Consider the following 72,089-nt stretch of genomic DNA (forward strand, 5'->3'; position numbering starts at 1 on the left):
TGCCTCCTCCTATCAACTATATCGTTAAGGATCATTATGCTGATATCTTTGGTTATTTTTGTATGGATTAGAGTAGAGTCCGTAAGTGCACATTATTTTTATTATGTGGTGAGTTAAAGGAGAACATAGGATAGGAAAAATCCCGACCCCAATACCAGCTAAGCGTTAAATTTCCTCTCCAACCGAGGGCGTGGAGAGAACGATTTCCACCCGTACCATTTTACCATTACAGATACGATGATCAGAACCGTACCACTTTATCTTTACGGATAAAACGGTGCCCAGAAGGTGGGGCAAACTAGCGTGGATTATTTTATTTACCCATACCATTACAAATTGTAACAACCAAAGCTTGAAATTCTTTGGCACCCCAAGTTTAAATGGTGTAGTCTATTATGCGCATTCATCTAAATAAAAACCAGCGGCTTTTTTTTTTTTGCAATTTTTCATTTTAAGGAAAGTTTTTATTAGAGTATTTGGTGTTAGACATTGGGAGCACTAGAATCTCAAAAGTAATATTTTTTTTTTTAAATAAAATAGTTTAGAATGAATGTATTAATTCTAGGCTTACTATCTGTGTTTGGTCATGCCACAGCCCAAATCCAATGATTATATTTAAATCGTAACGTAAAACTAAACTCTTGATGTTTGCTTTGTTTTGCTATTTGCCCTGCGCGGCAACACTGTTTTGATTGTCATTGCTAACTACCTTTTTTGCACTTTTTCGCTTATCGCTGCCTGGCCCTTCGTCCACGGCAAGCTTCATGTAATTCGATTTCGTACTCGCTTACAAGAAGGCACGAACGCTGATCGCTTGTTAAAATCTCTCGCGTCTATATACTTTCGCTAAAGGCACAGACAAATCGGTCTGCCTGCTGCAATACCTTTTCGCTGAAAAAAGGCACAGACAATTCGGTCTGCCTGCCTAATTCAAACCAACAAACAAGAACTTTATGAATTTCAGGCCTGGTGCCAATTAATAAATAAGTGCAATTTTAAGCTAAAATTCGTGCGATTTTTATTTACTTGGGCACAAGGTAATGGTTGGTAAAAAAGCTTACTGACCCAACATCTTGGTGACCCCGACGTGATCGTTAAACAATAAAAATTCGAAAATCGAACAAATAATCTTATTATTTTCGTTCGGTTTAAAAGTTGGTGATCGTGCATATCAATAACTTCAGCAGAACATAAGCGCAACATAAGCTTCGCTAAACCCTCGCACACACCCGCCCCCGCGCATTGTAAAGTGCATTTCGTTTTCTTTTGTGCCGTCGTTCCCGCTTTAAACGTTTTTACAGCGGCGACAAACGTTTTGTTCGCGGGTTCAGTGCCTATATATATCTATATATATATATATTTAAATAGACGCACATTTTTGGCGCTAATCAGTGCACAGTGGGACGATATCAGTTTGCAAGTGACTAATTTTAAAAGATATAAACCCACATATCAACAACATGTCGACTGACACAGCGGTTGCTGCTCCAGTTGCGGGAGCAAAATTTTATAAATTAAAGGCTGGCTCAATGCTTTCGAAAGCTAAAGCCTTCGAGAAGACCCTGACCAACGAGATGCTTCAGAATATGACCGAGGAAGAACTGCAACTTCGTGTTCAAGCCCTGGACGAGAGCAAGACCGCATTTCTTCAAATCCATGACAGACTTGAGGAGCTGGACTTTGACGAAATCGGAAGCATGGTTCGAGATGACTTTGAGGAGCTGGTCATATCTGCAAAAATCAGGTTGAATCGCGAAATGGGTAAGCGAAAGGGTCCGGCAATTCGCAGCTCCACACTCAGGCCAGAGCCCTCCATGGATTTCCATTCCATGTCAGCGGCTAGGAGATCTCATTTGCCCGAATTGAGACTGCCTGATTTTTCTGGGGGCTATACCGAATTTGCGGAATTTCAGTCAATGTTCAAGGCCATTATCGACAACGATGTTGAGCTATCCAACATTGAGAAGCTGCAGCATCTCAAGTCGTGCTTGAAGGGTTCCGCCTTGGACACAGTTCGGTCTTTGGAAATTTGCGATATTAATTATGCTGTGGCCTGGGAATTATTGAACAACCGGTTCAATAACAAGCGTCTCATTTTCCAATCCCATATTAACGCAATCTTGAGTCTCCCCAAAGTCGACATGCAGTGTGCCACGAAGCTGAGAGAAATGTCTGACAAAATTAACGCAAATCTACGTGCTCTCCAGTCTATGGGTTCGGTGGAGCAAATTTCGAACTGCGTGATTATACATGTCTTACTCCAGAAATTAGATAGCCAAACTCAGGCCAATTGGGAAGAATCTGCAGCGATTGATGAAATTCCTTCGATTGGTCATTTTACTACATTTCTGTCAAAGCGTTGTCAAAAACTGGAGAACATAGAGCACACTGCAGCTTTGTATTCGAATTGTTCACCATCAAGAAACACTCACAGCAGAAGTATTTTAATTGCCACCAACACTTCCGGACATGCATGTGCTGTGTGTGACAACAGTGATCATTCTATTTACAACTGTGATCAATTCTCCAGTCTATCAATACAAGAGCGCATTCAAAGGGCAAAGGGATTGGCGCTGTGTCTCAATTGCTTGAAGAAGGGGCATCAGATGCGCAATTGTCGGTCAGGTTGTTGCCGAATTTGCGGCTCCAAGCATCACAGCCTTTTACACCTTGGCTCTCAGCCTTCGACCGAGGTTCAGCGAGCTCCCGTGGCGGAACCAAGTACGTCAAACGCAATCGTTTCTAGCCCTGCTACCTCTTTGCTGGTTCAGAATGTGGATTCTGATACAGTATTTCTTCCAACTGCAGTCATGAGCATTCAAAGTCAATCAGGTGCTTGGATCCCATGCCGTGCGCTGCTAGACTCGGGATCACAAGTCCACGTTGTGACCTCCCGACTAGCTGACCAATTGCAATTGCCTAAATCGAAGTCAACCGTATCAGTTGCTGGACTTGGAAATGCTCGCTTGGACTCTGAAGGAGTTTCTGTTTGCATCACGTTAAAGTCGCATACCTCCAATTACTCCACATCCCTAACTGCGCTTGTTGCTCCAGCGATTACCGAAAGTCAACCCAGTTCGAACGTTAAGCCCGATGGCTGGAAAATTCCCTCCAGTGTTCAGTTGGCCGATCCTGAATTTTATAAATCTCAGAATATTGATCTTCTCATTGGCGCAAGCATGTTTTTTGAACTATTATCCGTAGGGCAGATTAAGTTAGCTGCTGGGTTACCCCTATTACAGAATTCGAGGCTTGGTTGGATCGTAACAGGAGGTGGATCTTCTTCTATAGAGGCAACTGGATTACAGGATCAAGCTGTGCATCGTAAATTGATTTCTGCTCGCATGGATGACGTTGACGATCTGATCATAGAAGGGCAATCATCACAGGAGGTCCTCGAAATCAACGACGTCCGTGATCAAATTCCTGACTTGGAAAAGGAAACATTCCTGAAGATTTACGATGGCAGCGACAAGACGCTCGGTCTTGCCTGGGACCCTGTAGCGGATGTTTTTCGTTTTTCCCTTTCTTCCATACAGGTCTCTCCAAAGCCATCTGCCAAGGCCAAAATCTTCCTGCAACAAGTCTGGAGAGAAAAGTTGGAGTGGGATAAGAGCTTTTCTGTTGTCCTGTTGCCATCTGACATGGGTCGTACCCATCAAATGAAGTCTCTTCAACGTGCGTTGGATCCAACAGCTGATGGCGAACGAGAGGTGCATCTACTTTTTTCAAAGTCTCGTGTGGCACCTTGGAAGACTCTCACGGTTTCCAAATTGGAGTTCTGCACTGCCTTGCTACTAGCGCAACTGATGCGGGACGTACGCAACATGAAGCTCTTCGTTTCTGCTGAAGCGTTATCATCGATAAGCTATGAACCCTTACGATTTCAAGTATTTGTTACTAATCAAGTATCTTTAATTAAAGAGCTATCCAGTGGCATAAATATACCGACTGACTGCAATCCAGCCGACATCTTGATAATAGAAACTTCCCCGAGAGAGCTTCTGGAACCTGCCCTTTGGTTCACCAGCCCAGCGTTTCGTCTCGAGAATCGCAATGCGCAGCATCCTACACTGGACTTGCATCGGAAGAGCATGCATTCTGGTCCGCCAGCGCTGCTCGCTTACATGCGTCTTCAATGTTGGCAGCAACGACATAGGTGGCGCACTCCCAAACCTGCGCTACAAATCGACGAGGTCGTCTCCACGTTGCCTCCGCTTCAATGGCCTTTAGCCAGCGTCATGGAAATTGTGTCTGGATCCGATGGAGTTGCTCGTGTGGCTCGAATCACTCGAAGGGCTGTACCCAAGCTGTGCGTGCTTCCGAAGCTGGATCTGGTTGAAAGCCCTGGTCTTTCAACGGGGGAGGATGTTTGGTCATGCCACAGCCCAAATCCAATGATTATATTTAAATCGTAACGTAAAACTAAACTCTTGATGTTTGCTTTGTTTTGCTATTTGCCCTGCGCGGCAACACTGTTTTGATTGTCATTGCTAACTACCTTTTTTGCACTTTTTCGCTTATCGCTGCCTGGCCCTTCGTCCACGGCAAGCTTCATGTAATTCGATTTCGTACTCGCTTACAAGAAGGCACGAACGCTGATCGCTTGTTAAAATCTCTCGCGTCTATATACTTTCGCTAAAGGCACAGACAAATCGGTCTGCCTGCTGCAATACCTTTTCGCTGAAAAAAGGCACAGACAATTCGGTCTGCCTGCCTAATTCAAACCAACAAACAAGAACTTTATGAATTTCAGGCCTGGTGCCAATTAATAAATAAGTGCAATTTTAAGCTAAAATTCGTGCGATTTTTTATTTACTTGGGCACAAGGTAATGGTTGGTAAAAAAGCTTACTGACCCAACAATCTGCTCAACAGGAATAAATCGAAAGGCGTTATAATATCAATAAGTCTATTTTATTTAGGACCTCTTATTTGGGTATTTATTTTATTTGATTTTTTTGTTGCTATTATAGCATAATGTATAAGTAAAGAAACATTAAAAAATTGTATTTTTATTATGCTATTTTACGATCATGATTATCAAAATGAAAAAGCTGGCGCCTTAAATTCTCATTTTTAGAAATAGTATATGGGGAAAGAAGCATTGGAAAGATATTCTTCGCCTTAAGTTCGGCAATTTTAATGTTCTCCGTTTGGTGTTCCGATCGTGCGGTCCAAATAGGATCGATCCAGAAAGGTAATTTCTGTAAATACAGGTTAGTATTTATATTAATTTGTTTTCCTTTTTTTACCTCTTTTGTGCACGTATCCGGTTTAGGTGTTTGGTTATTTGACTGCTCATTAAAGCCTGGTTGACGTCTACACCACAACTTGGATGACGATTGTTCAAGTGAAATATCAGCTGTGATGGCAGTGCTCGATGATATATTCGTTAGATCGCTTAGAACTAGACTGGCGTTTAGTTCGCCTGACGAGTTGAACGAACCGTCAAATATTTGAACCGATGTGTTAATGCCTGAGTGTTCCTTACAGCAACATTTTTTCCAACAGTTTTCCCACAACTATTTAGCAATGATGAGTTAATTCTCTGTGGCTGAATTAAGTCACCATTATTTCCAAAGTAAGCTGGAAACATGTTTCCTTGACGATCAAAATTGCAAAGAGGATTGGCGTTACTTGAATAACTGTTGGTTATTCCTAGGCGCTTAGCCAGAGGACGAGTATATGTTACATTATTGTGAATAGTTTGACAACTGTCATGTAACATTTGGTTGGTGGGTTGTGTAACTCTACAGTGTATTACGGAACTCTGACGCACTGTGGAAATGTCAAAATCAAAAATGATTTCAGTTAGTTACATTTTTAGGGTATGTGTTAGTACTTACGCATGCAGTTTACCGTAAGGGAAACTTCACTTCTTTCCTGCGTTGGTCCATTGTTAAGAGTGAAAAGATCTTGATAAGCTGCAATCACAGAATACAGATTGGGAAATCCAAACTCAAAGGTAGTGGTAAGCCCAATATCTAAGGAGATCTTGATTTCGTACAAGTACATGCTGGTGCGCTGTTCTAGCACTTGAACAATTTTTATTAAGAACCTCATGAAAGCGGTAGGTCGAATACACTGTACGCCGGCATCATTATAAATCTAAACAACAAAAAGGAGGTTAGTTGTTGAATTGTAAATAAAAGCCCATTATTCACCTCAATTGCATGTCGCATGGCTAAGAGAACAGGCTCTGTAAGGTGGATATTGTGCCTAGCATTGTATTCGCTTAAAAATGTAGTTTTATGGTATGCTTCTGGTAAGGGTAGGGAGTGAGCTGCTGATTCGGCATCACAGGTAATTGTTGCCGAAGGAGAGTCGAATGCGGCTCGTTGAAAAAGATGCTTGCATATGTCGTAACAAAGAACTCGAAATTCTTCGTCATTATGGTGGCAGATGAGCCAAATGGTCTTATCTTTTTGCTTTAATTCAACGTAGGGCAACAATTCAAATGCCGTACACATATCAGACGCCCCTAAGGTCTGTGGCTTAATTTGATATCCGTACTTCTTTTTGTGCAGCCTGAGCACCTGGTCCAACTTCATGCAGTGTTTTGAGTTTCCAGTGACATGGCGTATGAGGTCCTCACATTGCTCAGCGAACACTCGTCTGGCCACTTTGGGTGAGAGCACTATTTTCTTGTCCTCGTCATTGTTTACCTGCAAGTCGACTAATCCATGAATTGCATCCATAAGGTCTGCCAGCTTAAGAAATCCGTAGTCACTGAGACGGCATTGGTAGGCAAAGTGGTAATGGTAGGACCGTACAAACTTTTGAAATAATATAGTGTACTGGAGGGCGTTCTGCAATAGCTCTACCATTTCACCGGCGAAAACACAGGTTTTTTCCATTTCAGAGCTTGTCTGTTTACGTTTCGGCATTGAGATAAGAATATCTTTTCCGTGCTGTACAGTGGTGAGAACTACAATGTTTGAATTAACTAGCCCATCTAAGATATCTATAATGTTGCACACACCATAGTCCGTGACGTCGAAACTACGATTTTGGGTCTGTGCAAATATTCCTGGTAACTGGGAGAGTAGCACTGAATTGTTACCTTGAGCGCGCAAAACGCGTAATAGATCTGAGGTGAACCTTCGAATTTGAGTTCGGTGGGTCAGCGTAATCTGCCGATTTTCACCATCTCCCATAATTTGCACAACAGAAGATAAGGCCTCAAAAAGCTCGATAAGCTTTGTGTAGCCGTAGTCTGCAACTCTGCATTGTTTTCCATAATGATTGTGATAGGCAGGAATGAAACGGTTAAATTTCATTGTAGACTTCGGAGACATTTTTACCAGTTCTATGACTTCGCGTGATATTTGAAAGAGAGGATCGGCTACAGAAGTTTTAAAGTAGCTTCCACCCAAGCTACTTGCACGATCATTGACGGACAAGGTATATGAACTTGATATGTCACCTTCAGGTCCTGTCTTCGAAAATTCCTTGTTAAGCTCTAACCATCCGAGAATTTTTACGCCGAAGTTGTTTATTTGAATTTGAATTCCCTGAACACAGCAGATCAAATGTTCTAAGTTGACCCCTCTATCGTTTGGCAATATCGATGCCTTTAGCTGACCTTCAATGCAGTGAAGAAGCGTAGCTACTGGAATGTCTCCTGGATGATCTTTGAGTAAGGGATATATTAGTTTTTGGATTTCCGAAATAGTCATATATACATTTGGAAGTGGCTCGATCTCCTGTTCGGCCCAACCCTTATGCTGGTCTCTTTTTAGATGAATACTACAGTAAGGCACACTGTGCTGTAGTCCTTCCATTAACGGTGAGCTTTCGAGGCTATTTATTATTTCCGGCCTTAGGCTTATAAATTTATCCTCATTTTTGTCTGAATTTATAGTACATATATCATGCATTTTGTACAAATCCAATACGCTGATCGAGGTTTTGAAACGCGACTGAAAAAGTTCTCTGAACTTATACATGGGCAGGGTAAAGTAAGGAACATCCTAAAATGTTACATTTTTTAATAGAGATTGGAGAAAAGCATTTAAGCTTACCTTTAGCAGACCCGCAACTTGGCAACGGAGGGTGTTAACCTCAGTCAAAGAGGAGTCACGAGTATAACTAACCAGCATACGCTTGTGTCCAATCTTCTTTCGGTGCAAATTAGAGACGACCTGCTTGGCAAACTGAAGAAGAAAGAGGCTTGAATGAAATACTTCCAATATAAGAGCCCAGCATGAATGAAGTTTCAAACAATTTTATACTTTTAATACAACGGAAACTTGTCTAATAGACAAAAACTTGTATGAAAACAAGTTAAAACGCTTCTCAGTAAGCACTCAGTAAGCACAATTACATGTTATTGGTTAACTTTTGAAGAGTGTTAAAAAATATTTTTAAATAAGCCTAAAGTGGTATGCGTTGTAAAGATAATGAATTCCCCAAGGTAATAAGGAAGAGTTTTAACAAAAATTTTTTTCTATTTTTGGCAGCACTTGGAAGTGAAAATGCGATTTTTGCTCCAAAAATCGCTGCTAATTTATTTTTTAAAAATAGAAAAATATTAAAAATGAAAAAAAAAACTCTACTGGATTACCTGCGTAGTTATGTGGAGCATTTGTGTTAAAAATTTGAAAAGGATCGGTTTATTAGACTTTGAGTTCTGATGTTCACTGACTTTCAAAATAACGTTTTCGGAAAATCGATTCAAAGTATTTTATACGCTTGCAGGGCAAAGGGTATCATAATTTCTGTCAGAAGTTTGCAACGCAGTTAAGGAGACACCTCAGACCCCATAAAGTATATATTGTATATTCTTGATCAGCATCACGATCAGAATCCAAATACGTCTGTACGTCTGTCCGTCTGTTCGTCTGTTCGTCTGTCCGTCTGTCTGTCTGTCTGTCTCAGGGAGCTGTTTTTGATATCTTCTAGATGGCATTTTCTAACTGCTATTGAATTTCGGATTAAATTTGATCAAAATCATATAATTCTTTCATATAGCTACCATAGGAGAGATCAAAAAATATTCGAGGTGTGTTCAAAAAGAATCGCGAATTTTGTGTTTTTTTCAAGAACGTTTTATTTATTCATGAATACCTATTTTGTCCCCTTCAAAGTAATCCCCATGAGATATTACGCACTTGTACCAACGGTTTTTCCAATCTTCGAAGCAGTTCAAAAAATCATTTTTTTTTAAATCTTATTCAGCTCCTCCTTCGATGTCATCTTTATCTCGTCAAGCGTAGTGTAACGTCGTCCTTTCATGGGCCTCTTCAGTTTAGGAAACAAGAAAAAGTCACAGGGGGCCAGATCTGGGGAATACGGTGGCTGCGGCATCATTAGTGTGTTTTTGGCCAAAAAGACGCGCACAAGCAACGATGTGTGAGCAGGGGCGTTATCGTGGTGCAAAAGCCAATTTTTGTTCTTCCACAAATCATGGCGTTTCTGGCGGATTGCTTCGCGCAAATTGCGCATAACTTAAGGTTATATTCCTTATTGACCGTTCTTCCCTGTGGCATGAACTCATGATGCACCACGCCCCTGCAATCGAAGAAAACTTTCATCAAAACTTTCACATTGAAGTGCACGGAAGTCCGAAAAGCTCTTCGTCGTTCACATCTTCTCGGCCTTCTAAGAACATTTTGTACCACCGATAAACGTTGCTTCGGTCCAAGGTAGCTTCTCCGTATGCCACAGACAAAAATTCGGAATGCATCCACGCACTTAATTTCGTTTTTCACACAAAATTTGATACAGGATCGAAGACGATCCAAAACACGTGCAAGCAAAGCAGCTGTCAACAATTAAGTGAACTTTTAAATAAAAATAAAAAAAATCGAAATTCGATACGAGGTAACCCTCAAAAATTCTAAATTCGCGATACTTTTTGAACACACCTCGTATATAAATAATGGAAAAAATTATAACGTCGTAGTTTTTAATTTCCGGAGCATGCTTTTGGAACATCAAATTTTTTAAATATACTTAAATCGAGAAAAAAAATTTCATAAAAATCAGAGTACTATGTCATATAGCTGCCATAGGAAAGATCGAAAAATCTATATAGAAATAACAGAAATAAAATGATTAGGTACATTTTAAATTTAAAAGTACAGTAGAATCCTGTTATAACGACTCCGCTTATAGTGTCCGTCCGGTTTTTTGCGACGAAAACTCCATGGCTTGATTGGTCCCTAGACAGACTTATACACTTAAATCCTTCTGCTTAGTGCGTCTTCCGGGTGTAACGACGAAAAATCGTCGGTCCCTTAAAAGTCGCTATAAGCGGATTCTACTGTAGTTGCATTCTTTGAAAAATTTATAGATTTTATTAATATTGGGGATGGATATTTCGAGATGGGATGATGGAAGGGAATTTGGGAAATGGCGTTTCCTAATACTTGCTAATCTTGGGCAGGCGTCTAATAAGTGGGTGGTGGACAGGATTTGTCCACAAAGTTGGCAGTTAGGCCGGTCTTCACCTGAGAGGAGGTGGCTGTGTGTGGCTTTGCAGTGTCCAGTACGGAGACGAACGAAGAGCGTAGATTTGGCGCGGCTGCATTTTGCAAGGTACCGAACCATCTCTAAGTTGGGATTTACTTTTTTGTACCCATGATGGAAGGATGCCCAGCCATCGATCCTGATGTTATTTAGGTAGATGGAAAGGGCTCTCCTTATGTCCTTTTGGGATAACCGTTAAGGTTGGAGATATTGCTGTTAACTTAGCTGTGGCTGGGCACCCAGAACAGCACCAGCTTCGTGGGCCTCTGTATTAATGAATCTCTTATGTTGCAGGTCGTTGGATTTCTGTTTTCAATATTTCGAACTGCTTCTAGCGATGAAAGGCCATCGCTGCAAATCACAAATCTTCCGCGTCTCTTTTGGGTGTAGGTTATAGCTGAATGTATGGCTACTGCCTCTGCTGAGAATGTTGAGTAGTAGTCTGGTAGTTGGCCGGCAGCAATGATGTGTCCATCCTGATCTACACATGCGAATGAGGTGTTGTGTTCGCATTTTGACCCATCGGTGAATAGCCACGTTCGGTTTTTAAATATCGGCTTGCTCGATTCTTCGGCAAAAACTTTGCGGTAGGACTCTCCAGGGGTGATATCCTTGGGAAGTTTTTGAAGTCCCGTCTAAATGGCGGAGTCCCGTAGTAGCCATGGTGGTGAAGGAAGTTTATGGTTGGTGGGCGGCAGGTGGATGTTTAAATGCTTCGCAAGTGCAAAGCAACGCCGAAGGGCGGACTGCGTTGCTTAACAATTTTTCGCAATTCGCTTTGCAGGAGTTTGTTGGGGTAGCAAAAGAGTTACCAGGTTTTCAATAGACAGAAGCCCGGCCTCAGCTAAGATGCATTTTATTGGTGATGTTGGAAATGCATTGATGCTACGTCTAACAGCAGTGTGATAGCCAGGTCTAAGTAGTCTTATATGCTGACTTGCAGTCCACCCAAATATAGGCAGGCCGTATTCAATTTTAGCCTTTCAGCCTTTTCTCAAGGCTGTCTCTTAAAACTATTTGTCGGGTCATCCAGCCGCAGCAGATATTTAGGATCTCTTAATGCTAGCTCTTAGCTTATCTGCATAATTACCATCGCTCTCGCTCTCTCTTTATCTTTCTATTTGCTCTCTCTCGTTGCTTGTCGGCTTCTACTTTGGGTCAGCAATCGGCTGATCCGCGTCTCAATTTTTTATTGTATTACTTCTTTTCGATCCCGCGGACCATTTGTAACTCTTCTTCGTCGAAAATAAAATCGCTGCTACAGAATTCGAAAACAAAATTTTCTTCGTGCATAATTACTTCAACAGCTAATAAAAAAGCTTATTAGCTCAACATTTGGTGACCCCGACGTGATTTGTTCATAAAAGGGACTCAGTGCAAGTCACAAAAATTAATTTATTTTACCAGGCTGCATATTTTGCTTTATCTGTGTTGCAGCTACATTGTGCGTTTACCTGTCATAAACAACACAAATATTTATAAATTGATTTGTGAAAATAATAATAAGACCAGCAGCGGACCAATTTTTCGCATTCTCCTTTGCGCTCATCTTCCCGCTGAAGCCGAATTTTGCCCGCCGAATCTGCTGCATTTATTTTGTTGTTGTTGCTGCTTAACATGGCTTCAGAAAATTCGGTTAGCGTCACCGACAATCGCAATTCAAACAGGGTGACATTTTTGAAGCGCAAGGCGGTTAATGGAATCCCTTTCAAGTTCGGCTTTGAATTCTTTTGACGATTCTGGCCTTTATGTGAGGTTGGAACTTATCGAGGAGCTTCAAAAGGCGTTTAAAAAGGTTCTCAACGAGCTGGAAGAATTGGATTTTGAGGAAATTGGAAATGACTTGGAGGAGAAATTTGATGATGTCGTCGTAATTCTGAAGTCGACGGTTCGATCGGAGATCACAAAGCGCTCCTCGCAACTGCTTCAGCACTCAGCCTTTGCTGATGGCAATACGCCCGGTCATTTCGGCCATCAGCCGCGGAAGCTTTGCGCCGAGAGATTCCGATTCCCGTTCTTGAACTTCCGAAATTCGCTGGAGGTTATGCGAATTGGTCAGATTTCTATTCTATGTTTACTACCATCATAGATAGTCATCCTGACCTGACCAACATTGAAAAGCTGCAACATCTACGCTCATGTCTAAGGGATTCTGCGTTGGAAACCATCCGCTCGCTGGAAATTTCGGATGGCAATTATTCCGTCGCTTTAGACTTACTGCAAAACAGATTTGATAATCGTCGTTTGGTTTTTCAGGCACACATTACTGAGATCCTGGGGCTTAAGGCAGTGCAGAGTGGTTCCGTCTCGATGCTTCGTGAGCTGTCCGACAAATTTAACGCATATTCGTGCTTTAAAGGGATTGGGCACGACAGAACAAATCGCGGGATGCATCATCGTCCAAGTCCTGCTTCAAAAGCTAGATCCTGCGAGCCAGGCAAAATGGGAGGAGCGGTTAGAGGATCCAGCAGTCGTCAATATAATTCCGACGTGGGAATCCATGGCATCATTTTTGGAGCAGCGATGCAGAACATTGGAGACAATGGATTTCGCCATGGCAAGCTATGCGTCTGGCAATCAGGTGGGAAATAACCGAACGTCTAATTCTCGCAGATCTGCTTTTGTTGCCACAAATAGTAACCCTTGGTTTTGTTCGTTCTGTAATGCTTCTGGTCACTCCATCCATTATTGTCAAGATTTGAAAGCCCTGCCCCCTGCTAATCGGCCTCAAGAAGTAAAGAGGCTCTCTCTTTGCATAAACTGCCTTAAGATAGGGCATCAATTCAGGCAGTGCAATTCCAGCAATTGTCGGGCATGCGGAGCTAAACACCACACCCTCCTTCACTTGGGAAATTTATCCTCAGCTTCTCCTCAGGCAGGACCACAGCTTCCAGAAGCTCTTGCCCTGTCGCATCCAATACTGTCGTTGAACCCTCTGCCGTGCCTTCCTCATCCACTGCTCTTATTGCTCAGGATTTCAGTACTGACATTGTACTCCTAGCCACTGCCACCGTTCTCATTAAAAATCGATCTGGAGTTTTCGTTCCATATCGAGCCCTTCTTGACTCCGGCTCTCAGCTGCATCTAATAACATCTCGCTTGGCAGATCAGCTTCAAACAAAGAAGATAAAGACTTCGGCTTCTGTTACTGGAATAGGTGATTCCAGCTTTGTTACAAATGGTCACGCAGTTAACATTACGATGCAGTCCCGAACGTCTGAGTACACGGTGAACATAACCGCAGTTATTGCTCCCAATATAACTGAGCGACAGCCTAGTTTCAATGTGGACATCGGCAGCTGGAAAATACCGCAGAACATACAATTAGCTGACCCGACGTTTTATGTCCCTCAGCGTGTGGATCTTTTGATTGGAGCCAGTTTGTTTTACGAGCTGTTGTGCGTTGGGCAAATTAAGCTCCCACCTGGCTTACCGCTTATACAAAAAACTCGCCTGGGCTGGGTTGTTTCCGGAGGATATGGCGTCTCCAATGGCTCATCGTTAATCTCGACCATGCTTTGCCTACCATTAATAAGGATAATAGCTTGGATCGTCTTGATGATCTTCTTCGTCGATTTTGGGAGGTAGAAAGCTGCGTGGAGCCAATTGCACATGCTACTAAGGAAGAACTGAACTGTGAGGCGCAGTTTACAAAGCATTTCATTCGCTCTCCCGCTGGGGACTATTCTGTTCGTTTGCCTGCCAAGCTCAACCTGGAATTATTGGGTGAGTCCTACCAGCAAGCTTATCGTAGATTCCTGTCCCTAGAGAGGAAACTAGATCGTCGGCCAGCCTTGAAGGCCCAATATGCGGCTTTTATAAAGGAATACCTTGACTTGGGGCACATGTCAACAGTTGCTGGCGCAGAAATCGCTTCTTGTCGCTTCTTTTGCCTCATCATTGCGTCACAAAGGAGGATAGTTCCACTAAAAAGCTTCGCGTAGTTTTTTGACGGATCTGCCGCGACTTCATCAGGCTACTCTCTTAATGATTTGCTCATGGCAGGCCCCGTAATTCAGCACACCCTGTTCCAGATTCTGATTCGGTTTCGCTCATACCCGGTAGCCATCACTGGAGACATTTGTAAGATGTACCGTTGTGTCAAGGTACATCCAGAGGACAGCTATTTGCAATGCATTTTATGGAGGACTTCCCCACAGGACAAGCTGCAAGTATACAAGCTGGACACCGTGACTTATGGCACGAAGCCTGCATCATTTCTGGCTGTGTGGGCTATGCATCAGCTGTCAAGAGACGAGCATTCTTTGTTTCCGCTTGGGGCTGAGGTTATTCAGCGTGACTTTTACGTAGATGATCTGATATCTGGAGCCCAGACCGTGGACGAGGCTATCATCATTGTAGATCAGACCTCTAAAATTCTGTCCAGAGGAGGCTTTAAACTTAGAAAGTGGTGCTCAAACGTTCCAGCGGCTTTGTGTGGAGTGTCTGACGAATTTAAGGAGTCATATTTGAAGTTTGATGACAGCACTGACTTTACCAAAACTCTGGGTTTAGCCTGGGATCCTGCTTCTGATCAGCTTTTGTTCTCTTTTTCTGTCTTGCAGTCAACCTCAAGTCCCTGTAGGCGTTCTGTCTTGTCTGCCATTGCACGTTTTTATGATCCTCTTGGATTGGTTGAACCGGTGATAGCAAAAGCGAAAATTTTCCTTCAGCAATTGTGCAAGGAAAGGTTATCCTGGGATGAAAGTCTTCCTGAGGCTCAGAATACGGAATGGAGTTCAATATGCAGGAGTTTCGAGCAAATCAGGCGTTTGGGTTTCCCTCGGCAAGTGCTTTCTCCAAATTCAGAGATTCAGGTCCATGAATTTTGCGATGCCAGCATGGAAGCATACGGCGCCTGTGTCTACATCGTGTGCAGTGGACAGTCACGGTTGCTTTGTTCAAAGTCAAGGGTTGCTCCCTTGAAGACACTCACCGTGCCCAAGCTGGAGCTTTGTGGGGCCGATCTCTTGTCTAAGCTCATCTCAGAAGTAGCTGGCACCAACGTATTTAAGGGACAGTATTATTGTTGGAGTGACTCTGCGGTTGCGCTGTCCTGGATCCGAGACGAGCCCGCCAGATTCAACATGTTTGTGGCAAACCGAGTTGCTGCCATCCAAGAGCGAACCGATTCGATGGAGTGGCGTTACGTTCCAACTTCTTTGAATCCGGCTGACATTCTCTCCCGAGGTGTCCTTCCCACTGAGCTGAGCGAGTCCCCTGTCTGGTTTAATGGGCCGGCATTTCTTTGCAGACCCAAAGTTTGACTGGCCTTCTCCAATCCTTGCTGAGAAGTCAACGCTTGAGCTTCGTCGAAAGGTCCTGTTAATAAAATCGCCATACGTAGATATCGTAGCCTGTTCCAAATTTGCAAATGCCTTCGCGGCGCTTTAAAGGATTTTCGGATACGTCTGCAAATTTATTAATCGCATTCGGCAGCCGGATCTTAAGGTGTCGGATATCCAAAGCGGTACTCAGTTATTGCTTCGGCTGGTTCAGCGTTCTCATTTATGGGAAGACATAAAATCCTTGCAGTCTAAGGGAGTTGTAGCCCCATCTAGTTCGCTTGCGTCTCTATCTCCTTTTATCGATCATTTTGGGCTTCTTAGAGTGGATGGCCGACTAAAAAACTCGTCGCTGGATTTTAATAGCCGTCATCCAATCATATTGCCACGGAGCCATCCTGTCACAGCCGCCGTCATTACTCACTTTCATGAGCGTAATCTGCACACTGGACCTCGGGCCCTACTCGGCATAATTCGGTCCTAGTATTGGCCTATTGGGGGAGGAAGACAGTGAGCAAGGTCTTGAACAAATGCGTCAGATGCTTTCGAACGAAGCCTCGATTAGTCGAGCATGTAATGGCGGATCTCCCAAAGGAGCGATTGGATGGATCGTATGCATTTGAAGTCACTGGCATTGATTTTTGTGGGCCATTCTTTTACAAGCCGGAAGTGCGAAATAAGGCCCCAGTGAAATGCTACGTTTGCGTCTTTATCTGCTTCGCAACAAAGGCCATTCACTTGGAGTTGATCAGGGATCTCTCAACAGTATCATTTCTGCATGGCCTCAAGAGATTTATATGCACCAGGAGAAGACCGGGGCAGATTTGGTCGGACAATGCAACCAACTTTGTCAGTGCACGCAATGAGCTGCTTGAGTTAAGACGCTTGTTCCTCAGCGACGAGCATCAGAAAGCGACGTTGGACTTTTGCCTAGCGGAGCTAATTGATTGGCGCTTTATTCCTCCCAGATCGCCGCATTTTGGTGGTCTCTGGGAAGCAGCGGTGAAGACGGCGAAGTACCATTTCTACCGCGCTATTAGACCTTCAGTGCTGGCCTTCGATTAGCTGCGGACTCTTCTGTGCCATATTTCGGCAGTAGTTAACTCCCGGCCTTTAGTTTCAATTTCAGAAAATCCCGCTGATCTGGATGTGCTAACGCCAGCCCACTTTCTGAATGGTGGTCCACCATCCTCATTCATCGAGCCGGATGTGACCGCCCTTAACTTCAATCGGTTGGATGGATGGCAACGTGTGGCCTATTTGCAGCAAGTCTTCTGGACCCGATGGAAGGAAGAATATCTGACGCTACTGCAGCAGCGCTCCAAATGGCGCCCCCCGAAGCCTGGCCTGGTTGTAGGTGACGTGGTGCTGGTCAAGGACGAGAACTTGCCTCCGATGAAGTGGCCCCTAGCGAGAGTCGTTGAGCTTCTGTGTGGTGGAGATGGAGTTGCTCGTGTTGCAGTCCTCAAGACAGCATCAGGAGTGACAAAACGAGCAGTTAATAAGCTGTGTCTGCTGCCCCTTAAGGATGCTGTTGAAAGCCAGACTTCCAACGGGGGGAGTATGTCGGGTCATCCAGCCGCAGCAGATATTTAGGATCTCTTAATGCTAGCTCTTAGCTTATCTGCATAATTACCATCACCCTCGCTCTCTCTTTATCTTTCTATTTGCTCTCTCTCGTTGCTTGTCGGCTTCTACTTTGGGTCAGCAATCGGCTGATCCGCGTCTCAATTTTTTATTGTATTACTTCTTTTCGATCCCGCGGACCATTTGTAACTCTTCTTCGTCGAAAATAAAATCGCTGCTACAGAATTCGAAAACAAAATTTTCTTCGTGCATAATTACTTCAACAGCTAATAAAAAAGCTTATTAGCTCAACACTATTAATTGCTTTTTATAAGTAAGTTTCTTATCAAAATACACACCTAGTATTTTTAAATTATCAACACATTCAATTGGAAGTGTATTAAAGGTTAAGCTAGGATATGTACATTTGTGCTTTTTATATATGTGCAAAATTTTACATTTGTTTGGGGGAAATTGTTGCAGCAGAACCCAGCCCCCAATTATAAATTTCATCTAGTATACAATGGTGGCCATAAGTATTTTGTCAAAAAAATAAATGTGAAATATACTCGAAACTTGAACTTGCTTCTTTTAACTTTTGGTATCAATGGAAAGGTAATTCAAATGCCGTTTGAATGATACCATACCATAAGTAATTTTTCTTCTCAGTCTCGATCATGCTTTCGTGGAGTGCAGACGCGTTTTTGCATCGCTGCGAATTTCACTGTGAAGAGTCTATGGACAAGTCCACCTCAGTGGCAAGAACTGTTACTCTTGTGAATCCCACCTCCGTTAGTTTTGACTAACGCGATAACAAGTGATTCGAAAAGACAAAACAAGTGAAGATTTTGTGAAGATTTTGTGAAGATTTAAATCAAATTCAAGGTCAAATTGAGTTTGAGAATAATTTCATCCCAAATAAAAGAAAAATAAATTTCAATTGCTCCGTCACTTGGTGGGTTCGAGCCGGGTGCCGCCCGACTGCGGGGCTTGCGCCTTGCCCACTAAGCCACGGTCACCTTGCAGGTAGCCGGACAAGGAGCCGATGCATACAAGAAGTCGGTAAAGCAGTGCACATCTGTGCCCAATACTTAAACCATGTCTGGCCTTTCGGACTCCGATGATGATCTTAACATCAGTAAGATTGTGGCGCGACAACAGCGAAAAATCCAGGAGGTCTTAAGGTCAGTTAAGGCTACCCCACCTCCTGCATCCCCCCTCAGCATCTCACCTTCAAGCCATGATCCTGAACCGGAACTAGAAGTCATAAATGGAGACGAAGAGGTCTGGTGGTCCCCAAGACCGGCAAACAAACGCCGTCTTGACTCCAGATCACCAAATTCTATCTCCAAAATCTTGAGAAACTCCAATAGCCCTAAAACCAATGTCTCTGCCAACCGATTCTCAGATCTGTCGGACATGGACACAGCCACCGAACCCGTCGAAGTCCCACAAACGATGGGCCCCAATGTCTCTGAAGAAGCCAGTTCTTCTTTCAGCTTAAGACAAGTTAGCAACAACAGCAAAAGTACCTCAAATAACACATCAACAACAAACAAGAAAAACACAAAAGCCGTCAACAATACCGCAGGCAACAACAAAAATGTCATCCGACCGTCTGGTAGCCAGGAGCAACTACCCTCCCACAAACCACCCCCAATTGTGGTTGATCACTGTGAGAATATAAACGGACTCATAAGATCCACAGACAAGATTGTTGACCCTTCCAAATACTCCCTGAAATGCCATCCCAACAACTCTGTCTCCATTCTCGCATCAGATTCAGACACATACAGAGCCATAACCAAATCGTTGACCCTTAAAAAGATACCATACCATTCCTGGCAGTTAAAAGAAGACAGATCTTATCGTGTTGTCATCCGTGGTGTCCATCATTCTGTCCCAGATGTAGACATTAAGGAAAGTCTGACCTCGGCGGGTCATTTGGTTCGATTTGTCAATAGACCTAGAAGCCGCTTCGACAAAACTAAGCTCGTTAACTTAGTTTTTGTTGAACTTGAACCGGCTGCAAACAACAAAGAAATCCACGGGATCAAGACACTTTGTCGGCAACGGGTCCAAGTTGAACTCCCTTACAAAAAGGATGATGTTGTTCAGTGCCACCGTTGTCAAGCTTTCGGACACACCAAAAATCATTGCCAAAAGCTATTTAACTGCGTCAGATGTGGCCTACAACATGGCTTGGAGGCCTGCTTAAAGGATGTCCGTCCAGTAAAATGTGCTAACTGTGGCGGTGGACATACAGCTAGCTATAAAGGTTGCGTTGTATACCAGCAAGTTGCTCAACGCAGAACCATCCCCCAGCAGTTTACTGATCCTAATTTTTGGTCAAACTCAGCGGCGCCCAACTCCTACGCTAATGCTGTCCGTGGTCTAGCTAGTCATCCCCAGCGGCAACAAGTCCCTGTGACCCTCACGCAGAGCCAACAGTTTCCTCCACTGGGCAGTGACAACAGGAAACAAAGTCAGCCAAGTCACCAAAAAGTACCGCATCGACAGCAGCAGCAGCCATCACAGCAACAGCAACAGCCAGATCTCCAGAGGACTCTCCCACAACAACAGCGACGCAACTCACAGCAATTGGTCAACGACCAGCAATGGCAGCGCCAAGAGCAAATGTTCTTGCAATCTAATGAAAGCCTGTCGGTCCTTGTTGCCCAGATTGACAAGCTATTCCAAATGATGGTGTCGATGATGAGTCTTGTCTCAAGATTATTACCCCAAAATACTCCAGGAACAGCTCAAGCATTCCCTGGATCTTTCCCAGTTAATGTGTCACAACCATGAGCCAAATCGGCCTGAACATTGGTGCGTGGAACGCCGACGGACTGGCCAATAAAGCCATCGAGCTAGAGCTCTTTGTGCAAAGTCATAATATTGACATTATGCTGGTCAGTGAAACACACTTTTGTTCAAGGTCGTACTACAACTTGCATGGGTACGATATCCATCAAGCAACTCATCCTGCTGATCTCAAACGCGGTGGATCTGCAATAATAATAAAATCTGGTCTTAAATGCTACCAGTCCTACTATCTATAAAGCACGAATGTACAATGTGTCTCTGTCAAAGTTACAACCGACCATGGCGAAGTATGTATTGCATCTATATATTGTCCACCAAACTTTCAATGTTCTGCTGACGACTTCGAAAAACTCTTTGATGATCTTGGAACAAATTTCATAATCGCAGGTGATTGGAATGCTCACCACCGCCTCTGGGGATCCCGAAACTCTACCAGCCGAGGAAGAGCACTCGCTGATGTTGTACAAAGATCAAACTCCCAGGTCCTTGCAACTGGAGGCCCTACGCATTATCCATACAGCCAAAGAACGCCAACAGCCATTGACTTTGCAGTCTATAGAGGGATACGGTCCGAGTGTCTCTCCATCACAGAAAGCTTTGAGCTTAGCTCTGATCACATACCGCTTATAATAAAGTTGAGAGTAGCTGCACAAATAATTCGTAATAGGCCTCGCATCCTTCCTCGAAACGCGAGTATCCCGCGCTTCCAAGCAGCAGTTAACCAGCTTGTTAACCTCAATCTGGTGTTAAACTCTCCCGAGGAAATCAACGACGCTGTAGAGATGTTTGTCCGGAGTATTCATATCGCTGCCGAGTCCTCAACCTGTGGACAAGTTTCAAGCCACTCCAATCCACCTCAGGCTCTTTTAAAACCTGAAGTTATGGACTTGGTAAGGCTGAAAAGATCCTTACGTCGCAGATATTTGAGGTCCCAAGACCCAGTCGACAAAAGGGCTTACCGTCGCGCCGAGGACGAGCTTAAAAAACTTCTGCATCAAACCAAGCGCGAATATTTTGATGAGATGCTCCTCAATGCGGATCCCACCAAACCGTACGGCTTTAACCTCTGGAAATCGACACGAAACATTAAACGACAGCCTCTCCGAAAGATCCCCATAAAGAAAACTGACGATACATGGTGCAGGTCTGACTCAGAGATTTCTTTAGCTTTCGCGGACGAACTAGAGAAACGCTTTCAGCCATTCGACCTCGCGAGCCCAGAGGATCTCGAAGAAACAATGGCCTTCATTAATGCTCCTTCACCGAATGCTCTACTGATCCCACATGTCAGCCCAGAAGAAGTTTGTCTTCATATTCGAAAGCTACATATCAGTAAAGCGCCGGGATTCGATGGCATAGACAATAGAATTGCCAAGGCTCTGCCTAAGAAGGGTATCCTGTTCCTTGTTCTCCTCTTTAATTCAATGCTACGTATCCAACACTTTCCCTCCCAATGGAAGTGTGCTGTGATAACGATGATATCAAAGCCAGGAAAACCGGAGAACCTTGTAGAGTCATACCGACCTATAAGCTTGCTTCCCACATTCTCTAAAATATTCGAGAGAATATTTCTTAGTAGAATTATGGGAGTAAGAAGCGTGCAGGCCGCCATTCCCGATCACCAGTTTGGTTTTAGGCATCGCCATGGGACCCCAGAGCAAGCACATCGAGTAGTTAATCACATTTTGAATGCCTTTGAAAACAAGCAATACTGCTCTGCAATTTTCCTTGATGTCAAGGAAGTTTTTGATCGAGTATGGCATTACGGACTACTTCATAAGTTGAAGTCATTACTTCCGACTGGCCAATTCCTTCTACTGAAATCATACCTGCTTGATCGAAGTTTTATGGTCGAGGTGAGAGGGGAAAGGTCAAGCATTAGATTTGCTCGTGCTGGCGTTCCGCAGGGAAGCGTTCTGGGTCTTGTTCTCTACACCCTGTTCACATCAGACCTGCCAAGTTCTGTTGAACCGGGCACACTTTTGGCCACATATGCTGACGATACTGCCTTTCTTGTGCACTCTTCCTGCCGAATCGAGGCATCAAGGATCACCCAGGAATTTCTGGACTCGTATGGCAAGTGGGCTAACAGGTGGAATATTGCCATAAATGGCAGGAAGTCGCAACATTGTAACTTTACTTTGAGAGGAAAGGTCCTACCCAGAGTCGAACTCCACGACGTCACCATCCCACAGTCACCCCAGGCGCAGTATCTGGGACTGATCCTAGAAAAGCGGCTCACCTGGAAAGAACACACCAAGAAAATAACACCTACATGTCGGAGTAAACTCAGGAAGTTGAACTGGTTGCTTAAGCCAACGAGCAAGCTCAGCCTTTGCAACAAAGTGTTGCTGTATAAATCGATCGTGATGCCCTCGATTACATATTGCATTCAGATATGGGGCATGGCTTCTGACACTAACGTCATGAAAGTGCAGAGAACCCAAAACCGAGCGCTACGCATGATGGCAAACGCGCCTTGGTACGTTCAAAACGACGCCCTAGCAAATGATCTCCACATTCCCTCCATTAGAGAGCAGATCAACCGACACTCGAGTCGTTACAGCGATCGCCTCATAGCGCACCCCAACCACCTAGCAGCGTCTCTACGTAATCAAGCTATCCGAAGAAGACTGAAACGGAGACACCCCGGCGATCTCTGGACAAGAGGACGCAATGTTTCCCGAGTCCTGAAACAGTAATTGTTACTGTACATCTCCTGTTATTGTTTTCATGTTATCTGTTCTTTGTTATGCTTTACGTATTATAGCCATTAGGTTGGCTGATCGACGTAAATAAAACTTATTTGTTATCATCAAAAAAAAAAAAAAAAAAAAAAATCTTTTATTTTTTATGATTTTTCGAAGGTGACAATGACGGAACAAATTTGTATGGGAATGAGAAAAATATGGCTTAAATGCGTATTTCTAAGCATTTTCAAAAAATCATAAAAAATAGAGGAAAAATTATTTTTGAAAAATTCTTTTTGCAATTACTATTATTTTTGTTTAAAGAAACTTTTTGCATCCAAAAATTTTAGTTTTGAAGCCGAGGGAAAAAGTTTTTTTTTTACTTTTTTTTAAATTGCCTTTTTCAATAAATATCGAATGAGTTGAGAAAAGTATGGTATCCATTGATACCAAAAGTTAAAAGAAGCAAGTTCAAGTTTCGAGTATATTTCACTTTTATTTTGTCAAAATACTTATGGCCACCACTGTAGTTATTAGAATGTTATTTAATTGTACTAGGTCTTTGATTTTGCTTACAATAATAGCGTCATCTGCATACATTATTAATTTGACTGTTTATGCTTTGCTATGATGTTATTAATTTGTTCGAAAGCTTTTATAAACAGAACAACAGATAACGGGGATCCTTGCGGAATTCCGTTGTGAAGTTTAAAGTAGGAAGAGAGGACATTATTTATCTTAGCGCGAAATGAGCGCTGAGTCATAAAAGTCTTTACTAAACTAAAGACTTTCCTACCCACCCCCTATGTTGCAAGCTGTTGAAGAACCGTATGGACACCCACGCGATCGAAAGCTTTTTCAAAATCAGTCGCCAACAGGGTGAAGTGATTTTTTGTTGAGAGAGCATCCGACGCAAGGTGCTGCAGGAGCAGAAGGGAATCCATAGTGCTGTGCTGCGGCTTAAGACCGGCTTGGTTCGGACTTAGACGTTTAGTTTTGGTTATGTACCACATAAGTCGACGGGCTAGCATTTTTTCGATGGTTTTGCTAAGGCATGAAAGCAGGGAGATGGGGCGGAAATTAGACACTTCTGATGGCGGTTTGTTGGGTTTGTATATAGGAACAACTATTGCAGACTTCCAAACGTGATGATTGCGACCTTGGTTAAATATTGAATTGAATATTTCGGGAGGTTTGGCTTTGGCCGCTGGTCCTAAGTGCTTCAACATGGGATATGAAATGCGGTCGCAACCAGGGGGTTTCCCCTTGGCTGTTAGTAGAGTTGATTCGAGTTTAATAAGAGAAAAGTCCTTTTTAAGTTGTCGAGCTGCGAATGTCAGGTTATTTGGAGAGTATATATAGTACCGATTGTTTTAGTCGGGTATATTCGGTGTTGAAATTTTCATCCCTAGAATATTCCGACCATTTTTTACCAAATTCGTTAGCAGTTTCAAATGGTTCTGTGAGCACATAGTTTTGAGCTTGGATATATTTAATTTGTTGAAATGGGGCTTCTACAAGTTTTTTAATGTCAGCCCAAACTTTCTTTGTTGTAGTCAGTGGGGTTATGTTGGAAGTAAAAGCTTCAAACGATTTCCTTTTGCTGTTTTAACGCCTATTTTAAAATATGCATTCGCTTTTTTATAAGAAATAAGGTTTGTGTCGTTCATTTGATGTTTGTATATATGCCAAAAATCTTGTTTTATTTTCTGTAACTTTTGAAGCTCTTTGTTCCACCAACAAATCTTTTTTGAATAAGTGTAGGGCTTGGTCTCGGGTATTGAAAGGTTTGCAGCAGTTCTTATGCATTTGGTAAATTTGGCTACTTGTAATGGAATGTTATTATCGGATGGAAATTGTGAGAGATTCTCACAAACTGAACTAAATTTATCCCAATTTGCCAACTCTATTTTGTATTTGGGGGAAAATTTATTTTTTGCGAAATTATGTTGTTAGGTTAAATTTGTGAGAATCAGGGATACAGAAGGGGTAGATGACTGCCGAGGTTAAAGTGAGATCAACATTTGTGAAAGTCTTGTGTGTGATAAAATGGGGAACTGAACCATCATGTCGCATCACCATCTGAACCGAAATACGTCTGTACGTCTCTACGTCTGTACGTCTGTACGTCTGTACGTCTGTCTGTCTGTCCGTCTGTCTGTCTGTCCGTCTGTCCGTTTCTCTTCAAACTAGTCTCTCAGTTTTAAAGCTATTTTGCTGAAACTTTCCCAAAAGGTGTGTAGTTATTGCACACAGTATATAAGTCGGAACGGGCCGGATCGGGCGACTATATAGGATAGCTCCCAAACATGAGATTGAAATAAAAAATGCCGTTCTTTTTGATCAGATCAACTTGATTTCTTCTAGATGGCCTTTTCTAACTACTATTGAATTTCGGATAAAATTTTTTCAAAATCGGATAACTCCACCGTATAGCTGCCATACAAAAGATCAAAAAATATATATGTAAATAATGAAAAAAAAAACAAGAAAGGAAGATAGCTTCGGCAAGCCGAAACTTATATACCCTTGCAGTTACTAAATATGTCGAACAAAATACATAAAAGCTAAAGAGCATCGAAGCTATGACGATTTTTCAATTAATTTTCCATATTGTTCATATGACAGCTATATGATATAGTCGTCCGATTTTGATGAAATTTAATTTGTAACTCAAGACTCATTAGAAAACTCTATATTCCATAAATCACGATTGTCTGATGAAAAACAACGAGGTTATATATTTATTTCCGTTATTTCAATATAGATTTTTCGATCTTTCCTATGGCAGCTATATGATATAGTACTCCGACTTTTATGAAATTTTTTTCTCAATATAACAGTTGTTAAAAAACTTCATATTAAAAAAATCATGCTCGTGGAATAAAAAACAACGATGTTATAAATTTATTTCCATTAATTCTATATATGTTTTTTGATCTCTCCTATGGCAGCTATATGATAGAGTTGTCCGATTTTGATAAAATTTAAACCGAAATTCAATACTTTATGGGGTCTAAGGTGTCTCCTTCACTGTGTTGCAAACTTCTGACTGAAATTATAATACCCTTTTGTTCTGCAAGGGTATAAAAATGAAAATGTTGTGTTAAGTGCCGATAAGAAAAATTACTTATTCTTATTAGAAACCAACAAAAATGTATGTTTTGCGGCAGAAGCGAAAGGCTCAGAAATAATAAAGTGGTATCACAGGTTTGGACATTTAAATTTTGGAAGCCTAAACAAAATGAGTAAAAATAACATGGTGTGTGGCAAATCAGTGCGACATGCGAGATCATGTATGCGAAACGTGTGCTAAATGTAAAATAAATGTAAAGCCGTTTCCGAAAGATGCAGAAAATCGAGCGAACAATATTTTGCAACGTGTTCATACAGATATTTGTGGACCGATGAGCAAAAGATCAAACGGTGGATCTCGGTATTTCGTGACATTTATAGACGATAAATCGCGTTATATGCATATTTGCTTCCTGAAGACGCGTGATGAAGTTTTCGACAAATTCACGGAGTTTAAAGCCCTGGTGGAGAAACAAACCGGAGAGAAGCTTAAAATCCAGCGCAGTGATAACGGACGAGAATACTTAAGTGGTGAGTTTACACAGTTCCTGGCAAGCAATGGAATAAAAGAGAGCTTACTGTACCGTATACACCTCAACAAAACGGTGTGGCGGAAAGAGCCAACAGGACACTGGTTGAGATGGCTCGGAGCATGTTGCTGTATGCTAATTTGGACGAAGAATTTTGGGCGGAAGCTGTAGCTGCTGCAGCATACTTACGGAACAGATCGGAGTCATCATCACTGATGAACATGACGCCGTTTGAAGCTTGGTTCGGACGGAAACCGAGTGTATCTCATCTCAAGACATTCGGAGTTAAAGCGATTGGCTTGAACAAGAAACATTTTCGTAAATTCCAACCAAAAGGAATTGAGTATGTTTTTGTAGGATACTCAAATACGGCTGCTGCTTACCGTTTGTATAAAATGAAATTTATTTCGCTCCACAAATTGAAGCAGCTTATGACGAAAATGAGTCCGATACATATTTCAGCAACGAAGGCAAAGAAGAAGAACTACCAGAAGCGGAAGTGTTTCCAGATGACAATGTGCTAGCAGGAACCGAGGTGTTTCCTGATGATGACGTGCTGCCAGAAGCTGAAGTGTTGCTGAGCGAAAGGCGGGGTCCTGGAAGACCAAAACTTGTTCGTACTGGCCTGGCGTGGGAGACCTAGGAAGGAGTACCAAACTGTCAATGTCATAACCAAAAGTGATGTTGAGGTTCCAGCAAGCTAAAACGATGCATTAAGCTCCAAATATGCAGAGAACTGGAAGAAGGCTATGCAACAGGAAATTAGTAGTTTGCAAGAGAGGAAAACTTGGACACTCGTCGAGCTACCTGAGGGAGAGAAGGCCATTGGATGCAAATGGGTCTACGCGGTCAAGCGAGATAAATATGGCAATGTGGAACGTCTGAAGTCACGGCTTGTCGCAAAGGGCTGTGGACAAAAGTATGGCATCAACTTCTCTGAGACGTTTTCGCCGGTGGCCAAATATTCATCAATAAGGCTAATTATTGCTGTAGCGGTCGAATGTTTCTTCTGTTTACCTCAACAGTGAACTCCATGACGTGGTATATATGAGGCAACCTGAGGGATTCACTGACGAAGAGCATCCAGAAAAGGTTCTTAGGCTGCACAAATCGCTTTACGGTCTAAAATAAAGTGGCCGATAGCGATGTCTAAACGATGTCATCCTGAAGTCAGGGTTCTCAGTAAGTCCGAGTGAACCCTGCATTTACAAACGGGGTCAGGGTGACCAAATGAGCTTCATCATAGTCTACGTAGATGACATCATAGTGGCGAGCGATAGATCAAGTACCTTATATCAGAGAGGTACGATGATGTAGATGGCGGTATCCTGAAACATTTCCTGGGAATGGAAGTTGATCGCGATGGCGAAGTTGGCAGCGTTCGACTGGGCCATAAGCAGTACATAGAGGCTCTATTGGAAGATTACGGGATGCAAAACTGTAAGGCATCCAACCTTCCTCTCGAAGCTGGCTATCAGGCTCGATGCAGCAAGAAGGAGTGCCCGAGAGAAAATCAGGTTGAATACCAGTCCCTGATAGGCTCACTTATGTATTTGGCTATAACAACAAGGCCAGATATACTCCATTCTGTGGCAAAGCTTGCCCAACGGAACTCGGATCCACATCAGGAGCACATGGTGTGTGCCAAGCGAATCCTGAGGTACTTGCAGGGTACTAAGACATTCCAGCTAAACTATCAGCGAACTGGACAGGCTGTCTATTGTTACGTGGACGCCGACTGGGCTGGAGACGACAGCGACAGGAAATCATTCACTGGCTGGACATTTTTGGTAGCAGGAGCGGCGATCAACTGGGAGTCTAAAAAGCAACCCGTGGTAGCTCTCAGTACAACAGAAGCCGAGTATATAGCGCTATCTTCAGCTGCAAGGGAAGCAGTGTATATTCGTAAGCTTTGGAGTGAGATGGGTCTTGGTGAAGTCCCACCGATTATATTACATAGCGATAATCAAAGCGCGCAGTGCCTAGTAAAAAATCCTGTATATCATGCGCGCAGCAAACATATAGATATTAGATACCATCATGTAAGAGATATATTTAAGGAAAAGATTATAGATTTGAAGTATGTATCAACAGAAAACATGATGGCAGATGTGTTAACGAAGAATTTAAGTAAGCTTAAGCACATGAATTGTATTAATATGATGGGTTTGCTGTAAATAATTATCTTGTAAATGACAGCGTTGAAAAGGAGTGTTAGAAATATAGACTAGTAGGGCAACGCCGTTATGATTGAATCGAGAAAAAATTTCATTAAAATCCGACAACGTTATCATTTAGCGGCCATAGGAAAGATCAAAAAATCTATATAGAAATACGGGAAGTAAAATTATAACATCGTTATTTTTCATCAGACAAGCATAATTTTTGGAATATAGAGTTTTCTAACTGCTCTAATTTATTTCATAATTTTTGGAATATAGAGTTTTCTAACTGCTCTTGAATTGCTTATTAAATTTAATTAAAATCGGACGACTATATTATATAGATGTCATACGAGCAATAGTCGACAATATGGAAAATGAATAGGAAAATCGTCATTGTTTCAATGTTGTTTTGCCCTTAAGCATTTTGATCGTAATATTTGATGACTGCAAGGGTATATAAGCTTCGGGTTGCCGAAGCTAGCTTCCTTTCTTGTTTGTTTTTTTTTTTTTTTTTTTTTTTTTTTAGGAATATAAAGTGTTAAATGAGATAAACCGATTAATGTTCAGTCTTTGAGCTGTATTATTATTATTATTATTAGGTGGCACTACAACCCGATTCGGGTTTTGGCCGACCTCAGCGTCTCCCTCCAGGCGCCTCTGCTCCTCGCGCGTCTCCTCCAATCGGAAATACCCAGTGCAGTCAGGTTCTCCTCCACTTGGTCCTTCCATCGGAGCTTTGGTCGTCCCCTTCGTCGTCGCCCGTAGTCGACCCTTGCTTCAAACACCTTCTGAGATGGAGATTCTTTATCCATACGCACAACGTGGCCGAGCCAGCGCAGACGTTGTATCGTGATGCGCCGGACCACGTCCACGTCGTCGTACAACTCGTACAGCTCGTGGTTCATCCGAATGCGAAAGTCCCCAATCCGAACGGGACAAAGATCTTGCGAAGAATTTTTCTCTCGAACACTCCAAGCGCTGCTGCATCCGTCAGTGATATTACCAATGCTTCTGCGCCATATAAAATCACGGGTAGGATGAGTGTCTTGAAGAGTGTTAGTTTTGTTCGGCGAGAGAGGTCTCTATTGCACATTTGCTTACTCAGACCAAAGTAGCACCTATTGGCAAGTGTGATTCTTCGCTTGATCTCCAGGCTGACGTCATTTTCGGTGTTAATGGCAGTGCCAAGGTACGTGAACTCCTTGACCACTTCGAAGGTATAGCTGTCCGCTACCACATGGGAGTCTAGGCGCCGCGCCTCCCTGCTTGTAGACAGCATATACTTCGTCTTGCCCTCGTTTACCGCCAAACCCACTTTTGCCGACTCTTTTTCGATAGCCGAAAATGCAGCAGTGACATCACGCTTGATGCGGCCAATGATGTCAGTACCATTGGCATACGCAAGTAGCTGGACACCTTTATAAAAAAATAGTGCCAGATCGATGTACACCGGCTTTCCGCAGTACCCCTTCCATCACGAAATTGAAGAGATCGCACGACAGGGGGTCGCCTTGTCTGAAACCTCGAACGGTATTAAATGGTTCGGAGAGGTTCGTTCCTACCTTGACAGAGCTGATGGTGCTGCTCAATGTCATTCTGCAAAGACGTATTAGCTTTGCAGGAATACCGAACTCAGACATGGTGGCATATAGGCGTTCCCTCGTCGGGCTATCGAATGCAGCTTTATAATCGACAAAGAGATGGTCTGTGTCGATATTATTCTCGTGGGTTTTTTTCCAGGATTTGGCGTAATGTGAAGATCTGGTCTATGGTGGACTTACCAGGTCTGAAGCCGCACTGATAAGGTCCAAACAGTGTGCTGGTATACGGCTTCAGTCGTTCACATATTACGCTCGATAGGACCTTGTATGAGATGGTAATCAGGGTGATTCCCCGGTTGTTGGCGCATATCGTCGGGTCACCTTTCTTCAGTACAGGACAAAGGACGCTGAGATTCCAATCGTTGGGCATGCTTTCTTCTAGCCATATTTTGCACAGGAGCTGATGCATGCACCTTATCAGCTCTTCGCCGCCGGCCTTAACTCTGCAGGCAATCCATCAGCACCGGCTGCTTTGTTGTTTTGAGCCGCGTTATAGCAACTCGGACCTCGTCATGGCTAGGTAGTGGTATATCCACATTGTCGTCGATTGGTGGTATCGGGCTGCTTCCTCCAATGGCGGGATTGGTGCCGTCATCGCCTGCTAGCAGCTTGGAGAAATGCTCCCTCCATAACCTCAGCGTGCACTGCGTATCCGTAACCAGATTTCCATTTTCATCCCGACAGTTAGATGCTCCGGTCTTGAAACCTTGTGTCAGACGGTTGACTTGTTGGTAGAATTTTCGAACATCATTCCTGTCTTGTAACACCTCAAGTTCCTCGCACTCTCGCTTTTCTTGCTTTCGTTTTTTCCGTCTGAAAAGTCGCCTCTCTTCCTTCCTTTTCTCCTTGTAACGTTCGCACGTAGCTGGCGTTGCCCCAGACTGCAGCGTTTTTCTGTGGGCGGCGTTTTTTGTTGCAGTTGCGACGTGACACTCCTCGTCATACCATTGGTTCCGTGTGGGTGGGCGCTTGAACCCAACCCTTTGAGCTGTATACATCATGATAATAGAAAAAAAAATAAACAGCGATGTGTGCAGTAATGTATAAGAAAAGCGGAAAGCAATTGAAGAAAAAACTGAAAGGGAAATGCTGTTGACTAAAGAGCTGTAAAACAGAACAACAGCTGGTCAGACACCGGATCCCAGGAGAGGCCTAGCATTTTCGTGAAATCGCTTCCATCATCAAACTTCAATTATCTTATTTTGACGCTCCTCCAAAACTGGTGGTACATAAGAGAAAAATTTCCTTAGTTTAAAATTGCCTCTGGACAGTTGTTTGGTCATGCCGCAGCATAAATCAAATCTTTAAAATTCAAATCTTAACGCAAATTAAATTCTCGATATTTGCCTTTGTTTTTCTATTTGCCCTGAGTGGCAACTCATTTAATAATTGTAATTGCTACTCATTTTGCACTTTTGCTTATCATTGCCTGGCCCGTTGTCCACGGCAATCAGCTTCTTAGTAGTCTCGATTTTGTACTCGCTCGCAGAAGGCAGGGTCGCAGATCGCCTGCCTATTTTTTCGATTATATACTTTCGCTGTTGAAAAGGCACAGACAAATCGGTCTGCCTGCCCAAAGAACCCGTTATAAACAAACATTTACTTCGTACATTTAAGGCCTTGGTGCCAGTTAAATAAATAGGTAAGTGTAAATTTAACGAAAATTTAAACGGTCAACAGTTTTAGGGACTACGACGGTATATAAAAAACATTAGGAGTTCGAATAATCAATACTAAAGTGCGATTTTATTATTTTCGTTTGGTTTAAAGTTGTTTTTTGTTCATAGATAAGCGCAAGCTGTAAACTCCGCTAGAGTCCCACACACACCCGCCCCCATGCACCGTAAAGTGCATTTTCGATTCCTCTTTGTGCCTTCATTCCCGCTTTGAACGTTTTACATTGGCGACAAAACGTTTGTTCGCGTGTTCATTACCTATATCGCATATGCAATAGACTTACATATGTAAATTCCGTTTAGTAGTTTTCGCTGATAAAGAGGTTTGGTGCTTATCATTGCACAGTAGAATTTGATTAGTTTGCAAGTGATAAATTCTCAAAACAAAAAAAAACTAAACTTATTAAAATGTCAATGGACACAACTTTTTCCAGTTGGGGGGAGTAAAATATTTTAAATTGAAGGCTGGCTCAATGCTTTCTAAAGCTGAAGCCGTCGAGAAGCTCCAGGAAATGAATGATGAAGAATTGAAACTTCGTTTGGAACGCCTGGACAAGAAAAAAGGCTGCATTTATCCAGGTCCATGACAGGCTTGAGGAGATAGATTTTAACGAAATCGGCAGCATGGTTCCTGATGACTTTGAGGCGATAATCAACTCAACAAAAATCATTTCAGGTGCGGTAATTCGTAGTTCCACGCATAGACCGGAACCTTCCATAGATTTCCATTCTGTGTCAGCGGCTAGAAGATCTCATTTGCTTGAATTAAAATTGCCTGAATTTTCTGGTGGCTATATCGATTTGGCCGACTTTTAGTCCATGTCCAAGGCCATTATCGACAACGACGTTGAGCCTACTAATATTGAGAAGCCGCAGCATCTTAAGCCTCGCCTGAAGGGTTCCGCCTTGAAAACAGTGCGCTTTTTGGAAATATTTGAATAAAATTATGCTGTAGCCTTGGATTTGTCGAATAATCGTTTCAATAATAAGCGTCTAATTTTCTAATCGCACATAATGACAATTTTGAGTCTCCCTAAAGTGGACATTCAGTCTGCCACGAAGCTGAGAGATATGTCCGATAAAATAAATGCTAATTTACGTGCTCTCTAATCAATGGGTTCGGTTGAACTGCGTTCTTGTACATGTCTTACTGCAAAAATTAGATAGCAAAACTCACTACATTTTTGTCCAAGCGTTGTCAAAAATTGGAAAATATAGAGCACAGTGCAGCTTTGTACTCGAATAGTTCACCATCAGGAAATACCCGCAACAAAAGCATCTTAATTGTCACCAACACTTCGAGACATGGATTTGTTGTGTGTGACAACTGTGGTCATTCCATTTATAGCTATGGTCAATTCGCCAATCTGCCAATACAAGAGCGCATTCAAAGGGCAAAGGCATTGGCGCTGTGTCTCAATTGCTTGAAGAAGGGACATCAAATGCGCAATTGTCGGTCAGGCTACTGTCGAATTTGCGGGTCTAAGCATCATAGCCTTTTGCACCCTGGCTCTCAGCCTTCGACCGATGTTCAGCGAGCTCTCGTGGCGGAACTAAGTACGCCAAACGCAATCGCTTCTAGCCCTGCAACCTCTTCGCTGGCTCAGAATGTGGATCGTGATACTGATTGTGATAGTGTTTTTCTTCCAACTGCAGTCATAAGCATACAAAGTCGATCAGGTGCTTGGATCCCATGTCGTGCGCTGCTAGACTCGGGATCACAAGTCCACGTTGTGACCTCCCGACTTGCTCACCAGTTGGAATTGCCAAAAACAAAGTCTACAGTAACAGTTGCTGGTATTGGAGATGCTCTATTTGACTGTGAAGGAGCGTCCGTTTGTCTCAAGTTTAAGTCGCATACCTCCAATTACTCCACATGCCTAACTGCGCTTGTTGCTCCAGCGATAACCGAAAATCAACTCAGTTCGAACGTTAAGCCCGATGGCTGGAAAATTCCCTCCAGTATTCAGTTGGCCGATCCTGAATTTTACAAATCTCTTCTTATTGGCGCAAGCATGTTTTTTGAAATGTTATATGTAGGGCAGATTAAGTTGGCTGCTGGGTTACCCCTATCGCAAAAGACGAGTCTTGGTTGGATCGTAACAGGAGTTGGATCTTTTCTATCAAGGCAACTGCATTACGGGATCAAGCTGTGCAGCGTGAATTGGTTGCTGCTGAAGGTCGTATGAATGACGTTGTCGATCGGATCACAGGAGGGAAATAAACACAGGAGGTCCTCGAAATTCTTACGACCGCGATGTCCTTGATCAAAACGCTGACTCGGAAAAGGACACACGTCTGAAGTTTGATGATGGCAGCGTCTTTACCAAGACACTGGGTCTTGCTTGGTACCCTGCAGCGGATGTTTTTCGTTTTTCTTTTCCTTCCATACAGGTCTCTTCAAAACCATGTAAACGACTGGTGTAGTCCACAAATGCTAGGGTTTACGATCCCCTTGGTCTCATTGGTCCTGTAGTTGCCAAGGCCAAAATATTCCTGCGACAAGTCTGGAGAGAAAAGTCAACACATCATGACTGAAGTTGACATCTGACATGGCTCTTACCCAGCATATGAAGTGTCCTCGACGTGCGTTGTATCCAAATTGTCCTATTGAGGTTAACGGATTCTGTGACGCTAGCATCGACGCCTATGGAGGATGCGTTTATCTTGTTTCAACAGTTGATGGCAAACGAGAAGTGCCTCTGTTTTGTTCAAAGTCTGGTGTGACGCCTTTGAAGACTCTCTCGGTTCCCAAATTGGAGTTGTGCGCTGCCTTGTTACTGGCCCAACTGCAATCAGCTTGTTAGTAGTCTCGATTTTGTACTCGCTCGCAGAAGGCAGGGTCGCAGATCGCCTGCCTATTTTTTCGTTTATATACTTTCGCTGTTGAAAAGGCACAGACAAATCGGTCTGCTTGCCCAAAATACTTTCGCTAGTTAAAAGGAACAGACAAATCGGTCTGCCTGCCCAAAGAACCCGTTATAAACAAACATTACATTACCATTAATTAAGGCCTTGGTGCCAATTAAATAAATAAATGCAAAATTTAATGAAAATTTAGGCGGTTTATTATTTTTAGACACCATTACAGGTTATGGTTAGTGAAAAAGCGTAACAGTATTTCGAAAGTCGACTGCCTAATTTTGATCGTCCCTTCTTTAGACCTTTGGATCTTTCATCAACATAAAAGTCAACACAAAGAACCACAGCCCCATCTGGAAATGCTGCTTGCTCATCTACATAATTATATGCCTTTGCAGAAACTGATGGTATATGCCTGTTCCATCATGAAATTCGTGTGTTGATTTGGGAACAAGACAACGCAAGTTTTATTTTAGAGATAGGAACCTATCTTGGAATTCTAGTAGGATTTCCCCAAAGATCCAAATTGAACCGAATAGAAAAATCCCCAGCTGGCAAGAGGCAAGTAAGTGAAATGCTTTACAAAATTATCCTTACAAACTAGCTCTTTCTCACTTACTCTTACCAGAATCAATTGGATCTTGTTAATTTTCCCAATTAGCTTGTGTAAAAACGCCAGACGTTACTATAGCCGTGCCATTTGAGCGACTGCAACCCAGGCTAACCGAGTCTTCTTAATAAGGGACAGATGCTTAGCTTGACCAATGCATAACAGATCCTAGGGACTTGAGCAATTTAATAGATCATCACGTAGATGTGTCAATTCTGCAAGTGACAACATTAAAGCTGGACTGTCGATTGACACTGTAATATTTAATGACAAGCCATCTGTCATAAAACTAGAACCACCTATTCCAGTGACAGAAGCCGACGAATTTGACATACTATGTTGAAGGTGGTTTTCTAATCGGAATAATATTAATTGCAGCTGACAGCCAGAATCCGATGTTCGTGGCGCACAATTGATGCCCTATCTTAAGACAAATCATGCAAAGATATTCTTATTGTTTTATGAAACCAATTGCGGAGACAGACATACGCTGATCTACTATGGTCAAATGTTCAGTGCAGCTTCTTTTCGTAGATCAAATTAGGAATATATATTTTTATTATTATTGGCATGTACGAATAGAACTCCTACACCACTACAAATTTCGAAAGTTCCAATAGAGGCCAAGGAATTTACCTGTGATAAATTGAGGTGTCGTTATTCCGCCGACAAATAATGAGGGTGTTTATAGGAGCGAACAGCGCCAAGGTAACTTCGATAAATCAAAAAAATAGAGTAGCGACAACTTCTTCAAAATTGTCTTTCGTTTTGCTGTCGAAATCGTATAAGGAACAAATTTTCATTACGGGACTATTGGCCCCAATTACATGTTGGTTTCCACCTCCGACTTTTTCCGAAGTTTTAGTGCAGGAGACGCTTCCCATTTTGTAATTCATTGATTTATATTTTAATTTAGATAACGGTTATTGCTGGGCCTTCTCCCCAAACTGTTACCCAGGCTCGAAAGTTTTTTTGACTAGCGCACTATGATTTTTTTCGCGTTTTTTTTTTGGCATAAAGTCAATTTTTTTTTGTTTGTATCTTAAAATTTTTTTTTATTTTTAATTTTTAAACACCCTAGACAGATAAAAAAAATATGTAATTTTAATACATGGAGCAACACTGTCCTGCTGGCGAGCTGTTAAAGTCAGCTAATTATGTACCACCTGTTTTGTATGAAATTGGCGCGAAAAATTGTGCAACTTTGATCGTTTGTTGTGGCAAAAGTTAACGAAAAAGTTAAGTGAATAAATATGGAAAACGATTGTACAGGTATCCAAAACTAAAGTTTACCAATGTTTGTGTCGTTGTTATGTGTTTTTTTTTTCAATTGTACCGTGTTTTGTTTATGTGTATTTTTAGAACAAGCTTAACAAGTGTAGTTGTGTTTCATGGATCAGTACTTTTGCATGGCAAAGTGTTGCAAAAAGTTGTAAATGAGAAACTATTAACCAAAGTGTGCAGATTAATGAGAAACTAACCATTTTTGTCCCAATCTAACCGTTTTCGAAAAAATCAATAAGAAAATTGAGTAACTTCTATAGTAAGTAACATAACCAAACATATTTAAAATTTTGTAAAATGTATCTTTACATTCAAATTGAAGCACTAATAATGGAGATGAATACTAAAATGTGATCTTGGATAATTGTTTCTTTTTTTTCATTAAATATAATATAAAGAAAATAAGAAATAAAAATGTTAAATGGAGCTTTTTTATATGTCGGCCAGATCGGTTATATGGCAGCTATATGAAATAGTGCTTTAAATCATTTGAAACTTGGCAGGTCATCTTGGGAGCTTCAAAAATGTATACAAACCAAATTTCAAAGCAAAAGCTTGATAAACACAAAAGTTGGGGCAAATCGGCCAGATCGGTTATATGGCAGCTATATGAAATAGTGCCCCAAATTATTTGAAACTTGGTAGGTCATCTTGGGAGCTTAAAAAATGTATTCAAACCAAATTTAAATTCAATAGGTTTAAAATTAGAGTTTATGCCAAAAAAATCGAAAAAAAAACCCATAGTGTAGCGTCCTTTTTTTAGTTTACCCCATTCCATCTGATTTCCCAGAAGGTAACTAGTGTACCCTTTTTAGTTTAATTAAGTCTTTAGTTCCAGATTAAGATAACAACAAATAAAGGGCAAAGGGGAAAAAAAGCGTTTCGTAATGTTTGAGCGCTCTCTTGCAATCTACCTTATTAATTGTCAACAGATTTTCGTCAGTAAAGCCCTTAATATTAAGGTCACACAACAGTGATTAAACTTTTTTTAGCATTAGAACTTTTTTTTTATCAAAACGAGTTTTTTAGAAAAAGGTATCTTATTACCTTAGAGAAGCAACGAAAGTTAATAGAAAATTCTATAATAATATTATTTTTTATGGCTATTCTTACTAAAATAAAATCTTGCAAAAAAAAAAATTTAAAACATTTCTTATTATTTTAATTTAATTTAACGAAAATTATTTACATCAGGCAAAATGTCTACGATTCAAATGATAAAATAAATCTTGACACTAAACTTCATCTTGCAGGGCTCTAGTAAATTTATATACCTCAGTAAAATTGATATTTGTGCAAAACTTATTTTTGATATAGCGGTTATACGAATAACTATATTAATCTTTCGAGTATACAGATTTTTTCTCGTATGCTTTGACATGTGTTTCTATGCATTTATTTCTTATCTGCTTTTAATCTATGGTCCCGTTAGGATTTTAAAGAAAGTTGATATTTGTGCAAAGTTATGCATTTGGATTTTGAGCTCGACACGTCAACTGACCTCCAGCAAAAAGCGATTTATTTTAAGAAATCGTTTATTTCTTAATACAAAAAGTTAATATTGTTTCCATTTATTATTTCTTTTTTGAGATTTATAACATTTTTGATTAAAAATGCCGCGTGCACTCGAATTAAGTGAAAAGGAGAAGACTCAAATTGAAACAATGGCTAAGTGTGGAGTTAGAGTTGGCGAAATTGCCAAAAGAATTAATAGGCATCGCAATACAATTGGAAATTTTTTAAAAAACCCAGAGAAATATGCGCAATCGAACCGCAAGGGAGCCGTTTCGAAAATAGACGCGCGCACTAAACCGCACATTCGAGCCTTGGCAACAGCTAAGACAATGAGTTGTGCACAAATAAAAGCAGATTTGCAATTGCCAATAAGCAGGCAAAGAGTGCAACAGATTTGCAAAAAAGATTTAAACCTGCAGTATGATGCAAAGGTGCACAAACCAAAGCTCTTACCAAGACATAAGAAGGCCAGGCTTGCCTTTTATGAAAAATATAAATTTTGGACAAATGAATTTGAAAAAAGTGATTTTTAGCGATGAGAAGAAGTTTAATTTGGACGGCCCAGACGGTAACCAAAAGTATTGGAGGGATCCTAGGCATCCAAGACAGACTTGCCATAAGCGAAACCACGGTGGTGGGTCACTTATGGTTTGGGCCGCTTTTAGTGCTAAAGGAAAGTCCCCTATATGCTTTGTACCAGGACGGATAAATGCGCAAATGTATACGGATCTCCTAGAAAGTGAACTTTTACCATTTGCAGAAGAGTTGCATGGCGAGGACTGGGTATTTCAACAGGATAACGCTCCTATACACGTTGCGAGGTATACGATGTCGTTCCTGGAATCAAAAAATATACCCCTACTGAAGTGGCCAGCAATAAGGCCGGACTTGAACCCAATTGAGAACCTTTGGGGCATCCTGTCAGCAAAAGTCTACAAGAGTGGAAGACAGTTTGAGTCATTGAAAGCCTTGAAGGAAGCCATTGTTGAAGAATGGGATGCAATCGACATAAACACGCTCCAAAACTTGGTAAATTCAATGCCCCATCGCTTGGAATTGGTCGTACAAGAAAACGGAGGTTCTATACCATATTAAAATATTTCTCTTAAGTCATTTTGTTAAAAAATATTATTTAGTTCCTCGACATTTTGCGCTTTTTCAATTTTGCACAAATATCAACTTTCGCTGAAGATTTTTTTCAATTAAATTGTCTATGTATTAAACATTTTATAATTTAATAAAAATCATGTTTATCAAATTTCAATACCAACTACCTATTTAAAAAAAATATTGATAAAAAATCCGCCAAGTAAAAGTTAAAAAATAAACCAACAAAATATGATGCACAAATATCAATTTTACTGAGGTAGATGAAGGAGCTCTTACATAAATATCCGGTACAGTGACTTTGGCAAACGAGCTTCCCTCAAAGACAAGTGACACCACCGGTGTGATGGGCTTTAGTTGATTTATAAGGAAGCAGCGAAGATTTGACTCGTCCAGCGAGTAATCTAAATTTGTGATCTGCAAAGTTACCGCATCGCTCGCCTCGGTTATCTTGGCGATAATGTTACCCTCATTACTTTCAGCTCCGCAGTCTCTAACTCTGCCGGTAGATAACGTGTTTGTAAAGGCTCCGGGGGAAAACATTCCTTCTCTGGGTGTTTTCATAATGCCGTTTGTAAAAGCAATATCGGCAACCGATAAACTATTATCGATGATACTTAAAGGAATAGAAGATGCGGAAAGTCCGCCGGCTGCTATTGAAACTGTTGAAGAAAACATTGTTTGTTGGAGAGTAAACTTTTTAGTGTTCTGGTAAATCGGAAGGTGAGGTTGGTAAGTCAGGGAAGCTGGAACCTGAATTTGTTGCTGTTGAAGATTCAGATGAGTGTTTGGCAGTGGGGCAGGCGCATTCAAAGCATTTTCTGCAAACGCGCAAGCCCGATTGTACGGCATGTAACGGTGGCCGTTGTATAAGGAGGAGGCTCCATTGGCCAGTGCATACTGATACACATTCAGATCCTTAGGTAAAGGGACATTGGTAGTTGAGATTTGCACATGGGTTCCGTCTATATGCCTTCCAGAAAATAGATCAGACGATTGGGAATTTCCTGGTAGTCCATTTTTATCAAAGCAGTGTGCGCCTGTTTTCCTTGAACCGAAATGGTTGTTGAACTTGGCACTTAAAGCAGCTAATGGCTTTGTTGCAGTTTGCTGTTGGTGAGTATGTGGTTGGTCTTGCCCCAGCACAAAAAATGCGCTTTCCACCTTTTCAGCTCTTTTGCAAGTCCAGCTGAAAAACAAAAAATAAATAAATAAAAAAGTTTTAGAAATATATCCCTAAAAAAATTATTATGAAATAATATTATTTTTAATACTCAATATATCAATATAATATTTGTTAATTCAATTCATTTTCATATTTGAAGTCCCACTAATTATATATATACATATATGTACTAGCTGACCCGGCAAACGTTGTTTTGCCACCAGATGACTTTATAATTTCTGTACAAAAATTACTCAGTTCTAGACTTATATGTATTTATGTATGTATGTTTAAGTTATTATAATTGCGTCTGGAATAAAATGAATCCAGGTTATTATAATCATAACGTGCATTCACGCGATTGGCAAGTGCCTTGTTTCGCACTTCCGGCTTGTAAAAGAATGGCCCACAAAAACTCAATGCCAGTGACCTCAAATGCATGCGATCCATCCAATTGCTCCTTTGAGAGATCCGCCATTACATGCTCGACTAATCGGGGCTTCGTTCGAAAGCATCTGACGCATTTGTTCAAGACCTTGCTTACCGTCTTCTTCACCCCCATAGGCCAATATTGGGATCGAATTATGCCGAGTAGGGCCCGAGGTCCAGTGTGCAGATTACGCTCATGAAAGTGAGTGATGATGGCGGCAGTGACAGGATGGCAATATGATTGGATGACGGCCATTGAAATCCAGCGACGAGTTCCTTAGTCAGCCATTCTTTGTTGCGAAGCAGATAAAGACGCAAACGTAGCATTTTAAAGAGAGAGAGAGAGAGAGAAAGCGATGGTACGCACTTCCGGCTTGTAAAAGTATGGCCCACAAAAATCAATGCCAGTGACTTCAAATGTATGCGATCCATCCAATCGCTCCTTTGGGAGATCCGCCATTACATGCTCGACTAATCGGGGCTTCGTTCGAAAGCATCTGACGCATTTGTTCAAGACCTTGCTTACCGTCTTCCTCCCCCCAATAGGCCAATACTGGGATCGAATTATGCCGAGTAGGGCCCGAGGTCCAGTGTGCAGATTACGCTCATGAAAGTGAGTAATGACGGCGGCTGGGACAGGATGGCTCCGTGGCAATATGATTGGATGACGGCCATTGAAATCCAGCGACGAGTTTTTTAGTCGGCCATCCACTCTAAGAAGCCCAAAATGATCGATAAAAGGAGATAGAGACGCAAGCGAACTAGATGGGGCTACAACTCCCTTAGACTGCAAGGATTTTATGTCTTCCCATAAATGAGAACGCTGAACCAGCCGAAGCAATAACTGAGTACCGCTTTGGATATCCGACACCTTAAGATCCGGCTGCCGAATGCGATTAATAAATTTGCAGACGTATCCGAAAATCCTTTGAAGCGCAGCGAAGGAATTTGCAAATTTGGAACAGGCTACGATATCTACGTATGGCGATTTTATTAACAGGACCTTTCGACGAAGCTCAAACGTTGACTTCTCAGCAAGGATTGGGGAAGGCCAGTCAAACTTGGGTCCGCAAAGAAATGTCGGCCCGTTAAACCAGATAGGGGACTCGCTCAGCTCAGTGGGAAGGACACCACGGGAGAGAATGTCAGCCGGATTCAAAGAAGTTGGAACGTAACGCCACTCCATCGAATCGGTTCGCTCTTGGATGGCAGCAACTCGGTTTGCCACAAACATGTTGAATCTGGCGGGCTCGTCTCGGATCCAGGACAGCGCAACCGCAGAGTCACTCGAACAATAATACTGTCCCTTAAATACGTTGGTGCCAGCTTTTTCTGAGATGAGCTTAGACAAGAGATCGGCCCCACAAAGCTCCAGCTTGGGCACGGTGAGTGTCTTCAAGGGAGCAACCCTTGACTTTGAACAAAGCAACTGCGACTGTCCACTGCACACGATGTAGACACAGGCGCCGTATGCTTCCATGCTGGCATCGCAAAATCCATGGAAGGAAAATTTTCGCTTTTGCTATCACCGGTCCAAGCAATCCAAGAGGATCACAAAAACGTGCAATGGCAGACAGGACAGATCGCCTACAGGGACTTGAGGTCAACTGCAAGACAGAAAAAGAGAACAAAAGCTGATCAGAAGCAGGATCCCAGGCTAAACCCAGAGTTTTGGTAAAGTCAGTGCTGTCATCAAACTTCAAATATGACTCCTTAAATTCGTCAGACACTCCACACAAAGCCGCTGGAACGTTTGAGCACCACTTTCTAAGTTTAAAGCCTCCTCTGGACTGGATTTTAGAGGTCTGATCTACAATGATGATAGCCTCGTCCACGGTCTGGGCTCCAGATATCAGATCATCTACGTAAAAGTCACAAGTCACAAGTCTCCAGTCATAACTATCGGGTATGAGCGAAATCGAATTAGAATCTAGAACAGGGTATTTTGAATTATGGGGCCTGCCATGGTCAAATCATAAAGAGAGTAGCCTGATGAAGTCGCGGCAGATCCTTCAAAAACTGCGCGAAGCTTTGTAGTAACTTCCAGTAAAACAGATTGGTATGTAAATCTAAAACTTTATTAATGAGCTGGTTATGTCACTGGCTGCACAACAGTCCACCCCGATTATATCGGCTTGTAATCCTTTCGGGCTTCGGGGGATATCAACATACTGCTACGCAATAAGGAGAGGCTTCGGCAAGACCATAGATCGCCTGCCTCGAAAGAGCTGATTAAAACAAACAAACAATCTTCTACGCACAGCCCTTAAAGATGCAAATAATCGATCTCTATTGTTTTATTTGCAGCACCTCTTCCCAAACAACAGACTGTGGAAAGCGAAATCGAGTATATGTCCACCATTCGAAAGTGAGTCGCCATTACTCAAACAGGAGAGTGGGCTCGCAGCAAGGAAGAGAGGGCAAATGTATTTGCCGCACATCTAGAAAGCGTCTTCAAACCATTTCCACCAAACTCAACAATCCATTCCATTGAGGTCCCAACAAACATCATTCCAGATGCTACCCTGCCTGTCATATTTCTATATTTCTATAATATGATAGAGGTGCCAGGACACGATTTAATATCCCCTAAAATGATTATAGAGTTGCCGAACTGTGCAGTAAATCTTTTCACTATAATATTCAACAGCATGATTTAATGGTACTATTATCCACAACGATGGAAAATGACTGTCATCACTATGACCCATAAGGCCGGAAAGGACAAGTCCCAGCCCTCATCATATAGGCCATTCAGTCTTCTCTCGTGCCTATCAAACATATTCTCCTAAATCGTATAAAGCAACACCTACAGTCACAAATTGCCATCCCAAGCCAACAATTTGGTTTCCGCGAGAAGCACGGAACCATTGAAGAAGTAAACCTTATAACCTCCGAGATACGAAATACGTTTGAAAGTCGAGATGTTGTTTAGCCTTTATGTATTTTGTTAGACATATTTAATGGCTGCATGAGTATAGAGGCTAGCTTCTTTTCTTGGGTTTATTTTGCTCAAATTTATTTCAAAAGGAGTTCTTCATGTTTCGAAGGCACAACTAAAGAGAACTGTTTTTTTTTTTTTAATAATTTTTCAGTTCAATTTAGTTCAGAGAACGATTTTTCTCGCACTCACAAAAATAAATACACTCTTAGAAAATACCATACATTATGCGCACCTATTCAAAAATGCAAGTGCTCCATAGCACTAGTATTGATTTAACGTTTATTTATTTATCGGATAAATGTTGAAATAATGCATAGACACAATCAAAAGGTTCTGAAAAAATCCGAATTTGATTTTTAACGCGGGCTACACAAATATCGGCAAATTGGTGTAAAATAAATAATAATACATAATAAAAGATACAAATATGTATATACAACACCCTTGAATTACTTTTCGTCAAAAAATCTTTAGTTAAGTATTATTAGACGTCAAGATTAACATAATACATCCATACTAATATATAAATGTGAAAATGTTTCTGTCTGTCTGTTACTCTTTCACGCCTAAACGGCTGAACGGATTTTGATGAAATTTGATATGGTGATAGATGATAACCTGGAAATCCTAATAGGCTATAAATAATCACACCATCGTTTTTAGGTGGTAAGCAGCAGGTGGCGAAACGGAATAATCACGCAATCGTTCTTATGGGGTAGGCAGTAGGCATTAGGTTTTAAGTAAAAAGGTTTATCAAAGTTTTAAAAAAATTGTCTTACGTTGTAGTTTTTAAAACTCCAGTTTTAAAAAACCTTTAATTATTGTTTTCGATATGCCACGCAAACGTAAATCTAATCTAAGCAGTATTTCTAGCAGAGCTCGAGCTGCAAAAGTTGCTAGAGGCTAAGAATCTGAAGAGCAGACTGGGACGCGTCAGATGTTAGATTCTCAGCGTCATGCGACTCAAAGAGCTTCTGGACCTATACGCAGACTCGGACCCGTCAGACCCTGGATGCTGAACGCCACGCATCTTAAAGAGCTGCTGAGACAGTGGAACAGACTCAGACACGTCGAGTTTTAGATGCCGAACGTCACGCGCAATTGTTTGCGGCAGAGTCTGACGAAGATTCACAAAGACGACGTCTTTTAAATGCAGGGCGTGTAATGGTCACCTAAAAAGCACCATTTGAAATCGCATGAGAGGTTAAGGCCCTTTTATAGCCGCTCTGGCGACGAAAAGGTCGCATGCGCTCAAAGAGGCTTTGGTACATTGGAATTATTCGTTCTCTTGTTCTGAGAAAACAAATGCAGCTGGAAATCATAGAAAGCTCTCTCTATCGATGCTACCAATTTTGGCTATATAAGCTGAAGCCACTGCAAGCTCGATCTCTTTTTGATTGCTATTGCTGACACCACGAGTTGAATTTTTCTGCGGGTATTGAATTTTTCCCCGTCGCCACCCATGTGTCCCACTAATTGTCCAGTGGACAAATCCAAAGACATCCACGTCAAGAGCAGATTTTAGAAACCCCTGGTTTGGTGCAGGAGGCACCTGAGGTAGGTGAAAACTTGTTGCCGAAAATATTTAGTGAACTGTCAATGACAACAGACGTGTTTTTATATCGCTCCGCCGAGTAACTAAAAATACATCGGAAATATCAGATTTCTATTTCGCGAAATTCGCTCAGGGTACGCGTGGGCACTCCTGCTCATGTTGCCTATATCTAACTGCTAATATAAGTGATATAATACAGTTTTTTCACAAATTTTGCCACGCGCGATAAGCTCAAATAAATGAGCGGCGAGCAAAATAATGAGCGTAGAAGCTCCGTAAACCAAAGAAACGCTTGTTATGCTTATTTCTCAACCCGCGATACCGAAGTAGAGAAAACGTCTACAAAGAGCAACCCGGCCCTACTGACCGTCGAAAGCACGAGAGCCCGCTCTCTATCACCAGCCCTACTCATTCCAACTCCCACATCTTGGAGTTATCAATGCCAGACCCCACCACCACCGGCTTCTATGGGAGACGCACCAACAACAAGCAGTGCTTCAATTTCTACTACCTCAGCAAAAGTAACGGCAACAACTAAAGCAACGACCAATATTGCGAAAACGGTGTCAACGGCTCCATCGCAAACTGCAACAGCAACAAAAACCGTAAGATTTGATAAGCAACAAGCGGTTCCGGCCATACAGACCGGTATGGATCGCTACATCCAGATAAAGCGTAAGCTTAGTCCGCAGAACACGGTTGGTAACAAACCAAAGATTAACCGTACAATCCAAGCCAAGGAAAGAAACAGTATTTCAAACAACAGCAACCGATTTTCCCTCTTAGCAGATGGCGAGACCCAAGCTGAGCCGGAGCAAGTGACCCAAAAGAAACCAAAGCCCCCACCTATTTACATTAGGGGAAAAAGCTCAAACGCCCTGGTCAACAAAATTGTTGCGCTGGTCGGGGACGAAAATTTTCATGTTGTTCCGCTTATTAAAGGGAACATTCACGAAACCAAAGTTCAGACGAAATATGAAGAACACTTCCGAGCTGTTTCCAAATACCTGGAGGAAACGAAAAAGAATTTTTACACCTACCAACTAAAAAGTAGCAAAGGGCTACAGGTAGTACTAAAAGGAATCGAACCCGACGTCGCCCCCTCTGAGATACTAGAAGCCCTTAAAGGCAAGGGATTCTCTGCTAAGAATGTTAGCAATATTATTAACAAAAATAAAAAGCCGCAACCACTCTTTAAGGTCGAGCTCGAGCCAGACAGCAAAACCCTAAGGAAAAATGAAGTGCACCCGATCTACAAGCTGCAGTTCTTACTGCACCGGAGGATCACAGTGGAAGAACCACACAAACGGAACGGCCCAGTGCAATGTACAAATTGCCAGGAGTTTGGGCACACCAGGACATACTGCACACTTCGGTCAGTTTGTGTAGTCTGCGGAGACTTCCACAATTCCGCACACTGCCCTGCTAACAAAGAAGATCCCCATACAAAAAAATGTGGGAACTGCGGAGGAAACCATACGGCAAACTACAGAGGCTGTCTGGTCTACAAGGAGCTGAAGAGTCGCATGCGACAAGCGACAGCTACGCGTCAACAAAATTCACAAAACGTGTATTTTAAATCAAAAACTACGCCAGACGTATTTTTCGCCAAGGCAGCCAGATCTTCGTTCGGTCCGCTCAGTACCACCAACGGCATCTCCTACGCTGATGCTCTACGAACGGGCATGGAAAAACCACTCCAGCCACACTCAGAAAACGCTAAACAGGTACCACCCCAGCCGCAAAGTAATTTGGAAACTATGATGTTTACCATGCAACAAAGTATGATGGAGTTCATGTCATTTATGAAAGCGACCATGCAAACGTTGGTCCAGAACCAAAATATGGTGATGCAGCTGCTTGTATCACAGCAGTCCAAATAATAAATGACCAATCTAAGAATATCCATGTGGAATGCCAACGGCATTTCACGGCATAAACTGGAAATAGCTCAATTCCTAAATGCAAATCACATCGACGCCATGTTGCTGGTTGAAACTCACCTCACAAGCAAATATAACTTCCATATACGGGGGTATACCTTCTACCGCACAGATCATCCCGATGGTAAAGCCCACGGCGGCACCGGCATCTTAATTAGAGAACGCATCAAACACCATTTTCAGCAAAGGTTTGCAACAAATTACTTGCAAGCCACATCTATAAAAGTGCAGTCAGGAAACGACAACCTTTGCATCGCCGCTGTCTACTGCCCACCTCGCTTTACGATCTCTGAAGGTCAATTCATGGATTTCTACAACTCACTTGGGGACCGCTTCATAGCTGCTGGAGATTACAACGCTAAGCATACGCACTGGGGATCACGCCTCGTTACTCCCAAGGGAAGGCAACTTTATAATGCACTTATAAATGTGAGAAATAAGTTGGACTACGTTTCTCCTGGTAGCCCCACATATTGGCCAGCAGATCCTAGAAAGATCCCAGATCTAATTGATTTCGCGGTTACAAAAAACATCCCACGCAACCTAATAAGCGCCACGGCCCTACCCGATCTCTCATCAGACCACTCTCCATTGTTGATAACCCTTCTTCAAAGCCCAGATATTACGGACTACACCTACAGGCTGACGTCGCACAGAACTGACTGGATGAAATATAAGAAGTACGTCAGTTCCCACATTGAGCTTAACACCCAGCTCAATATCGAAGCGGACATCGACTGCTCTACCGCCGCCCTGGAAGAGGTACTCGTCACAGCAGCCAGGATCTCAACACCACAACGACATGATGTGAAAATAAAGAAGTTCAAAACCAACCTGCAAATCGAACAGCTCGTTCTGGAAAAGAGGCGTCTGCGAAGGGCGTGGCAAACCAGCAGATCGCCATGCTCAAAGCAACGTCTAAATGAAGCCACCCGCAAACTAAACCGGGTTCTGAAGCAAGATTCCGAAAACGCACAACTGAGATATATCGAGAAACTCTCTCCAACAAGTGCAAAGCATCCTTTGTGGAGGGCTCACCCAAATCTAAGCTCTCCGGCTGAAACCGTCTCCCCGATAAGAAATTCTTCAGGTGGCTGGGCGCGCAGCGACACAGACAGAGCCGAAACATTTGCCTCACATCTCAGGGGCGTCTTCCAACCGAATCCCGCCGCAAGTCCTTTCGTTCTACCGGAAATCCAAACTGAAAGCGAATCCACAATACCATCGTTTCGGCCGAATGAGATCACCAAAGTCATCCGGAGGCTAAAACCGAAAAAGGCTCCCGGCGATGACCAAATAACTCCAAAAATGATAATTGAACTTCCAAACTGTGCTATTGAGGTCATCTGTAAACTCTTCAATGGGATCATAAGTCTTGGTTACTATCCAAAAAAATGGAAAAAGTCAACAATTATAATGATACCAAAGGCCGGAAAAGATCACACGATTCCGTCCTCTTACAGACCAATAAGTCTTTTATCATGCCTGTCGAAACTGTTCGAAAAATGCCTTCTAACACGCATTTTACCATATATGGGAGCTCATAACATTATCCCAGCCCACCAATTTGGCTTCAGAGAAAAACATGGAACTATCGAGCAAGTAAACAGAATAACATCAGAGATTCGCACAGCCTTCGAACATAGAGAATACTGCAGCGCGATATTCCTCGACGTATCCCAAGCATTCGACCGTGTCTGGCTCACCGGTCTTATGCATAAAATTAAAACACACTTTCCCGGGTACACTCACAAATTACTCGAGTCGTATCTCTACAACAGAGTCTTCGCAGTGAGGTGCAACACAACAACATCCGAAAACTATCAAATCGAAGCTGGAGTCCCACAAGGAAGCGCACTTGGACCAACTCTATTCGTCCTCTACACAGCGGATATTCCCACGAGCGAGGGACTACTAACATCCACCTTCGCTGACGAAACCAAAATGTTAATGCTAAAAAACCAGAGAGAATAGTGAAAAATATAAATACCCAGTTCAAGCGAAAAAGATTACAAAGTTATAAAAGAAAAAGAAAATCAAGGAACTACACCGTTAATAAGTTAAAAAATAAATTGTTAAAAAAAAAAACCAATTGATCTGAAAGTATGTGATATAAAAGTTTCATTAAAATCATTAAAAAAATTCACAAAAACCCAAACGCATTATCATAAAAGACCCGATCAGTATGTACAGTGCCATCTGTTTATTTTTATTTGTTTACATGCCAATAATCAATTAGAAAAATTATAATTTAAAAGATTTTTTTCGTGTACCTATAAAAATATAAAAATAAATAGAAAAAAAAATTATCAAATGAAAATCAGTTATTAAAACCCAGATCAAACTATCAACATAACTTTTCGACTCTCTTACTAACAATAACACTCAACACAAATACACAAACAACATAATCAACCCTCGCTGAAAGGCCTTTCAATGCTGGAGAACAAATGTAAGTTTGCACAAGTTTCTTTCTACTTCTCTTTTGGCCTATCATAAAACATACATAGATACACGCTTATCGTACGCTTTGGCTATAAGCGTGTGATCTGCGTTTACATACATACATCTCTCTTATCTTTTGCTGCTTTTGAAAACTGACCTGCGCAACAATACAAATTATACGTTTTGCAATATGTTAACCCTTATGTTAACCTGATTAATTGATTAAAAAAAAAAAAAAAAAAAAAACAATACATGGAATTGACAAACAATTGTTTCTTTTAAATATTTCGAATTTTGTGTACACTTAAAAAAAAAAACAGAATAAAAATTTTAGAAATATAGGCACACATTAAAATAAACACTAAAATGAACATAAAACCACCCACGTATTAAAACCAATATATATCACCACCGTTACTAATCACACCCCTTGATAATAAAAAGGAAAATATTTTGAATAATGCCTTACACTTAGCTAAGATTATTAAGAAAGGAAAAATGAAACTACGCATACCCACATATATTTAAAATTTATACATCGCATCTACTTATATTTTTGGGATTTAAATTTTTGTTAATTTTCTTTTATATTAACAACTTGTTTTACAGTGCTTGTTAAAGACATTAACGTCTAGGATGATAGTTAGTAGACATTTAAAATGAATAAAATTTGTAATGAAGTTGAAATGAATTGGTAAAGTTAGTTTGATTTCCTGAGGACCTGGTGAATTAAAATGATGTGAATTAAACATTTTTGGGGATTTTCGACAATTTTTTAATCGCGCAGAAAATCCAATTGGTTGGGTGGGTAGAGAGCGCGTAGGATCTATTAACATCCATGATCATCCCACAATTGACAAATTCGCCTTTTGTTGTGTTTCGGAGTTAAGCTCCAGTTATCTCGTCTAATTAGGAACTCTTATTTTAAAATTTTTGTAAGTGAGCAGTCGCGAAGGAAAAAGAATGAGCAAGCCCACCCCCACACGCCGAACTGAGCTAAATATAGGCAACCAGAAGAGTTCCGCCTGCTTCTTTCGATCCTCGGTGTCTGCTGTTTTCTTTTGGAAGGCTGATTTGACTCCAGTATGCCCTGTCCAAATTTTTGCATACTGTGCACTCCCTGAAAGTGCTTTCTCACATCTACTACATAAATTTTTGGCGCCCATACGTTATAGGAGCTATAAGCGATTCGCGAGAAAAAGTTGTTTTCATTGGCTAAAGTTTATAGTTACCTACTCTTTTGTTTTGAGTCAGCATAAAAACATCTGTTGCTTTGAATTTGATTTGATTTTGAGTTTGCGGTTATTTATAGACTTCTGTTGAACTTGCGTATTTGAGTTTTATTTACCCTGCCGGAAGAATATAATGATCGAGAAGTGAATCAGTTAAATTTTTTTTCATATTAGCTTTGGTTGCTAATGGAGGCCTAATCAGTTATGATTTTTTTGTACTTCTGTTGAACTTGCCTTCGAGTTTACTTGAATACCCTGCCGGATAGTCGAATTTCAATTGCTGATGAAGCTTGCCTATATGTATGCTAAGCTGGTTGAAAATTTTCTCAAACATTGAAGCTCGTTTGCTTTCGTATTTAGATTTTGATAATCTATAGGATTTTTGTTTTTTTAAATAAAATTATGTGCACAGCTGCCGTTGACTCTTGCGTATTTGCTTCATCGGATACCCTGCCGGTTAGTTTAGTGCTCGAGTTTGATTTTTTGGATAAATTTCTGAGAAGTTTGATGGAATTTGAAGTACCTTAGAGAATGTTTGAAATTTTTGTGAGCTTTGTTCAAGGATTGAGTAACAAGTTTGGTTGAATTTGGTTGTATGCTGCCGTGCATAGCCAAGCCCAAGCAAATTATTCAAGAATTGGATTTGATCTGATAATTATTTGCATTCTTTGTAGTTGCAATAGCCCGGTTTAAATTATTTCAAAAGAGAATTTTGTCTTTTGTTGTTTTTAGTTCACAGTTGTTTTAATTCCCAATAATAGGTCGTGACCAGGAAATATTTTGAATGAATAATGAAGCCTGTAGCTCACAGTCCTCAACGAAACCCATCTGATATGGGATTAGCAAATAATATTTGCCCAATTTGCAAAAATATCTTAACAGATACCCAGTCATGCTAGATTACAAATTGTAAGCATGTTTGCTTGTTTAGAACAATGGACAGAGTCAAGCACTGAATGCCCAACATGTAAATTAACTTTGGAAGCCGGATCGTATAGATTAGTAGTAGGAAATTGTTCACCTCGCGCAGATCGCGCTGGTCCTTCTACCTCTGCAATGACTCGCCGCCCAGTGACAAGGAAATCGACAAAAGCTTTAAATATACCGCAATTACCAGTAACAGCCCAAACAAATCCCCCTGAAGTGGTGCCATTAAACAATAGTGCAGCACAATCAGAATTATTAGAAGCCAGTCATACTACAAACCCTAGTGATGCCGTGGAATCCCGACAACCTGCGCAGAGACGACGAGGTCGTCCGACAAATCCACGAAGGAATCATGGACCGGATTATACTGTCATTCAAGGCATGATTGAACAAACTTTGACTAGAGTCTCATCACAATTGAATGTGAATCCTCAGATTAGCCAAGTGGCCGAAGTAATTACAAGTCCAGTTTCTCGTGAAGGTTCTTTTCCTAGTCAATCTTCAGTGAATGCTAGTAGGATTGCCGATATTATGCAGAAATGGAATTTAACATTTAATGGATCGGAAAATGGTCTTAGTGTCGAAGAATTCATTTATCGAGTGAAAGCCTTAACTGATGAGACATTAGAAAGTGATTTTCGCGCTTTATGTAAGCACATGCATGTCCTATTTGTAGGTAAAGCACGTGATTGGTATTGGAGATACCATAAGCAAGTAACTCACATTTCTTGGGTAGAATTCTGTACTGCCCTACGACAACAGTTCAATGATTATCGCTCAGAATTTATGAGCAAGGAACAAATCCGTTCTCGCAAACAAAAGGTTGGTGAGCCTTTTACCACTTTTTATGATGCAGTAGCTTCGTTGATGGATAGATCAGGAGTTAAAATGAATGAAGAGGAGTTGATAGAGACCCTGAAAAATAATTTGCTACCCGTACATAGACGCAAATTGTTGTTTGAGTCGGTTCACTCAATTGGACATTTGCGTAGGCTCGTGCAAATGAATGAGAATCTCATTCAGGAATTAAAAACAGTATCAGAAGGAGTGGCGAAGCCAAAGTTGTCTTCTCAAAAACAAGTATACGCCATGGAAGATTTTTCTTCAGATTTAGAGTTCGAGACAGACGTAGACCCTATTAGTGAGATCGCTGCTCTGCGACAAGCAGGCCCAAATACCAAATTTTTGAATTGTGAGGTTTCTGGTCATTTCTGGGAAGATTGTCTGTCTGATCGACGTATTTTTTGCTACGGATGTGGAGCCCCAAACATATACAAGCCACAGTGTCAACATTGTTTGCGGAAAGCATGGGAAAACCGCCAGAAGGGCGCAACCAACAACAGCAGGTTGCCCCCGAAACTAAATCAGAACTAATTTTGAATTCAAACAGCTGTATTTCTCAACCTTTGCAACCTGTTTTGAAAATTTTACCACGAGACCCTGTTGAGATTACTTCTGCGAATACCAGCCCCTCAGATATTCCCTATGAGGACAGGCTGAAGACTTATTTTGAGATAAGGGAAAGAATTTTAGATGAAGAGCCCCGTCTTCCGAAAAATAGTACTTTAAGGACTGAAAGATACTTTAAACAATTACGACAAACTTGTCATTTGCTAGTTTCTTCTATCTTTGGCAAACCATCTGATTTTCGCAGCTACGTCTCAGTCACTTTTTTGGATTTTGAAGAAAATGGTTTACTAGACACTGGCGCGAATATCAGTTGCATAGGTTCTTCGCTTGCAAATCAAGATTTTAATGTTTTTCCGGAATTTAAGCCCATCAAATCTCACGTACAAACAGCTGATGGCAGTTCACAAGACGTCATAGGCGTGTTGAACGTTAACCTGACTTACAAGAACCAGCAAAAGCCCTTACAGCTTTACATTATCCCCTCTATCAAGCAGAGATTGATACTTGGAATAGATTTTTGTAGAGTTTTTGCACTCGCACCAAATGTGATTAGCATATTAGAGGAGGTAGAAGAGCCTGTTGCTCCCAAATCATACCCCTTAACGCTATCACAACGACAACAGCTAGAAGTTATAAAACAGCTTTTTCCCAATTGTGCAGAAGGTCTTGGCCGTACTAGTTTAATACAACATCATATTGAAGTTGGTGATGCTAGGCCAGTCAAACAGCGATTTTGTCCTGTTAGCCCAGCTGTTGAGAAATTGCTTTATGCCGAAATTGATCGCATGCTAGTATTAGATGTGATTGAGCCCTCAACAAGTCCTTGGAGCTCGCCGATGCGTTTGGTTGTCAAACCAAATAAAGTTCGCCTTTGTCTAGACGCTCGTCGACTCAATGATGCTACCAAGAAAGATGCTTACCCTTTGCCCAGCATCGACGGTATTTTTGCTCGTTTACCCAAGGCCAACATCATTTCGAAGTTAGATCTAAAAGATGCGTATTGGCAAATCGAACTTTCTGAAGAGTCGAAGCATCTGACATCATTCACTGTACCGGGTAGACCGCTATATCAATTCAAGGCTATGCCTTTTGGATTGTGTAACGCTCCTTCAACCATGTGTCGTCTGATGGACAGTGTTATACCGCCAGATCTTCGTTACTGAGTTTTTGGATACTTGGATGACTTATGCATCGTTTCTGAAGATTTTTCGTCGCATATTGCAGTACTAGTTCGTTTAGCTCAAGAGTTTAAGAAAGCTAATCTTACTCTTAATATTGCTAAAAGTAGCTTTTGTGTAACCAGTGTGAATTACCTCGGGTATGTCATTGGTAGTGGAGGAATTTGTACGGATCCAGAGAAGATCTCGTGTATCGTAAATTGGCCCCCTCCTAAGAACCTAAAACAGGTTCGTGGCTTTTTAGGTGTTTGCGGATGGTATCACCGATTCATTCATAACTTTTCTGACCTAACCTGCCCAATTACTGAAGTTCTGTCGAAAAAGAGAAAGTTTGAATGGACAACAGAAGCTCAAACAGCGATGGATCAGCTTAAAGTTACTCTAACTTCAGCCCCAGTTTTACACAACCCTGATTTTGATAAAAAGTTTTACTTGCACTGTGACGCAAGCGATTTTGGAGTAGATGCTGTATTAATACAGATGACTGAAGGCAATGTCGAAGCCCCAATTGCATTTATGTCAAAGAAACTGAGTCGATCTCAACGAAATTACTCAGTTACGCAACGTGAATGTTTGGCAGTGATTTTAGCCATTGAAAAGTTTCGTTGCTACTTAGAATTACAAGAGTTCGAAGTAGTGACTGATCACTCTAGCTTGCTCTGGCTTATGCGCCAGCAGAATGTTTCTGGTATTTTCTCACAGAAAGGGAAAGGATAACGTTGTTCCAGACGCGCTATCAAGAATACCTATGGATGATAATACAGAAATTTGTGAATTGAGTGTAGCTCCTGTTATTGACCTTGAGTCAGATGCATTTCTTGACTTAGATTATGTGAAGTTAAAAGACCATTATAGTCAGAATGCTAGTCGCTTCCCTGATGTAAAGACTGAAGATAAGTTCCTTTATCTTCGTACTGAACATGCTTCAGGTGAGGCTGAGCAGGAAAAGTTGTCTTGGAAACTTTGGGTTCCCGAACGTTTAAGAGTTGACGTCATTAAACAAGCTCATGACAGTGTGATTTCAGCACATGGAGGCATGCAGAAGACTTTGGAAAAGATTCGTCGTCATCTGTATTGGCCAGGTTTAGCCACTGAAGTCCGAAATTACGTTAGAAATTGTGATACGTGTAAGCAGACCAAAGCCCCAAATTGTATTCTTCGCCCTCCAATGGGAAGTCAGAGCCCCACCTGTAGACCGTTTCAACGCCTCTACATTGATTTGCTTGGCCCATACCCCCGTAGCAAGAATGGCAATATTGGTTTGCTAATTGTTTTAGATCACTTCAGCAAATATCATTGGCTACACCCGTTGAAAAAGTTTACTTCTGCCAAAATACAAGAATTTCTGTTGACACAAGTCTTTCATAGCTTTGGAGTGCCTGAGACCATAGTAAGTGATAATGGCACACAGTTCAAATCCAATGACTTTAATGCTTTTCTGACTGAACTTGGAATTTCACATGTTTATACCGCCTTATACTCCCCGCAAAGTAACGCAGCTGAGCGAGTCAATCGTTCTTTGCTTGCTGCCGTTAGAGCGTATATAGAAGATGATCAAAAAGAGTGGGATCGTCATTTGACCAGTATCTCATGTTCCTTACGCTCTTCATTGCACCAGTCTTTGGGATGTTCACCATACAAAGTTCTTTTTGGATTGGATATGATAACCCTGCAGTTCTGGATGTCCACTGAGGACTTTTGGCAATTAAGCAATCATGTGTGTAGGAAAGGAAAAGGGATATTCCTAAGTGTTCCTCTCTTTCTCACTCTTATAACACGAATCGTTACTTGCAAACGACGGCGGCCCGACTCCAAATTTGTCTTCTATTCTTTCGATCGGAGAAAAATGAAACTGCGTCATTCTTTTAAGTAGTGCGTCGACGATTGGTTGTGAAATTACTTCACTTGTGCAACGGGCAGCGGAAATGTTTAAAAATCATGTAAGTGTCGTTAATATTACAAAAACATTATGTTTTTTACTACAAACTTATTTAAATCTTTTTAGGATTCAGCCATACATATGTCCCATAAATTCGTTTGAAAGGTAAGTTTGTTTTAAATTAAAAAAAGTAATATATAACATGTAGTAATAAAAATATTTGTACCATAGATGGACGCAAAACAGCCGATGTCCTGCAAATACTCCACAGAAGTGGTAAACAAAAACTTTCGATTTTCATATTATTTATGTACTTATTTCTTATATTACAAAATAAGATATATTAATAAAATAAAAAAGAATTAAATATATATATATTGTTTTTCATATGAATTCGGGGATGACATTTTTAGGCTTGACATAGATGATTTCGCTAAGGACATCCTCGCCAAAGCCATCGATGAAAACTTCGCCTCCACGTCAGCTACGAAAGCAACGATGGCTTATACGAATTTTCTCCATACAAAATTCGTATAAGCCACCGACGACTCGTTCGATGAAACGGACAAAAAGTTCATCGAGAGCGACATGTATCCCGAAAACGGCGGTGCCATATAAAATGTCTCTATGAACTCGCGCCGCTGCGGCTACGGTTGCTACCCCCGCTGTCGTCGGTGCGGCTTCGCACACTTCTTCGACGACAAAGCAATTTTGGAACTGCAGGGAACTCATGGATCCGATTATAAGCTTTTGAGAAAATTAACCTTGCTAGAAGAGCCTAGGATGTCGTTAGACCGAACAGATAATTTAGCCTTGTTGCGGAAAGACGTTCAAAATAATATTCGTAAGGCTTACGAATCAAATGTCAAACAGTCAGTGGCGGATTAACCATATAGGCAATATATGGTTATCTGCCTAGGGCGGCAAATTTTTAGGGGCGGCAAATTTCGACTGTTAACACTACATAAAATACTACTTTTTAATAGACACAAAAAATTTTTACTCTAAGGTCTTCAACTCTAACATATTGTTCAATATACTTCTTTTCGCTGCCGCGAACAAGCGGAAATTCAAAACGCACAATCATTATAACCGAAAATTACCGTGCGTTTGAATTTCCCGCGCGTTCGCGGCAGCCATCTTTGCGCCACTTCGCGAAGGTACGCTCCCGATGTGACCAGGCTCGTGTTATTGTTGTGAAGACATATGTGCAATATCGCGCAATCACATAAAAATTTCTTTTAAGCTTTCATCAATTTGAATTGAAAGATCAATATGTATATCGATAAAGAGAACAGTTATTTTTTAACTTTCAATAAAAATGAGTGACGGGCGAAATCGATTAAGCGGTGCCGAATATCGCAAGCAAGCCGCAAAAAGAAAAATAAAAGATGACGAGGTTATAGCAAAAACCAAAAAAATCTCCTCGTATTTCACGCTTCACGGAAGTCAAAGTGATGCGGGTAGTTCGAGTAGTTTAACCGTTGCTGAAAAAAGCCAAATTTCTGAAGAAACAACAGATTTCGCAGGTAAATTAAAGTTTCGAATTCCATGAATTTTTGTTCCTCTATAATTTACTATTTTTTTTTTAATTCTTTTCTCATTATAATTGATTTAAGGTTATACTCCTGGTTTCTAGATTTTCTGTATTTTTGTTAAAAAAAATTTGTGCGCAGATTAAAAAGTACATAACATACATAAACATTTGAACAATTTTTTCAGAATCTACGGAAGAGATAGCATCAGACGTTCATAACAAGTCGAAATTTTTATTCAGCGATGACCCTGCGGAATGGCTTATAAATGACGAATTACGTGATCATATCGCTAAGTATAATTATAAGAGAAATGAACATCTGGATTTTTCGCAGTCAAAAAGAGTGAACAATAATATAACGCGGTCTTTGAATTCATCCATGTTCGAAAGAAAACTTGCGAATGGTGAAAAAACTTCCCGTGTCTGGTTAGTATATTCTGGAAGCAAAGGATCGGTATATTGTGCTCCATGCCTTCTTTTTGGCGGTCAATCTGCTTTCTCTAAAAAAGATGGATTCAGTGATTGGAAAAATGCGGGCGTAAGAATGAGTCAACATGAAAATTCTGAAAAGCATCAAACTTCTTTGAAAACTTTGAAAGATAGAGCGAGTGCTTTTGGTCGAATCGACAAAACTCTGCTCGTAGAATATGACAAAGAAATAGGTTACTGGAAAAATGTTTTGAAACGAGTCGTCGCTGTCATTAAGAGTTTAGCTTCACGTGGATTGCCTTTTAGAGGGCACGAAGAAAAGTTTGGTTCTTTTCACAACGGAAACTATTTGATGCTTTTAGAATTGATAGCCGAATTCGATCCATTTTTGAAAGAGCATATTTCGAAATTTGGAAATAAAGGCATCGGTAGTACCAGTTATCTGTCCAAAACAATTTGCGAAGAGTTCATCCAAATATTAGCTGATAAGGTATTAAATGTAATCATTCAAGAGGTCAAATGTGCAAAATATTACTCTATCATTGTTGATTCCACACCTGACATTTCACATGTGGATCAGCTGTGTCTTTTACTGCGTTACGTGAAAAAAGACGGTATGCCAGTAGAGCGTTTCGTGAAATTTTTACAAAATGCGGGCCACAAGGCTGTCGAAATGGAAAATGTTGTAATTTCTACTTTGGGTGATTTACAAATTGATATCAAAGATTGTCGAGGTCAGTCGTGTGACACAGCCCGAAATATGTCCGGTATTTATGCGGGATTGCAACAATTGATCAAAAATCGTAACGAATACGCTGAATATGTTCCCTGTGCAGCTCATTCGCTTAATTTAGTTGGAAATCACGCAGTTGAAAGTAGTTCCACAGCTGCTGCTTTTTTTTAATGATCTTCAAAGTTTATATAACTTTTTCTCAGCATCTACGAGTCGTTGGGATATTCTCCAATCTTACTGCAAGAAATCTTAGAAAATTACTGTGAAATCTCTTTCATTAACACATTGGTCAGCTCGCAACGATGCCGTTCGCACTGTCGATCAGTATTATACTGAAATACTTCAAGCTTTGTATTACATAAAAAACGATCTTTCACAAAAAGCTGTTACACGAAATGAAGCCAAAGGTATTAGGACTCGTTTCGAATTGCTTGAAACAGCTTTTATGCAATCTTTTTGGAGTTTTTTACTTTCCAAATTCAATGCTGTGAGCAAAAAATTACAATCCACGCTTACCAACCTGAATGAAGTAGTTCAATTGTATCAAAGTCTTATAAAAGTTGCAAGTGATGCACGTGATGCACGTGATGATTTTGACTTTTTTGAAAAAAAGCATTCGAGTTGTCAGTCAACCAAGAATACAAAACACTTCAAGGCAGGGTTAAACGTCGGAAAATTTATGAAGATGAAACAGGAACAGAGGAGGTAACATTGCTTGGAAAAGATGACTTCAGAGTCAACACGTACAATGTCATCTTTGACAATTTATTATTTGAATTACGTGAAAGGTGCAAAAAATATGAAGAAGTTTGCGATAAGTTCTCTGTTTTGATTGATTTGAAAAACATGAATAATGTGGAAATCCGTGAAAAAGCAAAAGCTTTGCAAGAAGCATTCAATGAAGATTTGGAAAGTTGTTTGGATGATGAATTGATTCATTTCAAAGCATATCTTGAATGTGATCTGGGTTTGAAAACACACACACCTATTGAAACTTTCAACTTTTTCAGATGTAAAGATCTTGTCGAAGTGTTTCCTAATGTCGACATTGCTTACAGAATTTTCCTTTCCATAGCTATCACAAACTGCAGCGGTGAGAGATCGTTTTCTTGTTTGAAACGAGTTAAAAATTACTTTAGATCAACTATTGGACAAAATCGCTTGAATTCTTTGGCTTTGTTGACAATAGAAGCGGAAGTTTTACATGAGGTAGAATGCGATGCAATCATTTCTGATTTTGCGATTCGTAAAGCACGACGTAAGAACACATAAGCCAAATAAACGAACAAACGCACAGATATACAAATACTTATGTTAATATGTACAACTGACACAAAAGGTGATATTAATAAAGAATTCTGAACCATCACTACCTGCTTCTTTGATTAAACCCATATTCCTAATGTGGAAATTCATGCAACCGTGTAACACAAGGTCAATAAAACAATGATATAAAGGTAAAAATTAGGCTGCAGTCTAGGGCGGCAAAATCAAAACTGCCTAGGGCGGCAAATTGTCTTAATCCGCCCCTGCAAACAGTACAACTTGCGTTCAAACCCAGTATCGTACAAAGAAGGTCAAGAGGTTTTCCGTCGAAATTTTTCACTTAGCAAGTTTTCTCAAAACTACAATGCTAAACTTGCCCCTCAATTCTTATAATGTCGTGTAAAGAAAAAAATTGGAAATTGTTTCTATTTGCTAGAGGAGTTGGCAGGCAAAGAAATTGGAACTTTCCACGCGAAAGACATACGCCAATAATTCCCTCAAATCTTCTGCCTAAGAGTTGCAGATTCTCGGGTGGTTTAATGGTCGCCTAAAAAGCACCATTTGAAATCGCATGAGAGGTTAAGGTACTTTTATCGCAGCTCTGGCGACGAAAAGGTCGCATGCGATAAAAGAGGCTTTGGTACATTGGAATTATTCGTTCTCTTGTTCTGAGAAAACAAATGCAGCTGGAAATCATAGAAAGCTCTCTCTATCGATGCTACCAATTTTGGCTATATAAGCTGAAGCCACTGCAAGCTCGATCTCTTTTTGATTGCTATTGCTGACACCACGAGTTTAATTTTTTTCTGCGGGTATTGAATTTTTCCCCGTCGCCACTCACGTGTCCCACTAATTGTCCAGTGGACAAATCCAAAGACATCCACGTCAAGAGCAGATTTTAGAAACCCCTGGTTTGGTGCAGGAGGCACCTGAGGTAGGTGAATACATTTTTTTTTTTCATATTTACAGATCTCACCCTCACCAATATAGCCCCGAGATAGTGAGCGCATGGTACAGCTCCAACTCGGCTATTGGTGAGATCAATATTATCCACGTTTGTGTGAGCAACACACCATTCTTTTCGACGAAATTTGGCTGATAAGTTGTGTAAAATTCTTTGAGAGAAATTGGCTTGCGCATCTTCTTCCCCTTGGTAGGAGGAATTAGAGGAATTAGAGGATAAAAAGAAGTACCGCCTCATCAGGTTTTAGGCCCCAGCGAGAGTCCACCGAAAACCCAAATAAAACAACCAAAATGTTAATGCTAAAAAACCAGAGAGAATAGTGAAAAATATAAATACCCAGTTAAAGCGAAAAAGATTACAAAGTTATAAAAGAAAAAGAAAATCAAGGAACTACACCGTTAATAAGTTAAAAAATAAATTGTTAAAAAAAAAACCAATTGATCTGAAAGTATGTGATATAAAAGTTTCATTAAAATCATTAAAAAAATTCACAAAAACCCAAACGCATTATCATAAAAGACCCGATCAGTATGTACAGTGCCATCTGTTTATTTTTATTTGTTTACATGCCAATAATCAATTAGAAAAATTATAATTTAAAAGATTTTTTTCGTGTACCTATAAAAATATAAAAAAAATAAGAAAAAAAAATTATCAAATGAAAATCAGTTATTAAAACCCAGATCAAACTATCAACATAACTTTTAGACTCTCTTACTAACAATAACACTCAACACAAATACACAAACAATATAATCAACCCTCGCTGAAAGGCCTTTCAACGCTGGAGAACAAATGTAAGTTTGCACAAGTTTCTTTCTACTTCTCTTTTGGCCTATCATAAAACATACATAGATACACGCTTATCGTACGCTTTGGCTATAAGCGTGTGATCTGCGTTTACATACATACATCTCTCTTATCTTTTGCTGCTTTTGAAAACTGACCTGCGCAACAATACAAATTATACGTTTTGCAATATGTTAACCCTTATGTTAACCTGATTAATTGATTAAAAAAAAAAAAAAAAAAAATACAATACATGGAATTGACAAACAATTGTTTCTTTTAAATATTTCGAATTTTGTGTACACTTAAAAAAAAAACAGAATAAAAATTTTAGAAATATAGGCACACATTAAAATAAACACTAAAATGAACATAAAACCACCCACGTATTAAAACCAATATATATCACCACCGTTACTAATCACACCCCTTGATAATAAAAAGGAAAATATTTTGAATAATGCCTTACACTTAGCTAAGATTATTAAGAAAGGAAAAATGAAACTACGCATACCCACGTATATTTAAAATTTATACATCGCATCTACTTATATTTTTGGGATTTAAATTTTTGTTAATTTTCTTTTATATTAACAACTTGTTTTACAGTGCTTGTTAAAGACATTAACGTCTAGGATGATAGTTAGTAGACATTTAAAATGAATAAAATTTGTAATGAAGTTGAAATGAATTGGTAAAGTTAGTTTGATTTCCTGAGGACCTGGTGAATTAAAATGATGTGAATTAAACATTTTTGGGGATTTTCGACAATTTTTTAATCGCGCAGAAAATCCAATTGGTTGGGTGGGTAGAGAGCGCGTAGGATCTATTAACATCCATGATCCTCCCACAATTGACAAATTCGCCTTTTGTTGTGTTTCGGAGTTAAGCTCCAGTTATCTCGTCTAATTAGGAACTCTTATTTTAAAACTTTTGTAAGTGAGCAGTCGCGAAGGAAAAAGAATGAGCAAGCCCACCCCCACACGCCGAACTGAGCTAAATATAGGCAACCAGAAGAGTTCCGCATGCTTCTTTCGATCCTCGGTATGAGCTGTTTTCTTTTGGAAGGCTGATTTGACTCCAGTATGCCCTGTCCAAATTTTTGCATACTGTGCACTCCCTGAAAGTGCTTTCTCACATCTACTACAGGCGGCAGGCAGAAAGAACACGTACGTTATCAATGAGAACGTGGGAGGCATTTAATGGTGCCTCTTTTGAGTATGACCCTTTGATCGACTATGTTAATCACCGATTAATTATCATTGGGAGAATGGATAAAAAATGCAGATATTGTGAAGCACTGAAATGGAAAGAAGAAACTCCAGGTATGTGCTGTTCTGGTGGAAAGGTTAAAATTCCATTACTTGGCGAGCCAGAGGAACCTCTCAAATCTTTACTTTTATACGACAGTAATGAATCCCGCTGGTTTTTAAGCAGGATTATAAAGTATAATTCTTGCTTTCAGATGACATCATTTGGTGTAGATAAGGAGGTCGTAATGCCTGGATTTTCACCGCACAACGCAAAAGAATGAGCAGTTCTATTTTATTTTTCACCCTTTTAGTACACCCTTCTTTTTTGGGTATAACCGACCATAAATTACACGCGAGTTATATTATATCTATATTTGCAATCAATGTTATGTTATGGTTATCTTGGTTCAATAATTTAAATAATGTTGTATATATAAAATATATTAAATATATATGATTATTTAGGTATATATTATATTTAATATTTAAAGAACTTTAACATCAAAAGAGTATACATAAGTCGAGCGCCCCTCAGCCGAATTTTCCATCGAAAACCAATTTTTCGTTTCTAATGGAGAATGACAACAGTGCAATTAGAAAAACGAAAGAATGGAAGACAGATTTGTAGTCGGGCCGTCGTCGGGTGCAAGCAACGAAATCGTATTATAAGAGTGAGAAAGAGAGGGAAACTTAGGAATATCCCTTTTCCTTTCCTACACATTGATTGCTTGACTGCCACGAGACACCAGGTGACAACCAGAACTGCAGGGATGGTACAATTATACAAGGTAGTCCCGTCGGCTGCAATATCGTTCGGGTTCTTTCCCCCTATGGTTCAGTGCGCTCGGGATTTCGAAGAAAGAGGACGTACGTGGACGATTTTTTCTTAAAAATTTAACCCTTGTGTGCTTATGAAAAATACTTATTGCGCGGATGCAGCAAACTACGTGGGGACTAACAAAAGTTCGCTTAGTTGCTGTTATATTTTAATTTTTTTCATAAATAAAAAATTACATACTGTTTGTTATAATCTTACGATATATCACTCTAATTTTCAGAAGGATCGGTCAAAATGGAGACAAGAAAACGTAAAATTAGTGAAGCCGTCCCAGTGGATATCCCTGTACCAACACTGTAAGAAATTCAGTTATATCCACTGACTGTATAGGCAGTGGTCAGTGTGGCTCAGTGTTGTGTTGAGAAAAAGGGATAACGATGGTGTCGAATCGTAGTTAAAAACTTTTTTGATTGTAATTTTTGAAGAGAACGCACGCACTGAGACTCGCTTCGCTCGAAAAATGTCAGACAACGGTATAAATCTTAAAGGAAATAAGACCCCTCCGTCATCAGAAGTGGGATCTAACCCCCGATCTATAACTTTAGAAGAACAATTTCGCGTTTTGCTAGAGCAGCAGAACCAAAATTTTGTACAACTTGCTGGAGCGCTGCGAGCAACGTCTGGCGAACCCCTACAAAAGGCCGACATTGTGTTACCAAAATTTAATGCAGATATAGCCGGAGGGGGGACGGTGGCCCAGCAGGTAAAGCGCTGGCCTCCGGTCCGGAAGGCCCGGGTTCAAGTCGAGCCCCAGGCTCCCCGAGAAAAAGAAACGGTCTCTTTTTCCAAATCTCCACCACTTCTATGCTCTATCGCTCACTTAACATTAGTAACAAATTTCGGCTCCCCGGACCCGCACACCCCCTCGTCCACGTTACTATGGACCCATCAATAGAATTTTCGTCACTCCTAGATGGCGCCAGGTGGCAACCCCACCGCTAGGATAAGTCGCTACTGGCTTATCACCGGTACGATCGAAAATCAATGATAACGAATCCTCTACAAGAAATTGTAGAGGCTCTAAGCTCCCGGGTGGAGTAACAGAATGTAAAAATAGCCGGAGCCGATGCAGTGCAGTGGTGCGCGACCGTAGACATTATTTTGAGCGAAACCTCGCTGCAAGGTAGTGCAATAATTAGTCTCTAGAAGGAAGTGCATCACAGTGGTTATCGCATGTGTGTTATGCCGTAATCACGTGGCCTCAATTCAGACAATTGTTTGAGCAACGATTTGAAAACACCGAGACGCCAGCAGCAACAATTTTAAACTTGCTGAATAGTCGACGAAATGATAGTGAGAGTGTCGCCGTTTATCCGAGCCGTAAAACCACGTCACTCGTCACAAAATGGCGTGATATTGACAAAGAAGAGATTGCGGCATCGGTAGTACTTGGACATTTGGCAAGTCATGACGATGTCTATTACATCGAGTTGCGTACACAGCTTGGATTCACAACAGACGCGAGTTGCAATCAGAGTTACAAGTGTATGCTTTGGACTCGCATGAGGAACCAAGTGCTAAACGCTTTAAGTCATTTGGAATTACTTGTCACTCCTGTGGTCAACTTGGACACAAAAAGTCGGAATGCCGAATGAAGAAGCAGCCATCATCTGAAGAAAAATGTGGAGCGGATCAAGGAATTGCGCAGCGCACTAAGACACACATAAGCGAATAGAGATTTATATAGTGAAAGAACCAAAAGCATCCATGCTGCATCTAGGTGAGAAATTCGTGTATACTTTTGATTCCGGAGCTGAGTGCTCCTTGGTTAAAGAGAGTCTAGCGCCTAAGCTGAGTGGAAAGAGATTTAATAACGTCATATCGTTAAGTGGAATAGGTAATGCTAACCTAGTGAGTAGAATACAAATTTGAAGTAACGTAATGATTAATGGATATTGTATCGAAATAATGTTTCACGTAGTCGATGACGCTTGTATGAAGAACGAAATTGTAATTGGGCGTGAAATCTTGGCCCAGGGATATTCGGCAGTAGTATCAAGTAATGGGGTAGAGTTAGTGAAAGATAAAACAGTTAACGCCTGTGTCGTACCTGACACCGAACATAACTTTGATACTTTAGAAACAGAATTGTATGGCACAGAGAAAAATCAATTAATACAATTATTAAAAAAAATACTCCGAATCGTTTATTCGGGGAACTCCTCTTACACGTATAAGTACTGGGGAAATGAAAATTCGCTTAAGTGAACCGACCAAAACCGTACAAAGGCGACCGTATCGATTCAGTCCTAATGAAAGAGAATTGTTAAGATCAAAAGTGCAAGAGTTGATTGAGCATAAAGTAATAAGAGCTAGCGGTTCGCCGTATGCTAGTCCAGCATTGCTAGTCAAGAAGAAGAATGGGTCTATGAGGCTCTGTGTAGATTACAGGGAATTAAATAGAAACACAGTGGCTGACAAGTTTCCCTTGCCTTTAATTTCTGATCAGCTAGCTAGATTGGGAGGAGCTAAATATCACTTGCTTGGATATGGCTTGTGGATATTATCAGGTCCCAGTACATGCTGACTCCATTGAATATACGGCTTTTGTGACTCTAGAAGGCCAGTACGAGTTCTTAGCAATGCCGTTTGGTCTAAAGAATGCGCCTTCAGTATTTCAGAGAGCGGAATGAAAGCATTAGGCGAACTAGCGTATTCGTATGTTATCGTTTACATGGACGATTTAATGATCGTGGCAGCCACTAAGAAAGATCCACTTGAGAGGTTAGAGACCGTTTTAAAGATTTTGACAACAGCAGGCTTTTCGTTTAATGTGGAAAAATTTATTTAGGTTACGAAGTACAAGCTGGTGAGATCCGCCCCAATTGGCGTAAAATTGAAGCACTGAGTGCATTGCCACCTCCCAGGTCTATTAACACTTTAAGACAATTCATTGGATTAGCTTCGTATTTTCGTCAGTTTGTACCAGGATTTTCTAAATTAATGAAGCCTTTATATTCTCTCACATCCGAAAAAATTAAATTTTGTTTGGAAAGATGAACATGAAATTATTCAAAATAAAATTGTTAAAATCCTAACAAGCAAGCCAGTTTTAACGATATTTGATCCGCAACATCCTATAGAATTACACACTGATGCTAGTGCCATTGGTTATAGGGCCATTCTTTTGCATTGAATTGAAGGTAAGACCTATGTTGTAGAATACTTCAGTAAGACTACTAGCCCTTGTAAGTCAAAGTAAGCATCAAATGACTTAGAAACACTCGCGGTTGTCAATGCCGTTAAATATTTTCGACATTACCTGCATGGTAGAAAGTTTGTCCTTTTTACTGATTGTAATTCTTTGAGGGCGACTAGATCGAAAATTGAATTATCAGCCAGAGTATATCGCTGGTGGGAATTTTTGCAGGTTTTTGACTTTGATATAGAGTACCGTGAAAGAAAGCGCATGGCCCATGTCGATTTTCTATCAAGAAATCCCCTGCCATGCACGACAAAACAAATAGAAAACAAAGTTATTGAAAAGCGAATAGAACTAATGAACAGCAGCGTGATCAAAACATTGGGAATACAATTAGAAATTTAAATAAAGGAGAACTCCCTGATGATTTTGTTTCAACTTACGAGATAAGAGCATCCGTGTTATACAGAAAAATACAAAGGCATGTTAGAACTCGCTGCCTGCCAGTCATCCCACGAGCTTTTCGATGGTCAATTATCAACCAGGTTCACGAATCTATACTACACTTAGGCTGGGAAAAAACTCTTGATAAGGTGTACGACCATTACTGGTTCGAGGGAATGTCGAAGTATGTTCGAAAATTTGTTCAAAATTGTATAACTTGCAGAGTCACAAAGTCGGCATCAGGTAAAATTCAAGCCGAATTACATTCGATTCCAAAGAATAGTATACCATGGCACACGTTGCACATAGATATCACCGGCAAATTAAGTGGCAAAAATGACCGTACGGAATACATCGTAGTGCAGATAGATGGGTACACAAAATATCGACGCATTTCCGCGAAAGTATCGTATGTCGCTTTTTTTCGAAATTGAGATTTTAATGCAAAATATTTAGGCACCTAATGTCTCACTCCCCTGTGAAATATTATAACTGAATGCCCTATAGTTCCGATAAAAATGAAGTTTCAATTTTTTCGTATGTTACAATGTGCGCGCGAAATTATCGTATGTCCATACAAATTTTTTTCAATTGCATGGAAATACTGCAATCGCACAAAAATACCGAAATACAAAAATAAAGAAAAAGCTTCTCCTGTAAAATTTGATTTTTCAACATACGATACATTCGCGGAAATGCGTCGGTATGATACAGATGAACATATCATACATAACATACGATAAAATTGAAACTTAATTTTTATCGGAACTATAGGGCATTCAGTTATAATTAGAGCTCGGATAGTTATGCACGAAAAAAAGGCCAAAATATGCATGCAAATATGCACGAAAAATAGCAAAATATGCCCAAGAATATGCATTCAAAAATACAATAAAATATGAAAGAATCATGCAAAAAATAGTCATAATATGTTGGAAAAGGGGGTTCTTTTTTTAAAAGCTAAAGTTTTGCACATTTACATTGAACTTCGACAAATTTGGTGTGGTTTTGGTTCAAGATCCGATTTTAACAATTGGCTTCCCTGATCGGCATTTTCCTTCCTTCTATCCTTGGCAGCTTTGTGTTTTAATGATGCAATATGCTGATTTTCTTGGAATATTTTTTATACCCTTGCAGAGCAAAGGGTATTATAATTTTGGCCAGAAGTTTGCAACGCAGTGAAGGAGACACCTCAGACCCCATAAAGTATATATATTCTTGATCAGCATCACGACTAGAATCGGAATACGTCTGTACGTCTGTCCGTCTGTCCGTCTGTCCGTCTGTCCGTTTCTGCCTAAACTAGTCTCTCAGTTTTAAAGCTATCTCGCTGAAACTTTGCCAAAATGTGTGTAGTTATTGCACGCAGTATATAAGTCGGAACGGGCCGGATCGGCCGACTATATCGGATAGCTCCCATACGAGAAAATGAAATAAAAAATTCTCACTCCGTTGTTTTTGATCAGATCGACTTGGATTCTTCAAGATGGCGTTTTCTAACTGTAATTGAATTTCGGATTAAATTTGATCAAAATCGGATAACTCTATCATATAGCTGCCATAGGAGAGATCGAAAGTTATATATAGAATTAATGGAAATAAATTGATAACATCGTTGTTTTTTATCCCACGAGCATGATTTTTTGAATATAAAGTTTTTTAACAACGTTTATATTGAGAAAAAAGTTTCATAAAAATCGGTCATCTATATCTTATAGCTGCCATAGGAAAGATCGAAAAATCTATATAGAAATAATGGAAATAAAATTATAACATCGTTGTTTTTCATCAGACAAGTATGATTTTTGGAATATAGACTCTTGAATTACGAATTAAATTTGATCAAAATCGGACAACTATATCGTATAGCTCCCATATGATCTATAGTCAAAAATATGGAAAATGAATAGAAAAATCGTCTTAGCTTCGATGTTGTCTAGCCTTTATGAGTTTTGTTCGACATATTTGATGACTGCAAGGGTATATAAGCTTCGGCTTGCCGAAGCTAGCTTCCTTTCTTGTTTTTTTCCTTGAACTGCACATTCACAATACGTACAAAATAAAACTGACCTATCAGACCGAAATACTTTGGGGAATTCGACTTTCATTCGCAATATAAATTTGATTTGAAACAACCGATAACTTTGAATGCCACGAGACGAATGATAATTTCAGAATATAATAAAGCGTTTATTATGATTAGTCATTGGGAATCCATTAATAAGTTATCAATGTACCTAGTGTTGATCATTTGATGAAAATAAACAACGTGAAAGTCAATTTACTTTCAATTCCACGCAATAATCTTATACACAATTAGATAGATTTGTAATAGAATGTATTAAGTTTTTTGTTGTTATTCGCATCAGAATGATTTTCATATGTCACAGCTAAATAATTATCAGTTTTGATGAATGAAATATTAAAATATGCTCGAACATGCACTTTCGATCAAAATATGCTCTAAGGAATGAAATATGCACAATATGCATGCAACATGCATTTGCATGACTATCCGAGCTCTAGTTATAATATTTCACAGGGTATTGAGACATTAGGTGCCTAACAATTTTGCATTAAAATCTCAATTTCGAAAAAAAGCGACATACGATACTTACGCGGAAATGCGTTGATACGTTGAAACTTGATTCAGGTAGTTGTATAGACGCGTTAAAATCCTCGATTGCTTTGTTCGGTGTGCCCACTCGGTTGACAGCTGATCAGGGACGAAGCTTTACGGGTAGTAAATTTGTGGACTTCTGTAACTCTCAGAAAATTCAGTGTCACCTAATAGCAACTGGTGCTAGTCGTGCCAATGGTCAGGTCGAAAGAGTCACGAGTACTTTGAAAAATTTGTTGAGTGTGGTGGAATCTAGTGAACGGTCTTGACAGGATGCTTTAGGTGAAGTGCAGTTAGCGTTAAATTGTACTGTCAATCGAGTTAAAAAATCCAGTCCATTGGAGTTATTAATTGGCAAGTGCTCACGACCATTAGGTCTGGTTCCCATTTGTGAGGAAGAGGAGATACAGTTATATAAACAAAGAACGGAAACTGAAAAGAAAATGCAATGCGCAGCACAATATGACAAAAAAAGATTTGACAAGGGTAAAGCAAAAGTTGTCAGGTTTAGCGAAGGAGATTACGTCTTAATCAAAATCGTGAACGACAGCAAACCAAGTTAGATCCGAAATTTCGTGGACTTTCGTCGTGATGGAGAAGTCTTAGACGGTGATCGGTATAAACTAAAGTCTATCACAAGTAAGAGGCAGTATAAATATCCTCACGAAAGTTAACAAAAATGCCAGTTGGACAGGTACCCAGCGAGCTGGATATCGACGAAGATGATTTGAATTCAGTTGATGTAGCGGGTGAAGACCGTGATGACCAATGTGGCATTGGTGGAGACTAGTGTGGCACTAGTAGAATGTAATACGGGTGAAAAAGACCGTTGAGATCAGTGTGGCACTGATGAGAAAACAGTTGAAAGAGACTGTATTGCCTAATGTGGCATAAGCGTGTTGTGACCAGTGTGGCACTGGTGAGATGTAATGTGAAACCGTCTATGCTACGTGGCGGTACCTGTTCCAAAAGGTTAAAAATAAAGATTGAAAGTATAAAAAGAAAACTAAAATAATTAAGTAAGTTAAATAATTCGTCAGTAATACCAAAAGTAAAATGAAATAGAATAATGAGTTGAAAATGGTTAAATGTCCTGTTTTAAGCTAAGTAATTTGTTAATGAAACTAACTATAAAGTAAAGTTTGTCAAATAAAAACACAAAAAAAAAAAAACAACAAAAATCAGATACCACGAGGACGTGTAAGTGGTCAGGATTGGCCGTGTCGGAGCGTAGTTAATTAATTAAATTGCCCGCTCAACTGTTTAAGCGAATGGCTAAGTGTTGCAAGGTGAATCCTTGTGAATTGCTCGGTAGTAGAAGAGTGAGACGACGGTATAGGCAGTCGTCAGTGTGGCTCAGTGTTGCGTTGAGAAAAAGAGATAACGATGGTGTCAAATCGTAGTTAAAAAGTCTTTTGGATTGTAATTTTTGAAGAGAACGCACGCACTGAGACTCGCTTCGCTCGAAAAATGTCAGACAACGGTATAAATCTTCAAGGAAATAAGACCCCTCCGTGATATATCTAATATATAAAATTCTCGTGTCACAGTTTTTGTGACCTTACTCCTCCGAAACGGCTATACCGATTCTCATGAAATTTTGTGAGCGTATTGAGTAAGTCTGACAATTACCCAACGTCTATTTTTCATCCTCTTAAATCGTGTTCGACATACCAAAAATCGCATATAAAGTGAGTTTC

The 72,089-nt window shown here is 40.7% G+C and overlaps 1 protein-coding gene across 1 annotated transcript; it reads right to left on the reverse strand.

Moving 5' to 3' along the window:
* Positions 1–4,914: 4,914 nt before the first annotated feature.
* LOC108100677 (meiosis regulator and mRNA stability factor 1) lies at positions 4,915–40,458 on the reverse strand. The gene is given in 7 exon segments (XM_043207883.1): positions 4,915–5,206; positions 5,255–5,461; positions 5,464–5,780; positions 5,849–6,110; positions 6,167–7,975; positions 8,027–8,158; positions 39,547–40,458. Coding segments are annotated over 7 exon segments (3,180 nt in total). The 5' UTR covers positions 39,811–40,458; the 3' UTR covers positions 4,915–5,017.
* Between the last annotated feature and the right edge of the window lie 31,631 nt (positions 40,459–72,089).

This window comes from Drosophila ficusphila, unplaced genomic scaffold (genome assembly GCF_018152265.1).
Source record: "Drosophila ficusphila isolate 14025-0441.05 unplaced genomic scaffold, ASM1815226v1 contig_348, whole genome shotgun sequence".
Classification (NCBI taxonomy): Eukaryota; Metazoa; Arthropoda; class Insecta; order Diptera; family Drosophilidae; genus Drosophila; species Drosophila ficusphila.